Genomic DNA, 60,948 nt, shown 5'->3' on the forward strand with positions numbered 1-60,948 from the left:
ACATTTATATAGTTGTTAATGAATCTATATATATACATATGTCTAAATTCATTAATATCTAAATGAATATGGATAAGGCTAGAATGCCTTATATTATGAAACGGAGGGAGTACTATAGATGATGACTTGCAAGTCTCTTAAGTTTCGAAAGAAATAATCACGCAATTCTGTGTTTGACTGTTTGCTACTCCCTCCATTTCACAATGTAAGTCATTCTAGCATTTTCCACATTTATATTGATGTTAATGAATCTAGACATATATATCTATCTAAATTTATTAACATTAATATAAATATGGGAAATGCTACAATGACTTATATTGTGAAACGGAGGAAGTACTATAGATGACGACTAGCAAGTCTCTTAAGTTTCGAAAGAAATAATAGCGCAATTCCGCGTTTCAAAAAATAGGACACATGCATTTGTACAGTTTTTTTCCTTAATTCCTAAGGCTATGTCTTTGTACAGTTTTTCCTCTTACTTAATGCAAGTACACCTTGCCGGATTTAAAAAAAACTCCGCGTTTCAACAACTTGATATATTGACTCATGCAAGCACACGTCTTTGATCATATTGTACGACTGCAGTTTATAATTAAAAATTCACCATGAAACTGACAACTTTACCCCTTTTCTAGCTTTTTCCTGGAATAAAACAGAGAACCACTTTAAAATCATTAGGTACTTATATCCTATCCATAATCTATCACTGGTGGAGAAACCCTTTGTAGTCCCGGTTCGTAACCCCCTTTAGTCCCGGTTTCCAAACCGGGAGTACCAATCCGGGACTAAAGATCGCTATCTTTAGTCCCGGGTGAAATAACCGGGAGTAAAGATCGATCTTTAGTCCCGGTTGGTAGATGGCTCAGCCACGTGGCCGGCTGAGCCATCTTTAGTCCCGGTTGGTGTTACCAACCGGGACTAAAGATAGAGCTGACCTTTTTTTTTTGCATGCCCCTCTTGCTGCATGGTTTATATATATATATATATATAAACCATGCATATATATGTTTCAATACATATATATGCATACATATATATATGTATTTATACATATATATGTTATGCAAATGCATATGTATATAGATATATATATGAACAAAATATATTTACATTATAGAAAATGTGTACACATGCATATAGAAACATATGTAGTCATGTATTAATTACAATCCATTATATGTCCTAGCTAGCTACGATTTCGACGTAGTAGTACTCGCTGCTAGCTCAGAAGCTAAGGACCGGTGAATTGTGTTTCCGTCGTAGTAGAATTCACCCTTGGGATCAAGGATTTCTTCGTTGATGAATCCCATGAGTTGTTCTTGAACCGCCGCGATAAATTCCTTGTGTGTGGTCAGGTTATCCCTCATGCGAATAAACTATATGAATGTATGAAATTGATTAGTAATTAAACAAGAAATCGCTACGTAATGAAATTTTGAATTTATTTGTACGTACATCGAGCTCTCTTGTGGTGATGATTTGGTCTGCAAGGCAGTGGCAATACTCGCACATGTAATAGCCGCACAAGTTAGTTCCCTGCTTTTGCTTTGCGCACTACAAATAAATGACAAACAACGAGAGATCTAATTAATATACACTTGTATGTATTTGAATCGGAGAAATATAAATGTAGAGCATGTGTACTCACAGGAAATTTGAACTTCCGCCTAAGTCTTTCTCTCCATTTGCCGCGGACCAAATGACGGAACCGATACCAAGCCCTACATGGAGTTTAAAGCTATGATTCGTAGTAGCAATTAACATAACAAGATTTTCTTAATTAACAAAGGAACTTATGACGGTACCTGTCTATAAGTTCGAAAACCTTGTCAAACGTAGACTCTTTTTTATCCATTGAGTCATATACGTTGACGGTGCAGGCCTCCAGGTCGATGAGTAAAAACACCCAGTGGAATCTGCAATGTGCGTGGGATGCATTACATATGAAACACTTAGCAAGTTCGTACGGGAATGAAATTTGGTATGTAGGAAGACAGTAAAATTAAACTAACTCTGTGTTGTATGGCAACAGTATGAACGTCTTGTAATGCTGCGCCTTCAGGAGATGGATGAGATTGTCCTCTGTTTCTTGTGGATATTGGTCGAGCATTGCGACGTTTACTTTCCGAGGGTCGATGAATCCAGTATCGAAAACCCTCCGCCGTCGGGCCCTTTGAATCTCCATTCTACAACGATAAAAGGGAGTATATTATTTTCTATGGTCTACTTATATACAAGGACCTAATTAATTAAAGGAGACGTATAGTAAGAAATCTAACTGAACGATATACTTACAAAATCCAGCAACTCATAATAGAGACGTCGAGGGCGTCCAGCTGGTATAGTTCGTAGATTCCCCTGAAATTGATCCAGAGAATGTCATCTCCTTGCAAGAAGTCCGTGTCCCTGATCCTCGCTCCGATCATCTCTCTACCGGTGGCGCTCATCTCCATGTACAGCTGATGGAACTTGTACATTTGTGTGGGTAGGGACTGCAGCAGCTCAGGCTTGACAAGCGGTTTACCGAGTTCGTACATGTATTTCACTTCCGCCTTTTCGATTGGTGCGACTCCTAGCAATTGATCCGTAGTTAGACCGGTGTCAGTAATAAATTGTTCTATCGTCATTTCTTTACCGGTCACCAACGGCTCGATCTCCTGGTTTGGTTGCTCTCCAAGCTGAGGGACTGGTTTGGACTTTCCAGAAGATGCTTTCTTCAGCGTTCGCTCATAGTCCGATAGCTTGATGGCCTCCTTGACAGATGCAGACATACCCCTGAAGAAGTTCCTGACACTGGGGTCTATAGGAATCTTCTTTTCTGGACTTCGAGGCTTGAATTGTCTCTTGACTTCTGATGCAACGTAAGCGTCAAGCTCCTCTTGCGTGCAATCGTACCCCGGGTCCTTGTTCTTGGCGGCGTCAACTTTCGCCTTCTTTGTTGCCCTTATGTGGGCAAGCGGTGGAGCTGGGGGGGCCCTTGACTTTGAAGGTGCCGGAAGAGGAGCTTGCGGGGGAGTAGGTGTAGGAGCACGAGGAGGAGTCGGTGCAGGATCCTGAGGAGTAGATGCTGGAGCCTGAGGTGGAGACGGTGCTGGCGGAGCATGAGGAGGAGACGGTGCAGGATCCTGAGGAGGAGATGGCGGAGCCGGAGGAGATGGTGCACGAGACGCCGCTTGTCGCCCAGGGAGGATGATGTACCGCCTGCGCCATAGAATAATGGCATGGCATGTGTCTCGTAGATGCATCTCACCGTCTCCTCCAGGGTAATCCAGCTCGAGGTCCTCGTACGCGCCCTCGACCAACTCAACTTCGACCTTGGAGTATCCTGCTGGAATCGGCCTGCAGTGGTAAGTACCTGAAGGGTCCGTTGGGATGGCCATGCCCGACGCCACCTTCATGTTGTGAGAGATTATTTATTAGTAATCAACATATATAAGCAGCAACTAGCGGAATGGCTAAATCTTACCTTTATTGATAAGTTCTTCAAAGGAATATGCAGCTCACATGGTGTCCGCTGAGTGATGTCATCAACGGGACAGGTCGATTCGTCCTGTGTTTGCATGGCGTCCATGCTCTGTGATCCTACCTGCCCCGTTGAGGCGCAGCTGCTACGGTTTCCTGACGGGCTCACCATTGCAGGAGGAATGGTCGGCTGGGGATCATGGGACCGATGTGCGGCCATGCGTTCATCAACCTTCCTTGCCACCTCCTCTTGCATGTTGAGTTCGTAGCTCGATACCCGGAACTCTAGGTCTGCAATCTTCGCCTCGGTATCTCTCTTGCTCCTCATCCGACTCCTGTACGTGTGGATGTCCTCCTTGAAACCAATCTTCCAAGGAATCACCCCTTTCCCTCGAGTTCGTCCTGGATGCTCTGGAGTCTGCAGGGCGAGTGTCAGCTCGTCCCTATCTCTGTCTGGTCGGAACGTGCCCTGAGAGGAGGCTTCCACTGCATCTGTTAGTCGTCGCGCAGCCTCTTGTATCTGATAGCCGAAGACCAGTGAGCCATCAGCTGGGTTGAGCGTTCCACCGTGAGCATAGTACCAGAACTTCGATCGTTCCGGCCAATTGGCTGTTGCCGGTTCGATACCCCTCTCAATCAAGCTAGCCTCCATCTGCTCCCACTTCGGCATCGCGACGCTATAGCCTCCTGACCCCAAGTGGTGATGGTACTTCTTCTTGGCGGCATTTTCTTTGTTTCTTTCCATCATCGCCTTCCCTTGTTCACCTGTCTTATATGCAACGAACTCGTCCCAGTGATCCCTTAGCTTTGGGAATGTGTCGAAGTTCGGTGTCTGCCCCTTCAGTATATACTTCTGGTACAGATCTCCCTTGAAGCTCTGAAACTGTTCTGCCATTTTCTTCAGAGTCCACCTTTTCACTTTGTCCTCTGTACCCGCAGGAAGGGTGAATGTCTCGAGCATTGTGGTCCACAGCATCTCTTTCTCCGAATCTGGGACAAAGCTCTCATGATCTCCGCGTGCCCTTATTCTTCGCCAGTACACCGTACTGACAGGCACATTATCCCGCACAACCCAACCGCTGTGACGTACATAGTTCTTGGCGGCTTCGGCCGGGGCACTAGGACGTCCATCTTCTTCCACTTCCGTTATGATGTGCCGACCCTCAAGCTTCTTCGCTGCACCTCGTTGCCCGCGTGCCCTCTTCTGTCCAACGGAGGGTTGACTACCACTAGCCTCCTCCTCCTGGTTCCCCTCCACATCCCTTTCCACGTGCCCCTGCTGGTTCCCCTCCGCATCCCTCTACACGTTCCCTTCCTCGTTCAAGTACTGGTTTGGATCCTCGTTCCCCTCTTCTTCATTCCAGTACTGGTTGCTTCCCTCCGCGATTGTATCGTACAATATCTGTTCCTCATCGCGGTCAGCCATCTGTTGATACAAGAAACATCTGCTAAGTCACGAGACATTTATGTTTTAACAATCTAAGTCATGTATGCTAAGTGTAAATGTCGTACATTAGAACCCTACACAACCTTACGTGCTAAGTCTAATTACAAATCGTGATATAAGCTAAGTCTAGGTGATGTATATTATACAACCCTAGCTAGTAAATAATTATATACTAAGTCTAATTACAAATAAAATAATCTTATATTAAAACTCAAATAATATTACATGCTAATACTAAAATAGTCATGTATATGCTAAGTGTTTCGTGCGTATATGCTAAGTCTAATTAAGACTACAATAGTCAATTGCTACTTGTCGCACCAATTCCGTAGTCAATAATTACATACCAAGTCTAATTACAAATAAAGTAATATTATATTAAAACTCAAATAATATTACATGCTAAGACTAAAATAGTAATGTATGCTAAGTGTTTCGTGCGTATATGCTAAGTCTAATTAAGACTACAATAGTCAATTCCTAGGAGTCGCACCAATTCCGTAGTCAATAATGTCATACTAAGTCTAATTTGCAATAAAATAATCTTATATTAAAACTCAAATAATATTAGAACACTACACAATCTTATATGATAAGTCTAATTACAGATCTAATAATCTTAATTAATTGCATTACAAATATAACAATCATTTATATTATTACGTCACTTGCCTGCTCCAATTCCTTCTAGGGCTAGCTCTTCCACTCAGGCTTGACGGACGACTCCGACAACACGTCTTTTCTGCAAGATAAAAAAAATGTATTACGATAAATGCGAAGTAACATATATATATATATATACATGTATATATATATATATATATAGTATATATATATATATATGTATATATATATATATATATATATATTGCATTTCACGTTAACGTTCGTCCTCGTTCGTTCGCTCGTTCACGTTCCCTAGCTCGTTCACGTTTGTTCGATCGTTCTCGTTCTCGTTCACGTTGTCGCGGCAACGTACGTTGACGTGTTCGTTCTCGCTCTCGTTCGTTCGATCGTTCTCGTTCTCGTTCGTTAACGGCGGTGTGGCGGCATCGGGGCGGCGGTTGCCGCGGCGGCGTGGCGACGGCGGCGGCGGCGTGGCGTTGTGGGGCCGTGGCGGCGGCGGCGTGGCGTGGCGGCGGTGGCGTGGCGTGGCGTGGCGGCGGCGGCGTGGCGTGGCGGCGGCGGCATTGCGCGCGCGGCGGCGAAGGCGGCGGCGGCGTGGCGACGGCGGCGGCGGCGTGGCGTTGGCATGCGGCGGCGGCGTTGCGCGGCGTCGAAGGCGGCGGCGTCGAAGGCGACGGAGAGAGATCGAGATCGGAGAGATCGAGATGCATGAAGGGAGATGCGGCGGCTCTCACCCCAGAGATGCGACGGCAGCGGAGGAGGCGGAGGCGGCGGCGAGGATGACGAGCTCGAGAGGACGGCGAGATACGGCGGCGTCGGCGCGGGGATTTGCCCTAGGCAGTGGCGGCGAAGGAGAGAGGCCGAGAGAGATCGATCGGCCGAAAACGTTTAAGTGTTGGTGAAGAAGACGAGGGCGCATCGGGAATATATATACCCCTGGATCTTTACTCCCGGTTGTTCTCAACAACCGGGACTAAAGATATCTTTAGTCCCGGTTGTTGAGAACAACCGGGAGTAAAGAAAAAATCTTTACTCCCGGTTGTTGAGAACAACCGGGACTAAAGATATCTGATATCTTTAGTCCCGGTTGTTCTCAACAACCGGGAGTAAATATCTTTTCCCGCTATTTCGAAATTCTTTTTAAACCCGGTTAGGGTTAAGAACCGGGACTAAAGATTATAGCACTGCATATGATTTTCGCTTACATATGTGTTTATAAAATAGAAGTTAATGCATTAACATTATTTAAAGTACAAAGATTGATGACAATTACTTCGAAAAATTATTTTTGTCTGTAATAAATTAAGTGGATAAATCGTAATAAGCAAATATATGACTTATAATTAATAAAAATTCCAATATATATATATATTCTTAGCATATATATGAATGATATTATTATATTGGTAAAAACTCTAATTAAGATATTAATGTACATACTGCATGATTTAAAATTAATAAAAATTGTAATCATCATATGTACTTAGCGTAGGAATTATATTAAATTAAATGCTAAAAACTCTAATTAACATATGTAAATGCCACATGCATGATTTAAACCTTTTAAAAATTCGAATAGTCATATATAAGTAGCATATGAAAGATAGTAAATTAAATTGTGAAAAACTCTAATATATGAATGATAGTTTTAAAAATATATTAAATTTAATACTTTTAAAAATTCTCCAGTCAATTATAATTAGCATATGAATGATAGTAAATTAAATGTTAAAAACTCTAATTAACATATGAAATTGCCACTTGCGTGATTTAAAACTTTTAAAAATCCTCTAGTCAATTATAATTAGCATATGAATGCTAGTAAATTAAATGTTAAAAACTCTAATTAACATACATATGAAATTGCCACCTGTGTGATTTAAAACTTTTAAAAATTGTAAGTATCACATATAACTAACATATACATGATTTAAACTTGTTGAAACCTCTAATAATCGTGCGTAATTAACATATGCCATACATCAATTGATTTATATGGATAATCAATACATCCAAAATAGTTTACATCGTGTACACAATAATTACGGCATTACATCGGCGGTGACGGTTGACCGCACGTACTTTCTCCTCACTATTGTTCCCTCCTTGTGATCGCTGCGTGAGTAAGGGGTGTCTTCATTTGATAGGAGGATGCTAGGGTCAATCGTCACCGTGAAAGGGGGTTGCCCATCCAACTGATCGTAATCCTCGTCAGTCTTGTCCTCAACTCCGACGATTTTTCTTTTGCCTGGGAGAACCACTTGACGCTTAGGCTCATCAGGCCCTCTGCCCTTCTTTCCTTTGCTAGACATGTCCTTCACGAAAAAGACTTGCGTTACATCATTGGCAAGGACAAAAGGTTCGTCCGAGTATCCAACCTTGTTAAGGTCAACAGTTGTCATCCCACTGTCATCAATCATTACGCCTCCACCAGTCAACCTAACCCATTGGCACCGGAACAGAGGAACCTTGAGAGGACCATAGTCAAGTTCCCATATGTCCTCGATGGCACCGTAATACGTGGCAGTTGTTCCATCGTGTCCCATGGCATCGACACGAACAGCGCTGTTTTGGTTCGTGCTCTTCATGTCTTGGACTCTCGTGTAGAATGTGTACCCATTGATCTCATATCCCTGGAATGTCGCGATCGACCTAGACGGTCCCCTCGCTAGGAAGGCAAGTTGTTGGTTGATCGACTCGTTACCCATGAGATGTTGTCGTAGCCACGCGGGAAAAGTATCAATGTGATGCCGTGTAATCCATGCATCGGACTTACCGATGTTCCTGGCGCGAACTAGAGCCAAGTGCTCCTCGATGTAAGGAGCTACCAATGAAGAGTGTTGCAGAACAGTGAAATGGGCTTTACAGAATAAATTGTTGTCTACCGTCATTATTGCTTTCCTTCTGAGAGTTCCCTTTCCCCGTAGTCTCCCTTCATGGCGTGATTCAGGTACCCCGATTGGGCGAAGGTCTTCGATAAATTCTACGCAAAATTCGATGACCTCCTCTGTTCCATAACCCTTGGCGATGCTTGCCTCTGGACGAGCACGGTTACGAACATACTTCTTCAGAACGCCCATGTACCTCTCGAAAGGAAACATGTTGTGTAGGTACATAGGCCCGAGAATACGGATCTCTTTCACAAGGTGACAAAGCAGATGCGTCATTATATTGAAAAATGAAGGTGGAAATATCAACTCAAAACTGACGAGACATTGCACCACTTCATTCTGAAGGGCTTCTAATCTATCCGGATCGATGACCTTCTGCGAAATTGCGTTCATGAATGCACATAGCTTTGTTATTGTTGCCCGGACATTGTCTGGAAGGATACCCCTTATTACAACTGGTAGCAGTTGTGTCATCAACACGTGACAGTCATGAGACTTTAGGTTTGTGAACTTCTTCTCCTTCGTGCTTATTATTCGCTTGATATTCGTGGAGTATCCAGACGGTACCTTTATGCTCTCCAAGCATTCAAACATACTTTCCTTCTCTGCCTTGCTATGAGTGTAGCTGGCTGGACTCAAGTAATGGCTTCCTTTCTCCTTTGGTTCCGGGTGAAGGTCGCCGCGTTGTTCCATATGCTTCAGATCATTACGTGCTTCCAGTGTATCTTTCGACTTTCCGTATACACCTAGGAAGTCAAGAAGGTTTACGCAAAGGTTCTTAGTGAGGTGCATCACGTCGATTGCGTGGCGTACGTCCAAGAATTCCCAATATGGTAACTCCCAAAATATAGAGTTCTTTTTCCACATCGCCGCGTGACCATCTTCGCTCTCTATATGCTGGCTTCCAGGCCCCTTTCCGAACACTACTTTAAGATCTTTAACCATAGCAAACACTGTTTTCCCGCTGCGATGTTTAGGCTTCGTACGGTGGTCGACCTTATGTTCGAAGTGCTTGCCTTTCTTCCGTACCGGGTGGTTTGCTGCAAGGAATCGACGATGACCCATGTATACAACCTTCCTACAGTGCTTAAGATACGTACTTTCTGTTTCATCCATACAGTGAGTGCAAGCCTTGTACCCCTTGTTGGACTGTCCGGATAGGTTGCTAAGTGCAGGCCAATCGTTGATGGTTACGAACAGCAGCGCTCGTAGGTTAAACTCCTCCTGTTTGTCCTCGTCCCACACGGGGACACCTTTCTTCTTCCACAATTGTTTAAGATCTTCGACCAGTGGTCTTAGGTACACGTCGATGTCGTTACCAGGTTGCTTGGGGCCTTGAATAATAATCGGCATCATTATGTACATCCTCTTCATGCATAGCCAGGGGGGGAGGTTGTAGATACACATCGTAACGGGCCAAGTGCTATGGCCGCTGCTCATCTCTCCAAAAGGATTCATGCCATCCGTACTCAAACCAAACCGTATGTTTCGTGCGTCCTTTCCAAATTCTTTAAATTTTCTGTCGATGTTTCGCCACTGCGAACCATCGGCGGGGTGTCTCAGCATCCCGTCCTGTTGACGCTCTTCAGCGTGCCATCGCAACATTCTAGCATTCCCCTTGTTCCTGAACAAACGCCTTAGCCGTGGTATTATAGGGAAATACCACATCACCTTAGCAGGAATTCTCTTCTTTGTTAGCTGCCCGTCAACTTCTCCAGGATCGTCCCGTCTAATCTTGTATCGTAGTGCTTTGCAAACAGGGCATGCTTCTAGGTTCTCATACTCCTCACCGCGATATAGGATACAATCGTTCGGACATGCGTGAATCTTATGAACTTCCAGTCCTAACGGGCAGACTATCTTCTTAGCCTCGTACGTTGTCTCGGGCAATTTGTTTCCCCCCGGAAGAATGTTCTTGACGAGTTTCAATAAATCGCCAAATGCCTTGTCACTAACCCCATTTTTTGCCTTCCATTGCAACAACTCCAGAGTGGTATCCAACTTTTTGTGCCCCTGCTCGCAACCTGGGTACAACGAAGTTCTGTGGTCCTCCAACATCTTGTCCAATTTATGGGCCTCCTTTTCACTTTCGCAGTCTTCCCTGGCGTCCTGCAACATCTGACCAAGATCATCCGCAACGTCGTTACCATCAGCAGCTATTTCCTCCTCGTCCGTTTGATTTCCTTCAAATCCAACATACTGAGCAAAGTCCGGAATATTGTCGTCTTCCACTTCATCTTCTTCCATTTCAACACCTTGCTCTCCGTGGGATGTCCAACAATTATAGCTTGGCATGAACCCCGACTCAAACAAGTGGAAATGAATAGTCCTGGATGCAGAATACTCCTTCTGATTCTTACACTTATTGCATGGACAACAAATAAAACCTCTTTGCCTGTTAGCTTCGGCCACTCTCAAAAAATAGTGCACGCCGTCAATAAACTCTTTGGACCGCCGGTCAGCGTACATCCATTGCCGATCCATCTACATGAGTCAAAAAAACCGCACACAAATAATTATTCTTACAATAATGACAGTCATACAATAATTATAAGATATCTTTATTCATACAAAAATCATAAAATATTACACCAAATAATTCTTAAAAACTATTTGTAAAGTTTTAAACTAATTTTAATGTGTTTTACTTCTTTTAATTTTTATTTTAGTTTGTTTTCTATTATTTAATATTAACTTTCACTAGAGTTTTCCTTCTCAACTATTTTATAAAACCTTGTTTAGCAAATGAACTAAATTTCTATATATTCTTTCTTCCCCACACACATTTTCTCTCTCATCAACTTACAACTAAATTTTGGAGACAAAAAAAGTGTGCAAAACATAGGTGCAAATGTAGTATGACAAAAAAAACATTGGAGGATGAAGTTGCAAACCTTTTAGGCACCTCCAATTTGTATGTAATCACCAAAATAAATTCAATAGAAATTTTGGCATGACCTCCCCTCTTTTTTGAAGAAATTTTGAAGCTTGCTCGGGCAGCTGGAGGAGGAAGAAGACATATATATAGGGGTGGGACTTTAGTCCCGGTTGGTAGCACCAACCGGGGCTAAAGATCACCGGGATCATTAGTCCCGGTTGGTGCTACCAACCGGGACTAAAGATCCCGGGGGGGCCTGACAGGTCCTGACAGCATTCGAACCGGGACTAAAGATGATCTTTAGTCCCGGTTGGTAACACAAACCGGGACTAAAGATCAAATATGCCCGTTACCCTTTTGAACCGGGACTAAAGATCATCTTTAGCCCCGGTTTTTATTGCATCCGGGACTATTGTGGAAATCGGCCGACCGACGAAAGATGGTTTCTCCACCAGTGTATCTATCTATCTATCTATCTTCTATCTATTTTATATACTAAAAGTCCATAAAACTTCCTAGAAACGCTCTCAAATCGCCACGTGGCATTCTACAAACGCTCTTACGCCGCCACGTGGCACTATAATAAATTAGAAAAAATCATAGAAATTCTAAAAAAACAAAACATCTAACCCTTGATTTTCACTTAAAGCGGTGGACCCGTTATTTTAGACCGTTAGATTATTAGATCTGTAAATAAAATAGTCTCTCACTCCTAATATCGCGTTCACGTATGAGAGAAAATCTTTACGTACGGTTCATCCAAACAAAAAAGCCAAAGATATGCATACATATACAATCTAAATAAAGAACAAAAAACACAAAAAATTACATATATATGATTGGAAAAAAACACACAGCCAAGATTAATTATAAAACCACAAACCTGAACGACCAGCCAAGATTAATTCCTCTCTCTTTTCTCTGTAAGTTGTCGAGATCTAAAACATAATAAAATCTAAACAACATTTGATTTGTATCTTCAGTTGAATATGTATGGTTATACGTCAGAGTGTCGTCCTCATGGAGGGCTACATGCATGCGTGGATCCGCATGTGTTAATTTTTGAAAAATATATGTTGATTTTATGATCAATTTAATTCTTTATATTCTTGACAATTAAATAAATAATTTAAATCCATATTGATTGTTTTATCTATCTATCTATCTTCTATTATAAACTGAAAGTCCATAAAACTTCCTACCAATGCTACTAAGCCGCTATGTGGGAGTTCTACAAACCCTCCTAATTCCTAAACCACCACATGACACTTTAATAAACAACTGAACCCACTATTTTTAACTACTATTAGAATTTTTATTCCACTTCCCTCTCCTATCCCCCATCGGCCTATATCCAGGCACGTACATACGTTCGTAACAAAAAATACGTACCCACTGTTTGCCAAAGAAAAACAAAAAAAATCACCTACGAAGCGATCAATCCTTACCGCCTTATTTTCTTCAGTTATTCACTATTTAAAACTTTATAAAACATAGGATGTATCTTATCTATAAAAAATATAACATCGATATTACCTATATTTTAACTAAAAAAATTGCCACATGGAACCATAGTCTTGATAATTACTTCATTTGTGTTTCCATAACCGACAACTAAAATAAGCTCCTAAGTCGCTAAGTAATACTCCAATAAATTAGAGAAAATCATAGAAATTACGAAGAAAAAACAAAAAACCATTGATTTTTACTTAAATATGGACTAATTATTTTATGCCGTTAGATTTATTTTTGCAATATAAAAATGGAAAAGGCCCACTTTCCACCCCTTCACATCATGTATGTATGAACGTGAGGTACATACGTACGTATCTCTCCTCTCCTCTCACCCCTCTCTTATTTTTTAACTACCGACATCATATAAATATAAAATCAATAGTTAGATAGCTTGATGATCATAATTGATAGTTCGTTAAACTTCCTATGAACACTCCTAAGAAAATAGAGAAATTCGACTATCGATTTTTATTTAAATCAGTGAGATCTTTAGATCTATAAAAAAAAATCTCCCCCCATCGACGCCTTTATGAGGCGTTCTCACGCATGTGCCTAACCTACTCTCTCTCCGTTCCTTTCTGTTTTTTTTTTATTTCTATGATAACTAAAATTATTATTTTTCTTATGGGCCTACAAAATCCAATGATAGACATCAATCTCTACTAGATCTATCAAGCTCTTCCTCTATTCTCTCTTTATAATATGTTAAACATCACACAAACATTTTTAAATAACTACAAAACACTCTTAAGTTAGAGAAAATCCAAAAAAAAAAAATTAAAACATCTGAACCTATATCTGTGCCCCTATGTGACATCATGACAAAGAATGATTAGTTGTACCAACGTATGATAAATTATTTTGTTAATTACAAGAAAAAAATTAAATGTGATAACTTTATATCTACAGTGCAAATATGTTCTACGAACACATATGTACATTGTTCATTATTATTGTAAATTTCACAAAGGGGGAGGTGATATAGTCGCACAAATGCGCGACTTTATATAAAAGTCGATTAAACTTCCTACAAACGTTTTAACCATTACGTGGTATCCTACATACGCTCCTGAACCATCACATGACGCTCTAATAAATTAAAAAATCATATAAATTATGATAAAAAGCAAAACATCTTATCCTTGATTTTCACTTAAATTGATGACCCGTTATTTTAGGCTATTGGATTTATCTCATCGAAAGAGAACAACCAGGGCCTCCACCGTTATTAGATTGATCTAATTAACCAGAGCCTCAAGCGGTCAAGCCCACGTCACCTCCCCATGCATGCGATGCATGGTGGAAAGAAATTCTACAGTACCTCAGACAGTTGCAGGAGATCGTTGTCACCGTGTCAAGTTTCTCTGATGAGCTACACTTTATATTGTATACAAGACAACTTCAACTTTATGAAGATGGATCTAATTTGCACGGTTTTAAGTAATTTTAGTTTAGAATTTATACGCCAGCGATGGTTACTAGCATGCAGAGAAACACCACACGAATTCATCATAAACATTCCTAATCAAATTTCTAACACAATTAAATAAGATGCCCACACATATGCGCAGGCTACCTTCCTAGGTCGTTTCTTTAAAATACCGTATGGTCTCACATATTTTATAGAAGCGCTATATAAGATATGTATATTTGATCAATTAAAAAGAGGGCTAGCAGGATGGCAAAAGAATAAATTTACGAGCAATAAAAGTTTCTCAAGACTTCTTAAGAAAAAAAAGTAAACAATGAAAATTCAATTAAAAAATAAAATACCTTACTTTAATTTCAAATTATTTTGTTAGAACTATTTCCAAAACAAAATAATATGCATGTCCGTGCATTTGCGCGGGCTACCTTTCTATTTGTTTTAGAAAATGAATTGATCTCGCATGTGTTCATCCAGTAAGAACAAAAGGGGTACGGTATATCTTTGCGCTAGATTTCCATTGGAGAAGCACATTTCCATTGATTGAGAGAAGAGATCTTGACGCTGACTTCAGTTCAATGAATCATTCACGCTTGCTACAGGATTATTGTAGTCAGTCAATACATGCCCAAAGAATATATAGGCTAGCTAATGCACCTTTATCACTTGTGCAAGACCATGAAATCCTGGCTTAGATGAAGAGGCCTTTTACCCATAGTTGGCTGCTTTAGAAGAAATACTACCTCCCTTTATTGTCCATAATGTAAGGGACTTTATCCCTTTTCAAGAAATTAATTAAGCTTAAAAAGAAAAAACTAGAACACCCTTATCAAATAAGATATGGTTGTGACCTTGTGGGTGGCAGGATAGTTAGAGATAAGATGGAATGAAATTTGAATTATATATAATTAATTGATGTGTCAACCAATACACCGAAATCCTTGTATTTGGGGACAAAGTAGAAGAGATAAAAGCCCTATTATGGGACATGTATCAAGTACGACGTACCGATTAACAGTGAGGTGCTTGTGGTGACTTCGTCAATCTCAAAATTTATCGGTCCAGTCTCTCAGACATACTTATAAAGGTAGGGTGTGCGTTCATAGGGTTAAGTGTGCGTGTGATGTGAGCGTCTGCGTTTGTACTTTGTTAAACAAAAATCCAACATTATTTGTTGTTTCTCTTTTAGTTTAATAGATAAAAAATAGGGAGGTGATGAACAGTGTTGTGTGCATGTGATGGCAACAAGGAGGTGGAGGAGATTTTATTTTTTCTAATATTTCTAAATGATTTAAGTGAAAGCCGATGTTGGGGTGTTTCATTTTTCTAAGAAACGTTCTTTCTGTTTTTTTGTCACGTGGCAATTTAAGAATTTTTTTTTCGACACAAAAGAGGCATACTGTAAGGAAAGTAGCAACGCCACCACCAACAGCTCCGAGGCAAAGTATTTCATCTTGTGCAGGTGAAGTTCCAAACCAAACTCATGTACCGATGTACGCATATGTGGATGGGTTTCTTGTGTTGTTGTTTGGCCTGTGACAAGTCTTGTTTTGTTTCTACCCCTCTCTCTCTCCCTCTCTCTCTCTCTGTGATTTGGCTGAACTCTTTGTTTACTCCTTCACTATGAATTGTTCAGAGATACTCCATCTGTTTCTAAATATTTGATGCCATTAATATTTTTAAATATGTTTTATTATTCGTCTTATTAAAAAATTAAAGTAATTATTAATTCATTTTCTATCATTTGATTTATTGTTAAACATATTTATATGTATACATATAGTTTTATATATTTTACAAAAGTTTCTGAATAAGACAAATGTTCAAACATTTGTTTAAAAAATCAACGGTGTCAAATATTTAGAGACGGAGGGAATATGTAGTACATGATCAATCTTCAGAGAAAACGAGAGAGGAGACCTTGACTCTTGACTCATCAGGTCAATGACACTAGCATGACACCTACTGTCCATCAAGATTGTCGTGCTTCCAAATGGTCATTACAGGATTACTGGAGTCAGTCAATGGCCCCAGACTTCCGCGTGCAAGAGACCTTCAATTCCTAGTTTCTTATACAACGGAGTGTTGTTTCTAGCTTTTTTCATGTGATTCGATCAGTGAAAAGAAAATGAAGAACTTTTTGGCTTCTTCCTTGGGTACTTAATTATTTTAGCAAGATGATAAAAGCAAAGGCAATGCTGATTAATGTGATTGAACTAGGTGAAAGAATTTACCAGGATACTTAACGAACCACGACGCAGTGCAGAAATTAGGATAGAGTTAAGAGAAACACCAATCCTGCAAATTGTATACGAAAGCCAGATTCGCGTCTCCGCCGTCAGGGCTTCGATCGTTGGAGTAGCAAGCAAATAAAGGGAATTGATAGGGAATCTGTACCTCTTCTTAAGAAAATGATTGGAGCCTGGGAATGATTGATTCCTCGAGGTAACCAAATCATTCCTGGCCTTCAAGAATCCCGACTGGTGGGAGAAGATTCCCATTCTTGACAGGTTAGGGTTCGAAGCTGCGGCGGCCGCCACCATGACCAGACGCGCGCCCCCGCGACCGCGAGGGGAGGGAGGAGGTGGCGGCAACACAGGTGTTAGGAGGTGGCGGCGTGGCCGCGACGACGGAGATATAGAGGGACTGAGGGAGGTCGCCAGGGTGTGCTACTTTAGTCAGCAACGTAACCAAATAATTTTTCCTTTGGCAAAACTGATATAGTATTTAATTATGACATTTATTAAACGAGAATTGATTCTGCGCTCTCGACTCTCGAGGGGCTTCTGACATATATACAGATGGCCATATGCTCCGAGGCCCGATGGCCCGCCCAAGGCCCGGTGATTTTGGCCCGGCCCAGGCACGGCATGGCTCGACTCGGGTCGTGCCCGTGCCGGCCCGGCTCAACAGCCGTGCCGTGCTTGGGCTGCTACCTCAGTACGCTGGGCCAGCACGGCCCTACCCAAAGTTCAGGGATGCGAAACAGACTTATTCTCAACCAAATGTAAGGCACGTCACAAAGAATAGGGAGGAAAAATAGACTTATTATATGGCACGGCCCAAAGAGTAGGGATGTAAAAAAGACTTATTTTAGCTATATATATATGTCACAGCCCAAAGAGGAGGGATGGGAAATAGACTTATTTTAAAGAAGGCACGATGGACCGCCCGTGCCTTCGGGTCGCCACGGCATGGCCTGACTACTAGTGTGTCGTGCCTTGGCCTGAGGTGCAGCCCGTGGGCTAGCACGGCACGGCCTGGAGTGTTGGTCGGGCCGTGCCACCCCGATAGATTCTGGCCCGAGCACGGCCGTGCCTGGGCTGTGCCGCTCAGATGGCCATCTATATACTTAAGAAAAAGAGTAAATTTATTATTTCTCCTTATAAGATATACTAATACGTGATACTCCTACCAGGGTTTCCCAAACCGCCAGGCCCGGGGTTACCGCGTCCCAGCGGTAAGCACGATTACCACATTGAACGTGAAGAGATGTAGTCTAGAGGGGAGAGGTGAATAGGCTTTCCTGAAATTTTCTCAACAAACGCAGCGGTTAAATTGACAGGGCCCGGAACCTCCTGGTGATGAACACTGAAACTTCCGGGCAGTGATGAGTAGCCCGGAAATTCCGGAGTTCTTGAGCCAGGAACTTTCGGGCAACAGAGATAAACGAAATATGAGAAGAATAACAGGTCCTAGCTAGGGAAAATCACGCACAGGGTTGCACAAGATGAAGATCACAGGATATCAGCAGATTCAAACACAGATCATGCACAAGAGAGATAAAGGTGTTTTTTCCCGAAGTTCGGATCACACGGATCCTACTCTCCGTTGAGGTGCTCCAAAGAGCCGGGTCTCGATTTACCCCTTGCCTCACTTATGCAAAGATCCCAGAAGAGGTCCACAGCCTTCAACTCAACACTTCTAGGTCGTTTTCTAGAATTGAGTGACCACCAAGATCCAACTCACAATTCCTTCTAGAAAAGACCACAAGTACAAGTTGCTCTACCTAGGACAACCTCTGAAAACTCAGCACAAGAATCTTTACTCACTTACCTCGTTTCCTTGCGGAGGTGAGGAAAACCTTCACAAACTTTCCCGGGACATCCACAAGATCTTTGGAAGCTCACAGGCGACACCTAACCGTCTAGGAGAAGATCTCCAAGAGTAATAAGCCCAAGTGACAGCCCACAAGGTATCCAAAGTGCTCAATCAAAACTAATCTTCAAGCCATCTCCAAAACACTCCTACACTCTCATCTAATCTCTCAATCTCACAAGATAGGCTCTAGATTTGAGTAGAGGAAGCAAAGGAAGCTTGGGAGTGGCTAGAAAACCCTAGAACATAAAAGAGCTGAAGTGGAATGGCCAAAGGGTGACCTGGAGACGAAATCCATATATATAATGGCTAGGTGACGTCATCTAGCCATTACTCACAAGTTTGAACTGGAAACCTGCCAGGAGGTTCCGGGCAAAAGTGTCAGGAACTTCCGGGCAGCACTTAGGAAAATTTTTGCTTTGAAACGGCGCCCGGAAGTTTCGGCCAGAACCTCCGGGTAGCCCTCTCTGTCCCGGGGAGAAAATCATTTTTCAAAAATGATTCAAAAAATCTTTTGACTCATGGATATGACTAAGAGCACTTTGTATACCCTAGAACCACACTTGAAACCCCTCTTAATAGTACGGTTTTTCCTAAACTCAATTTCGAAAGTGAAAAACCTAGTCTAATCACCTTCGGTGTTTTTCGCACTTAGGAACATTCAAATTGGGGGGGTTTCCTTGCATTCTTAGCCATCACAACTTGCTTTGGGACTAAACTCCTATGAATAAACTTGATAAACACGTTAGTCCCCTTTAACCATCTTGTCATTAATCACCAAAACCCACTAGGGGGTTTAAGTGCACCTTCAACCGCGTGGTAACCGTGAAAAACCGTACGAAACCGTGCAAAATTTATCAAAAATTCAAATTAATTTTAAATTTATTTGAATTTAAGGAGGTTACAATGGTTTTTCTATTACCGTACCCCGCGGTAAGGCCACTAACCGTACGGTTACCGATAGTAATGTAAACCCTGACTCTGACAGCACAGGCTCACATCAGAAACATATAAGTTTAAATTCGACTGCTAGACCTACAAGTTATAGATGTGAAATCAAAGTATATGTTGATTTTTTTTGGATGAAAAAAATTGAGTTATGAGATAATTGGTTTTGATATTTGGAGATAATTGTCGAAGTGGTTTTGTTCTCTAAGCAGAGCCGGTCAGAGGGGGTTTTGTGTATTGGTCAGACCAAACAAATATTGTGAATAGTGATCGCATGGTGAACAAGATTTTAGGCTGAGTAAATAGTGATCGATTGTGGAGTTGAATTTGGAAGAAGTCTAAATTTAAGAATATTGGAGTTTGAATTGTAATGCGATAAGTTGGATACTTGTATAGAAAGGTTTTCTAGTGGATTAGGACTACTCGTATAAGTTGGATTCAATCCGTGGCTTTTGAGTAGCCATCTCAGGTATAAAAAATAAGAGGGGTTAAAGCCTCTTGGTATCGATTTTTATAGAGACTAGTTGAGAGAAAAAAATAGGGTTTAGCCAAGATTTTGAGTTTAGTTGAAAGTTGAGAAAGAATTGTTGTTGTCGCACTTTGTAAACACAATTAAGAGCAATAAAGTTGATCTACTTTCCTAGAGTCTTCGGTTTGAGTTTGTCTTCGATCTCGGTGGTCAGACTGACGAGAAGGCATCAGTTAGACCGACAAGGCATCACCAGCGGTGTGGGCTCGGTTAGACCGGCTGCGACTTCAGACAACGGTGGCTCATAGCCTCATAAGGCAGTTGGACCGGTGGCTTTCTTCTGGTTAGACCTACAAAATTGGTGCGGTTTGACCGGTGATCTGACAGTCTTGGACTCAGCCATGGACTTTGTGAAATTTAAGGGCAACTTTTAATTGGTGTTCCTATCATTCATGCCTCTATGTGGACTTGGTTTTCGGGTATTCGTTCTTACAAACAAAAGAACATATTAAATTATAGCTAGCATACATTCATATTCGTTTTCTATTGGTTAAAGTTAAATTTAAAAATCCATGCTTGTGCAACGACATATCAAATATTTTTGTAAGTATTCGGTGACGTTAGAAAAACATGATCATGACAGTTCTTTTTGTTGTTCATATCATACAATCTCAAAGTCTAAAACCACACGTGTTCGGCACTACCGGTTCCCAACTTTGGTTGTGTTCGTCTTAGATCGAAGTATACATTAACATAAAGATTATAAACGCTTATAGCATTGTCGATTGATTAGATTTAGTCTTATTTTGCTTATTTATAACTGCCGATCGATTCACATATGACACCGGCTTGAAGATAAATGATATGTCATCGGCGACTGGCCAATTGGCTATCGTTTATAGATTTTACCGCGGTTTCTTTTCTCTTTCTTTCTTGTTGATTGCAGGATCAAAGGTTCCCTAGCAAAACAGTACACACGGAAAACGGAGCGGTCCATTAGCACATGATTAATTAAGTATTTTCTAATTCTTTTTTAAAAAATAGATCAATATGATTTTTTTAAGCAACTTTCGTATAGAAACTTTTTTGCAAAAAACGCACCGTTTAACAGTTTGAAAAGCGTGCGCGTGGAAACGAAGCAAGGGAGTTAGGAACTTGGAGCTTCGAACACAGGCTTTCTCCTCTCGTTTTTCGTGCGCACGCTTTTCAAATTGCTAAACGGTACGTTTTTTGCAAAAAAGTTTCTATACGAAAGTTGCTTAAAAAATCATATTGGTTCATTTTTAAAAAATAAAATTAGCTAGCTAGTACTTAATTAATCACATGCTAATAGACCACTCCGTTTTCCGCGCGCACTGTTCCCGGTTGGTAACCCTCTCCAGTATGAGAAGGCAACCCTTCTCCGCCACTGGATGGTCTGCTGATTGGCACAGTGCAGTGACCCGATCATCAGATATTTCCATGGTCACCATCGATAATTTGCCTTATCCCTTATGCCTCCATGGATGAGCTGTCGATCGAAAACCATTCTCCAATCTCCATGGATGAGCTCTCCTTCGGAAGCTTGTGCATGGTCGCTATGGCCACTCTCGCCCTCGCGTTGGCGCTCATGGTCATGGGAGCTCATCGCCGCGGCGGCGAGAAGGGAGCAACCACCGGAGCCAAGAACCTTCCTCCGGGGCCATGGAACCTCCCCGTCATCGGCAGCCTCCACCACCTCCTCGGCGCGTCGCCGCCACACCGCGCGCTGCTCCGCCTGTCGCGGCGGCACGGCCCGCTGATGCTGGTGAGGCTCGGCGAGGTGCCCACCGTGATCGTCTCTGGGTCGGACGCCGCCATGGAGGTGCTCAAGGCGCGCGACCCGGCGTTCGCCGACCGCGCCCGGAGCACGACGGTCGACGCCGTCAGCTTCGGCGGGAAGGGCGTCATCTTCGCGCCCTACGGCGAGCACTGGCGCCATGCGCGCAGGGTCTGCCTCGCGGAGCTCCTCAGCGCGCGCCAGGTGCGCCGCCTCGAGTCCATCCGTCAGGAGGAGGTGTCGCGCCTCGTCGACTCCATCATCGCCGGCAGCAGCAACGCCGCCGCCGTCGACATGACCCGGGCGCTGGCGGCGCTGACGAACGACGTGATCGCGAGGGCGGTGTTCGGCGGCAAGTGCGCGCGGCAGGAGGAGTACCGCCGGGAGCTCGGCGTGCTGACGACGCTGGTGGCCGGGTACAGCATGGTGGACCTGTTCCCGTCGTCGCGCGTGGTGCGGTGGCTGAGCCGCCGCACCGAGCGCCGCCTGAGGAGGAGCCACGCGGAGATGGCGAGGATCGTCGGCTCGATCATCGAGGAGCGCAAGGAGAAGAAGGGGAGTGACGCCGGCGTCGGCGCGAAAGACGAAGACGATGATCTGCTCGGCGTGCTGCTGAGACTGCAGGAGGAAGACGGCCTCACCTCCCCTCTCACGGCGGAGGTCATCGCCGCCCTTGTTACCGTGAGTAACTGCCTATATACCCTTTACATGTTTCTTCGTCTCTAAGAGCATCCCAGCAGATCCTTCATCCGGTAGTCCATCCGAAATATAGCGCACGGGAGAAGAAAACGGCGCTCCAGCAAATACGGCATCGAGGCCTACTCCAAAAATAGACGATACCAAATCAGAGAGAGTTCGGCCAAAGTGATTTTCTCCTCATGCCATGTCTCAACGTCTGCGCTTCCGCCCTCATCTGGAGTTACGGATCAACCTCCCCTTCGTCATTGTCGTCGCCCGCTGGCTGCCGCAGCCACTTCTGCGCCCGCTCGCTGTAGCCGTTGCCGCCGCTTCCAATCCGGTCGCCTACTCGCCTCAGCATTCGCCGCCGTCGCCTGCGCGTTACCACGCCCGCCGGTAGTCTGTGCCACCCGCCCGCCTCAGCATCCGCCGTCATCGCCTGCGCGGCTCTGTGCCCGCTAGCCACCTCGGCTACTTCCGTGCCGTACGCCGCCTATGCCGCCCACCCACCTCAGCATCCCCTACCGTCTCCTACGCGGCTCCACGGCCGCTTTCGCGCCCGCCAGCCGCCTGCGCACCTCCGCTCCTACTGGCCGCCCCGACTGCTCTGCGGAGTCATATTAGAGAAAAGAGCAAAGAAGGATAGAGAAGAATAGAGAAAAAGATATAAAGATGAAATATAGTCCTTCAAATATAATATATAAGTGTATGGTAGTTGGAAAATATTACTAAAATATAGAAGGATGTGATATGGAGAATGTAATATGTATGATCGGTTAGAGTGGGAGGGGAAATGAAGGAGAAATCTTTTTTGGATGACCATCCATTTAGGCATATGGAGGATCAAATTTGGATGAGCTGTTGGGATGCTCTAAGAGCAAATGCAATAACCGGTGACAGCAGTTACACGTAGGATTTTTGGATGACATGGAGGAGAGAGGGGAAGATAGAGGGAACCGACGAGTGACTAATTTGTCACCAAGCTGCTCACGCTGCCGAGATTGTGGGCCCATTGTCTGTAGATGGAGAGCATCATACGCCTCTGGTTTCCACCATGGCTGCTTTGCGTTTGCCGGGCAGGCGCCTTCATCCATTGCGGTCGTCGCCCTTAGCCAACCTAGTCGCCATCATCTCCTATGTGTGTCGGACGACCGCCCTCGTCTAGCCCAGCGGTCGGCGCCGAATCGCTACCCCATGTCCACTACGGTCGGTGGCATCTCTTGCGTCCACCGAATCGCCACCCCCTGTCCCCCGCGGCGTCTCTTGCGTCCGTCCTGACCCCCGCCGACACCCTCGTCCATCCTAGCTTCCAACAGCGGCTGCCTAGTCATCACCTCAACCACCCAGACCTATGCTAGACTGCATCCCCCATCACTGCCACCATCGCGCGCTGCATCTCCCTCATCCTCGCCAGTGGCATCCACCGTAGCTGCCGCTCTTCCCCATCGTTCGCGCCACTGCACTCACCCGCGTCCCCGTGGCTGCCGCTCTTGCCCGTCGCCCGCAAGGCCATGACCCTCTCCCCCTGGATCTGCAACGGCTGCCGCCGTCATCTGCACCGCGCCATCGCCCGTGTCTTGCCCGTCGCTTGCATCCTTCTAGCCGCCGCCGCCGCCCGCATCTGCCGCTGTTGACGCAACCCCGCTCTAGCGCGCTCCTAGCCATCGTCTTCACTGGTTACTCGAGTTGCATCATTTGCATAAGAGGAAGAGAAGCTAAAGTAAAGGAGGAAGAAAGTGAAGAGGATGGTGGGCCCTATGAAGTTAATAGAATGTTCGTATTACAATAAGATATTTCTATTATATACATTGGCTATATTTTTTTTGCTATAGGTGATGTGGCCATCAGTGGGCTCTCTTATTGACATTGCTCTAACTAGTTACTATTCAATAAACTTAGTATATGAAGTTGCATGTTCGTTTCCATTACTTTCCTCTAAAGTAGTTCTAATATTATACTCACTCTAAAATATAAGAAATATAAGGTATAACCACACTTAACCCAATTATTATCACCTCTTAGTTTGGATCATCCTACTAAATATAATGATGCACCCAATAAGTTTAGAAATCTTAAGGATAGAGGATTTTAAAAAAATAAATTAATGGAGAGAATGTGCTAGTTAATTGTATACATGTCTTATCTCTACTATTATAAAAATTGAAGATGTTTTAGCCGGTATTTTGGTACGTCATCTATTTTTGAGTCGGTTTTTAAGATCGTTCGCTTTTGGAAATACATATCCGTGTTTGAGTTGGATTTTAAACTCGTTTGCTTTTGGATATACAAAAGGAGTCATATAAGAATTCTGTTTTAAAAAAACTCTGCATGCTAACTTGAGAAGAAAGTCGGACTCCTAATTGTAGCTCATGATTTTCATAAAGAAATTACAAGCGAATTCCCACACTGAATTTTACCCTAGCTAGCTAAACCATATAAGAACAATAAGATTAAAATAACATTCACCTGTTGCAACGCACGGGTATTTTTTTAGTATTATGAAACATATAAAAGGATATAGTTGTGTTTTATATTATGGAATGAAGAAGTAAATAGTGCAATATGAAATGCCCCACCCATCTTTTACCGATGGTGAGTGCAACAGGTTGGGTTAGTATTTATTAATCTTTTTTTATCTGTATTTATTCATCATTTATGGGTCATTGTCTTCGTGTCCATCGTTTCCTCTTCCTCTTCCATTTTATGAGTCATGCATACTGGTGTCACTATTCTGTTGCTTATATGTGGCTTGTTCCCGTTGGATTTTGTATTTTTACCTTTCACTGATATAGATATGCATTAATTGTTCTAGTATTTTCGTCATCCATACACTATAATATTTCACCTTTTTTTTAATTTGACTATAATTTAGACAAGTTTTTTTGGCAAATCATATGGATAGACCCCTAAATATTTTGAAAAATTGCCTTAATAATCAAAACGCATATGTTATAATATATTTAGGTTATATGCTAATAATTAATTTTCAGGATATTTTTGGAGCTGCTACTGATACCACAGCTTCCACACTTGAATGGATTATGGTGGAGCTTATGAGGAATCCAAGAGCAATGGATAAGGCACAACAGGAAGTTCGAAACACGCTTGGCCATGAAAAAGGCAAATTGATTGGCATCGACATTAGTGAGCTACACTACTTATGTATGGTCATCAAGGAGACCTTACGGCTGCATCCCGCTTCTGCACTAATTCTACGACAGAGCAGGGAGAACTGTCGTGTTATGGGCTATGACATACCACAAGCGACACCTGTTCTAATAAACACATTCGCCGTAGCAAGGGACCCAAAGTACTGGGACAATGCGGAGGAGTTCAAGCCAGAGAGATTCGAGAATAGCGGCGCAGATATCAGGACATCTATCGCACACTTAGGGTTCATCCCATTCGGAGCTGGATGCAGGCAATGCCCTGGAGCGTTGCTCGCGACCACCACACTTGAGCTCACATTAGCGAACCTCCTTTACCACTTTGACTGGGCACTTCCTGATGGGGTGAGCCCCAAATCACTCGACATGAGTGAGGTGATGGGGATCACTTTGCATAGGAGGTCTAGTCTCCATTTGCATACAACTTTGACCAGGTCTGGTTTCTTTAGCCACTCTGGTCGATAGAGGCTCCATGCATACTGGTGATCCTTTTTTTTTTGAAACATTAAACGGCAGGAGCTCTGCCGGATATATTAGAAGGAATAAAGGTTGCCAATCATTACAATCAGCGAGCAAAGACAAAAGCAAACTAGGGGAAAGGGACAATCAGATCGTCGATTACAGAGATAGATGATAACGACTAGGAAAGCTCCGCAAAGCGTTAGCCATTAGTCTTTTTTGGGAGCTCTATGAGATCTATGTTTTCTTTTATTAGGTGTGCTACTTGCAGCTCGGTCTGAGATTGCTGATTGAAAATTCGATGGTTGCGCTCCAGCCAAACATGCCACCAAGTGGTGAGTAGTGCCCCTACCATCCTTTTCTTCGCTCTTTTTTCTTGCACTGAATGGAGCATAGAATCCCACCATACCGAGATATCTTCATTTTGCGGAGAGAAAAGAGATTGGTTAAAACCTAACCAATTGCATAGCCGATTCCACACATTCCTTGTGAAAATGCACCCCTTTGCCAAATGATTCGCATCCTCGAAAGCTTCAGAACAAAGGCTGCAGATCCAGTCGCAAGGCAAATGTCTTCTTAACAAATTCTCTGATGTGAGAGTTTTTTGATGTAAAATGAGCCAGCCAAAGAAACGTTGTTTTGGTTCAGCCTGTGCCTTCCAAAGAGGGGAGAAATTTAGGTTTGTGGTTGTTCCGGAGAATTGGGCTTCATAGGCACTTTTTGTTGTACACTCTCCATTCGCAGTCCACTTCCAAAAGATGTCATCTGGCACATTTGTGTTGAGCGTGACCTCCTGCAGGTAGCTTCCAAGCCGCACCAGGGCATCTATCTCCTCTATAGATGTGATGGGATTAAGGATTGCAAGCCAGTGATTATTTTCTAAGCTGAGCTTTACGTTGTTGATCTTTATCTTGGAAAGCCTGAAAATCTCTAGGGCAATATTTGTTGGGATATGCGTAGGCTACGATAGCATAAATCAAAATTTTCTATCGCGTAAACCAGGAACCATGCAAGTATTAGATCATAGATTGTTACCACTCGACGCGCTGCGCAGCGGAAGAAGACGCTGAGAAGTCGAAGGAACTCTCGCGAAGTAGCGCGCGTCGATGTAGAGGAAGTAGTCGATCGCACCGGCTCGACCTTCTCCTCCTCGTGCGTTCTCCTCGCCGTACTCCCACGCCGATCAGCACCGCAAACTAGCGGCGCCTCTACCGGTATCCACATGTACAGGGACGGAACGCCACGCGCAGATGTGCTAGCACTCGCGCGCGGCTAGGGTTTTGCTCGGGGAGGGAAGTGACGGCTAGGGTTTCTCACGTGATTCAATGCCTCTGCCGGTCACACCCCTCACGAATATATAGGATTCATCACTCGGGCCTCCAAGGCCCGTAGAACTCCTATTCGGATCCCTATCCGAATTAAGCTTATAATGGATCTCTATCCAATCCCCTTATTCCGGCCCATTAAGCGTGCGACCCTGTAGGTTCATATATACTCGGTTGTAACCCGAAAACTCCTTTTCGGTCCACGCTTCAACAGCGGCCCCTAGCAGAACGTATTGACCCACCGGGCATACATAAAGATCATATCGGCTGAACCTCTAGTGTACTTGTATGAACCCCTTTGCCTCACGATATCGATTAAGCTCAAGGCTAGATATGTGCCATCCTCTAATAGCTCAATCATTCACTCAAACCTGTTGATAGATTATATAACTTGTGATTGACTCCTCAATCACCTTTGGCATGGCCATGCACTTCCATAATCTACAACATCGAGGGGCCCAGAGATATCTTTCCATAGGAGGGGCAAATCTCATCTTGATTATTCGTATCCCACTACATATTTCATAGCATACCCGAAAACTACTTTTATAACTACCCAATTACGGAGTAGCGTTTAGCAGTCCCTAAGTAATCTACTACACATGTTGAGAACCATGATAATCTCAGGTCTAAGGATTCAACACCAACACTCAATGAGATCACTGATGACATAACACATATGGCTCTTGCAGTGTCTCATGTTGGGTCTATCCAACAACATGTTCACCAACATGTGTCCACATTATTAATTTGGTATCTCTATACCATGATCCATGAGACATGATCATTAATTAATACTTGTGCTGATCATATAAACATATTTGTTCCACATATGATATTTGATCAGGGATCCTTTAGAAATAGCAACACATAACATAAAGAGTCTCATGAAAGAATCACATATTCATTAACCAATAATGAGTTATCTATTTCAAGGAACAATGTCGGATAAATATGTAAACATAGTATGTGATACAATCATCTCTATAATTGCCTTTAGGGCATATCACTAACAATATCCTTGGGCGATTGTCCTAGTAGCCAGTTATCAGACCAAAAGGAGCATTTTCTTCCATCCCCCAGAGTAATCACTGTTCCAGCTCTGAACAGCACTCTATCCAGATCATTACAAGGAAGTCCCATTCCTTGCCAAGGCCTGTGTTCATCTTTCCAGCCAAACCAGAGCCAACGCAGACGCAATGCACGCGAGAACTTTTCCAAGTTAAGAATACTAAGCCCTCCTAAGGATTTTGGTTTGCAAACATTCTGCCAGTTAACAAGGCTGCTGCCTGCTCACTTTTTCAGGGTCGTCTCCCTTCCAAAGAAAAGCCCGCCTGAGACAATCGATCTTCTTGTAAAGCCATTTGTTTTGATGTAGGACTGTGAGGTGATAAACAGGTATCGAAGAGAGAGTTGTTTTAACGAGGGTCTCTGCCTGATGAACTGGTGATCCTTTGGTATCGCCTAAAAATGGTATAACTTGTGAAGTTGCGTTTATTCATATAGTCATAGAAAACTTCGGAATGAAAGCTTATTAGATGCATGTATGAAACCTCTAGCCAGAATCAGTACAAGTCAGTACTGTACTAGGCGTGCTACATTTGAAATGTTATTTTGGGTTTGATTCTATGCTTAAATCGTTTGTTAATAGATATCACTAGTCACCAATCCGTGTTTCATGGCTGTTTTCATGTATATTTTAAAACAGAGTAATGTGTACGGGCGGTCCTTAAACTTGTAGTGATGTGTCATACAGATTTCTAAACTCTCAAAATGCGTCCAAGTCCCAGAACTTGTCATAGTGTGTCATCTAGGTCCCAAATCGCCACAACCCCTTCAGGATCCTACATGGCGTTGATGTGGCATGCCACACGGAATGACGTGGCATCATTTTGACTGACAAATGGGTCCCATTTAAAATTTTTTCTTCTCTTTTTTTCCCTTTCTTCTCCTTTCTGTGTGACCCGAGCAGAAGAAAGGAAAAAAAAGAAGAATGAGAAGAAAAACGAAGAAAAAGTAAAAGAAAAGAAGAAAAAAAATAAAATGACACGGCACGTCCATGTGGCATGCCACATCAGCGCCACGTAGGATCCTAGAGGGGATGTATCGATTTGGGACCTAGATGATACACTTTGACAAGTTCTGGGATCTGGATATGTATTTTAAGACTTTAGAAACCTATATGACACAATCTTACAAGTTTAAGAACCGCCAATGCACTTTACTCTTTAAAATATATTGAAAAAGATATGGGACCTATTCGGTGCAGCTTATGATGTGTCTGTATACTGTGATACAGCTGCAGCAGTAAGCTGCACTGAACAGGTCCATCGACTTGTACTAGATCTGAAGCTGAGCGCATTATGATCGTGTGCATTTGTACTCTGCTTCTCAAAAATAAAAAAAGAAAAGAAAAAGATTTTTTTTGTCTGAATTAACTTTGCAAAGCGAAAGAGAAGAAATCAACATGTATATCGAAAAAGAGATGTAAGGTACGTGATGAATGATGCTCCCTCATTTAGAAATGCATGTGTTTTAGAACACAATTTAGTCAAACTATATTAACTTTGGTCATAATATTTCAAATGGTATTTGAATTTTATATATGTATAAGCGAAAGAGAAAACTATACTAGTACTTTGCAACGGTTACATTAAGTATTGAAAAACATGTTCAAGACCAGGCGTTATTCAACTCTAACTACCAAAACTGTTAATTTTCAATCTTAATTAGATTAGATTTCGAATGGATTTAAATGACATAGAAATATAGTTTAATACCAAAACAAAAAGAATTCTTCAAAATATTAAACGTATTTAGAAAATTCGAAAAAGGTAAACCGTTGGAAATTTGGAGTATATAGTTATTAAAAGTTCAAAAAACCACACAAGGCAGAGGCAAGTGGAATGGAGGCAAAAACGTCGACAGCAGGATTCGAACCTGCGCGGGCAGAGCCCAGTAGATTTCGAGTCTACCTCCTTAACCACTCGGACATATCGACAATTGTGTACATAATTTTTCTGTCCTGATTTTAAGTAAATTGTTTTGCACATGTTTCATATAACATCGCTGTTCACTGTTATGTGCTTGGCCGTTGGCAAAGGTACGGTTGAAGCAGTTGGAGCCCTCTTCATCCCATATATTTGTTGTTTTCGTTAATATTCCAGCAAACAAGAAATTAATACCTCGTGTGAGACAGTGAGATCGATGATAATTCAGAGACAATTAACAAAACTAGAGATCACACAGGACGATGAATACTACTACTAATTGGAAACAATGACCACGGCAAATCTGCTACTAACAAAATCGTCTAAATCTGCTTCTAATTCGTTTTCATGCATGCTACGAGCTAGTTCTGGTCGCCGGCGACGCGCCGGAACGAGAGCACCTTCCACGTCCACCCCGTCGACCCGGGCACGCCCCACACCACCGCCTCGTACGTCCCCACGCCGCCCGCCGCGCGCAGCAGGAGCCGGTAGTTGTTGCCGGCGCCGGCGGCCTGCACGCTCCCGGCGACCACCTCCACCAGCGTCAGCTCCCCCTCCGCTGCCCCGAACGCCAGCATCCGCACCACCAGCGCGAACCTCGCCACCTGCCGGTACAACCCGTCGCCCCTGATCACGTCGCCGCCGATCGGGACCCACTCGCCGGTCGCCGCCGGCGCCGGCGGCAAAGACCCTGCATCTCCTCCCTGCGCGCCGGCGCCGGCGCCGGCGACGACGAGGAGGAGGAACAGCGCGATCGCCACCATTGCTGGAGAGCTGCTCATCGTGGCCGAGCTATACATGTTGTTCACTTCTTCTCAGCTCCAAGCTTAGCTCCAATGGCGATAGCTAGCTAGCTGCAGCTTTGCTTATTTATAGTGGTAGCTTAGCTAGGGTTTCGCTCGCCGTCGACATGGAAGCTTAAGCTTCTTGAAGAGAGTGATCAAGGTCAGCTGGCCCGACGAACTAATGAATCAATTAGATCACCAGCTGGCATTCCAATCGACGAGGAAAATCAATCTTGGCAGTATTCGTATCAGCTAGCTGTTGAGGTGTAAAATCTTCTTGACCAGAAACCGATACCTATTTTCATGGGTGTGTTAGGTTAATTAACGAGTTAATTCACCCTCCAAGGTTGGCGTTGACATTTGGAAGTGTGCCTTGCATGGACACACTATCCTCATGTATCCATATTCATATATCAAAGTCAAAGATGGAACCTAGTTCAATTATCCGTCCGAGGTCGCAGAAAAATCGGTGTTGGGATGCAGTTTGTCGCACGATTTCGAGGCTGATTTGTGGCCCAAATCGGCCCATGAATCGGATGAGATCAGAGGAGAAGAACAGAGAGCAGAGCAGAGTAGTGAATTGCTCTGTTTTTATACCAGTCCTGCTGTTCATCTTACAATGTGTGTGACATTGTGAATTTGTGACCTGATCCTTGACCGTTGGATCACCATCCAACTGCTAGTGGCTTCATGGTTAATTACTTGGTCATGCACTTGACCAAGTTTTTTTTTTAACCATACTTGACTAAGAATTTTGTTCATGGAGCTTTATACGAAAATAATTGTTTGAAAAAAAAGGGGAATATAATCTTGTTTGGTGAAACAGTTTTCTAGACATTTTGGTTTGGAAAATTCTTTATTTTAATATAATGCTGAAAAAACAGTGTTATGAAGTTTTGAAAAAAAAATGAAAGAGACATAACAGTTGGAGAGCATATATTATCTAATCGTAATTTGATGAGTAAAGCAAGCTATAACAATTGAAGGCAGGTCCTCTGCAGTGCTGCAGAGGATGTCTATTAGTTATTACTACCTCTTTCCCTAGTTCCTAAATTGATTATCATATAATGGAATTCAAAATTTCTCAAATTGATCATCATATAACTGCATGGACACGGATTTCATCATAATATAACTAATACAATATGGGAGAATATGTGCATGCTAAGGTGTAATTAGCATGGTGTTTTAATCGATGCATGTATTGTGGGAGAATGTGTGCATGGTGTCTTGATTGATGTGATTTAAATTATTCTTGGTCTTGGTACATATGATAATCAATTTAGAAATGAGGGAGTATATGCTTTATTTTCATAGCGACTACTATTATAAGTTTTATATAAATGCTCAGTTTACTACAGCAACGACATAATGAACATTTATGTATCTCTACCTTCTCTACTCTCACTCTCACTCTCGGTATCTCCCTCTGGTTCACGTTTAAGACAATGACATGGTTTTCAAAATATATCTTTGAGTATATTTTTCTATTATGATATATACAATAAATAAATATTTTTTTATTTTATTATATTATTTTGTAAGACAAATTCATATATGTTGTTCTTCTGCCTATAAACTAAACGTCAATGATAGTCAAATTTATAGAATTTTGTCCTTAATCTTTTCAAAACTTCAAGAATTATAGACCAGCGGGAGTAGCTCTTATAGACTTATGTGATTACATATGAAGCAAATTTATCGGTAAAACATGGCAGCCAATGAAAAAACAAAGGAGCTGAGGACTCATAGAAGCCACCAGTCACAACGAAAGAACAAGACCCTTGACTGGGCTGGATGCAATGCCATTACTCATTCCTCCGTCGGTTTCATATTGCAAGTTACTTTGGGTTTGTCCTAAGTCAAAGCTTTTAAGTTTGATAAAAAATATTAAAAAAATATAGCAATATTTCTAACACTATAAATATACTATAAAAATACATTCAATAATAGATTTAATGAAACTAATTTGGTGTTATAGATGTTACTATATTTTTCTATAAACTTGGTCGACCTCGAAGAAATTTGACATAGAACAAACCCAAAATAAATAATTTATAGAAAATGTGTCCCACATGTAGAACCATACAGAGATACATCATTCACTTGATGTAAAAATTGTTAGCTTTCAACAATAATACTATTGTTTATATGCTTGTTCTCTCTCATTCTTTACATATTTTTTCTGCACAGAAATATTTACATGCGATTCAATCTGACAAATGCTCTATTTGCCTAAACTTTATTTCAAATAACTTGCTCAAAAATCACTTCAGAAATGTGTTGGTCAAGCATATGTGGTGAGCAATTGGCAGCATAGTAACAGCTTTTCACAATGCTCAAGAAGGTCTGCTTGGTTTTGTTGTTAATTCTTCTATCATCAACTCTTGGAAGAAGATATTGAGCAAGTTCTTGCATACCCAACTCAATTTCCTTGTCAATTTGATTTATTGTTGTCTCATTTTTCTTGGTATCCTACAAAATTGTATCAACAGTTGAGTAGCTGAATACATTGACATTGAAGCAAATATAGTAAATAGAACCATAGCTCTGATGTAACTGCTAAAAAAAAAAACTTCAGTCCTTGGAGATGCCTTGAGAGTTAGAATTATCTTTTGTACTGTTACTTATTTTTTACCTCTTGACACCTATTCGTAGTGGTACCTAGGAGGTACATCTACATTGCAATAACCCCCAAGGATTGTAAGAATTTCATATATTTATACTGAAAGTGCATTGTTCAGGACCAAAGTACCGACTTGTTATCATGTTACAACATCTATACTGGAGAATATATAAAACTATTTATTACAAATGCTGATTTCATTTTTATAATTAGTTTTTCATCATCCAAGTGATTATAACGTGCCCAATTCAGTGAATACAGCTTGTCAAGTCGGTGAGAAGTTTTTATCGATGAAACTATACTAACATATAAAGTTTTACAATAAACTTTCTAACCACTATACACATAATTTGATCAAACAAAAAACAACCTACACCATTCTTTAATTTATATAACTACTGCAAAATTACACTAGTATCAGAATAAAACTCTAGTCAACAGACTATGTAATGTATAAGAGTTACCTGTGAAAGTAACATCTTGGCATGAAGAGAATCGCAAATAGAGGAAGCAAGTTGAATAAACCAAGAACCTTCGGTGTTATTTATCATAGATGCTGCCTCCTCAATTCGTCCAGCACAAATTTCAACAATTTGAGCAATAAGTAAACATGTTTCTTTATTATGAACAGTGCATGACCCTGGATGCATAACTCTGCCTTTGTCATATCTGCCATCCTTCATATTGATTTGTTGCATCATCCATTCAATCCACTAGAAATGCAAACAAAGATCTTAGCATTTTTCTGGCTACAACACTGTAATAAGAAGTTTATAGTTATGTTTTACTTACAGCACATCTTATGAGATTATGAATACACTTTTGACCTTCTCGAACTGGCGGTGTCTCTTGAGACAACAAATCTATAAGTTGACAAAGTGTCCTCGCAAGGATTCCATCTTTTGCATATCCTTCTAGCCTGAACGAACAATTTTAAGTTAAATACTGAGAAAAATCTTAGTAGATTTTTTTACATTTTATGGCATTATGATAAGAATTTTCTAGATACATCGCTACATTGTAATATGTGGTGTACTCCAAGGCAAGCATTCTTCTCTTTTATTATATAAAAAAAATATAAGCATTATATTAGGCTGGATAGAACAAATACCAAGTTTGGAATATTCTTCTGTCATTTTGTAATAATCCTATGATCACAAATTGTTCTTCCAAATAATTCTCAAGAAATGAGTTCATGATCTAATTTATATTTACCAAATGTTTTTTTTAAACCTATATATTTACCAAATGTTGTAAAAACTAGTCCCTCTTAAATGGTTGTAACTTTCAACATTCCATTTTAATGCTTTTACGTACTTACCTTCCTTTACTGTTTTCCAGGTGAAAAACATTAGTTTTCCTCTTATTTTAAGAGCTGAAGGACAATTTGTGCTCCCTTCAAATAAAAAAACCTAATATATTCATTCTTTTGATTGTCAAAATAGAAACCATTTACCATTCAATTCAGCTTCCCATTTTTCTCATAGAGAGGACAAGCATCAGAAGCAATTAGTAGTAACTATCCATAAAAAAACCCATCATCATGCTGCACGGTGCAAAATCATAATTTCAAGGAATTTCAGTTTCGCAGTACTCACCCCAAAACATTGCCATTTTCTTCATAGAGGCTGCTCCACATGAAACGCTCCATCCTTTTCATGCTTGACATATCGCTGTAAAAATGCCTAGAAATAGTGTTGGCCAGCACTGACACTCTAGCCCATGCAAGTCGCTCAGAGGCACGGTTTGGTTCGAAAATGCACGCGGCAGCCAAAAAATAAGCTCTCAAAACATCTTCAGGTGTCATCCCAAAAGCTTCCAGGCCATTCTCAATGAACCACCTAAATATATATTTGTGGTGCCAAAACAAATTTTATCTTTGTTTAAGATAAGTTCACAGAGGAAAATGTGTGGTGAAACAGAAATGAAGTTTATGGAGTTGATTTACTTTTGTAGACCCTGCAACTCATGCTGATGTAGAGCTTGACAACGGTTGAAATCCTGTTTCGCCAACTCGAGATATGTAGCGTTATTCACAATTGGCATCCTGACAAAAGGCACCCAACAATTATCAGCAAATCTTAACTTCAATTATTTTGAAGATAATCATATTGAACAATGTTTGAAGTTGGAACAAAGTTGTGAAAACTTTAACCTGTAGAGTGTCTTTCCAATCCAGACGTCATCATTTCCACCATATTGACCTATGTATGTTCTTGCCTCGACGCGTGGCAAGCTCGCATACCAAGGAAAATCTAGTGTGTATTGTACCTATTGATTCAGTGCAATGTTATATCAGTACTCAGGAACTGGTAAATATTTGCAAAGAGAACAAATTTAAAATAATGTACTATGAAGTTTATAAAGAAATTATGCTACAATCAAAAGTAACTAGATTATACCTCTCCTGGTAGGTCCTTGGAGATGATCCATTTATCATGAAGTGTCCCCTGGGCTTCTCTTTCTCTAAGGAACTCATATGAGAAATTCCTTGCACGCTGCAAAATGTCTTCTCCTGGAAAACTTATCTGAGATGCTCTGTTCAGGTTATACATCCCAGTGACTGCTTGAGTTGATTGCCCCACAAAACAGAAGAACTCCCCATCCTTCTCAAAATTCTTGAACACACCTGAATTTACAATAGCAATTTGTGATTCAGAAAAGGTAATATGATCTTGAAGCGTAACACGATACAGTTTTTCCCAGGATATGTGATTTCATCTGAATTTGAAAGAAGAAAAACAGCTCCATACTTGGTGATACATTGTATCCATGGAGGCGTAGTAGACGGAAAGCCATAGCGGTGTCATCCACTTCTTTTACATTGGAGTTCCTAGCCCAGCAAATCCCATCTTCAGTCCAGTGCCTACACAGTGAGAAACACAGGTTAAAAAACTCTGCTCATAAGGTTCCTAAAGTAACTACAGAAGACACCACACATATCAGTTTGAGAAAATAATTGCGCTAATAAAACAAAACATTATGAAAAACCTGTTGACATAGTCCATGTTCTGTTCAATCTCTCGTTGGAAGTACCGCGATATCCCAAGACGCTCCAACCGATCGACAACCCATATGTGCTCAAAAAGATCGACCGGGTAAACGTTCGGAACTGAAAAAATTTTCAACATCACATGATCTGAGATCAGCTGCCACAAAATGGCACCTAGTGCACTGTAGCAAACCAGATTTCCGAAACATTGGTCAGTGAAATGCCACGAATCTTTTACCGCCTCCGTCGAATTTCTTAATGATCCTGTCGATGTACGCGAAGCATTTCTTGTCACCGGTCTGCATGAGAGCATAAGCAGTAGCTGAAGGGGAGAACAAGAAGGATCCATCACTGCATTGGAGCTTCAGAAGCCTCTGCCAATCCAGCCCAGGCATCCCTTCAAGGCTATGCAGAATTGAAGTTGGGACTATATGCATCATGTCCTTTGGAATCCTACATTGTGAGTTTTTGTCAACAAAAGACAAGCGTCATCAAGTTTTAACTAGTTAAGCTCTCCAATGTTTGCCACTATATACATATCTTTTGTAAGATAATGAAAGTAACTTCCGATCTCTGCACCAACTACAGATGCACGACAGCGGTCACGATATTATACATACGACGCGTATGGATTTATACCTCTTAAGCTTGAGTTCTCTGTTTGCATAAATGCCCTTGAGAGCAGGGTGATCATATGGGAAATCAATACCCAAACCCCTAGCTGCCTCCACAAGAGAAGGGAATGCAATCTCAAACCCAATCGGCATCGTATCCGGCTCCTCCTCTGCTAACCTCCACAAGTTCAGATTCAGAAACTGAAGCCCTGAACAAGAGCAAAAAATTCAGAAAACATCAACATCATCTCACACATTGCCTCACTTGCAATCTGGAACTAACTAATCATCACCTTCAAATTAATTACTCCCTCCGTCTTAAATTATAGCAACTTAGCACTACCGGATTAAACACAATCTAGTACTACGAATCTAGATGTATTAGACCGAGGGAGTAACCAACAATCTATCTGAAACTGTAAAAGGATTGTTATTAAATAACAGTCTATCTCACAGACTGCATTAACAATCTATCTGAAAAGGTTGGCTGTGTACTTTCTTTGGGATGTAAAAGCCGGGTTTTATATAAATCCTTTATCTAGAAAACAATCTATCTGAAAAAATAACTGTAACAAACCTATCTCAAACTGTCTATCTCACAGACTGCATTAACAATCTATCTGAAAAGTTAACTGTAACAAACCTATCTGAAACTGTAACACAAAGACTGTAATTAACTGAACTTCACTAATCTGTGATAAATGAATTATTACTGATGATACCTTGCTTGCACTGGTCATGGTGGAGGGACCATCTGGTGAGGGCGACGACGCAGGCGAGGGTGTTGATGACGCGGTCGTAGGCGGAGAAGAGCGCCTCGTCGCCCCACGACCCGTCGGCGAGCTGGCTGCCGACGATCCACCGCACGGCGGCCGGGAACTGCGTGCCGCCCTCGCCGTCCAGCCGCGGCACCAGCGCCACCCACGCCGTGTCGTACGCCGACGCGGTGATCGCGCCGTCCTCCATGGACGACAGCATCGACCTCACCTGCTCGACCAGTGGCTGCAGCTCATCATCTGCCTCCTCATCAGCCTGACGTAAACAAATTAATTAATTAATCAAAATGTGCTTAATGAGATTACGTACGAGAAGAATGTGACCATGAATGATTACTGTAAGAAGGTAGTGGATGATTCACCTCGTTGTTTTGTTGGTGATCGTCGAGGTCGCGTGATTCATTGGGCCATTTCGTGATCCGGGGGGTCTCATGTTCGATGATGTTGGCTTGCAGCCCTGCACATGGATTACAGCATTTCCATTTATAAATGCCAAAAGAAAAAAAAGAAAACAGCATGATTTCATGAGCAAAGTGTTGAGTATCGCTTGTATATGGCGTACGTATGTGCCGCATGTTTTTGGTATAGTTTTGTGAGTAGAAGTTTTTAGAATTACCAAATGTTGGTAAGGATTGATAAGGTCGTGTGATGGTAAAGTCTCATTTAGTTTGTTGTCTTACCAGAATTTGACATTGCAAATCAAACTGAACAAGCCCTAAAAATCTAAGAGATACTATTTTTCGGAAGCTTCTGGACCATTTTGGGATTATCTGTAACAAAAATACGAGACAACGACATTCTCAGTGGGCAGAAAAGAGAATCCAATGCAGTTGGCCTGTTGCTCTGGCAGGATCCAAATCACAGTTTGGATTTTGGAGTATACATAGAACTGAAGCTTATATGCAGTTTGAACCTCTCAATTGAGAGAACATATAATGGCCTCATCGGTTGGCCTAATAAACCAAGGCAAAAGTCAAAATTTAAAATTTAAAATTTAAAATTTAAGTTTAAAGTTGATTTTAAGATATTTTCAACGTAGATTATCGCTAAGAATAAATATATAAAAGTTTTACCTATAGATTAATTTTTGTTTCTAATAAACCGTTTTGATTTATTAGGGAATATGGGAACAGATGGGAGTAAGTTTCAATGTCAACTGTATACTCGAAGGATGTAGGAGTATCTTAATTAAGATATGTATCCTAATTAAGCTTCACTTCTCTGTAATTAAGCTTCTGTGAGCTGCCTCTATTGATCGTTGTAACTGCGCACGAGGCTCACAGCATTTAAAGTTTGAGAAAGTTTTGATGATGTTCCAAAAGTATTTCCCATTTTTAAGCAACTAGCCAAAAAAGCTCTACCGTTTACTACTATTAGATGAGGAAGAATACAACTTTTATTAAGATGTTACTAAAAGCACGTCAAAAAATAGATGTTACTATCACATTAAACTTTTGTCTCTCTTAAATGATGAGATGCCGTTTTTCTCACCTTTCAGCATTCCGGAGACTGAAAACTAGACAACCTATTTTTGTATTTTCACTTGATCAGCGTATCCCAATGTCAAATACACCTTGTCCACCATCTAAAAAATATAAGGCACAAAAAGTTCATGGCATATATACATTAACTAGCACATCTTCCTCTAATTTCGCTTTGTTTTAACTCCTCTACCATCAAACCCCCAATCACATTAGTTGTATGCATCGAGGTGATTCAACTGAGTACGTAATTAATTTTTTTCTTGGTTTTTTTTAGTGATGGTTGTGCCTTATATTTTAGGATGGGGGAGTACATTAATTTGCATTATAAAAAAATATTGTGGAGCCCAACTAAATTATACTTGTACTTCTTCACAAACTAATAAGTCATCCTATATAATACGTGAAACTATAGGGCAATTCAAAATATGAAACCTAAAGGCATTGGAGATTCACGAGAGCTAGCCCAAGTATCAAGGGCAACATATATAATTTTATTGACTAGGATCGATGGGAATAAATATTATATTCAACCATGCATTTCTTTTGCTATAATCTCTTAACATTTATTCTCAGTTGAAAAATCTTAGGATTCATGAAACTGACCCCTAAATCTAATCCTGTATCTGCAGTGCTAGTCTGATGTGGCAAATCTACGCGACACACAACGTCAAGTCCCAGTCCAAGCCCAATCGATCGAATCTTGGGCCAATTTTATTCGATAACCAAATTGATATGCTGGCCATTTGGCTAAAGCAAAGCATGCCTTACAAAGAGAACAAGGTCCCCCAGAACAAACCCGTACATCAATAAAAAAAATTGGATAGATACAAACAATCTTGCATTGAGATTTTTTTGTAAAATTCAACCGATCAACAGTTGTGATAGTAACAACGAATAATGATGCTGGATTCTGGTAGAAACAACGAATAATGAACAGTCTAACTCGCAGTGAACAGCTTTATTAATTTGACAGCTGCTGGAAAGATAAATGCGATATATGCCAATTGATTGCGACATCGTACGATATATTTGAATCCACACAACACTGAATGGACTGCAAGAGCGACGACAACACTAACTAGTTGCAGAATAGGCAATTGATTTGTTCTTTTTTATCTTGTTGGTTCTGTTTATATATCATATTAATTTGTCTTCAGCATTTATGCGTTTATGGACGTGATTGGAGATTAACTTCCAAAAACTGAATTTCGGAGACAAACTGCCGTTCAGTTTTCGTCCAATTTGATTTATCACTATTCCTAGAAAAAAGTCTGTGCATTGCAACGGGTGAAACCTATTTTAATCTTTTTATTGTTATATGGTTTAGTTAAGGTGAAATTTACTTTGAAAATTCGCTTGGATATATATTTTTCTAGAAAATCATGAGCTGCAATTAGAAGTCCCATCATCTCAAGTTAGCATGCAAGTTTTATATTTCTTATACAACTCCTTTTGTATGTCCAAAGACGAACAAACTTAAAACCCAACTCAACTACAGATCTATATTTCCAAAAACGAACAAACTTAAAAAATCAATTCATACACGAATGACGTACCAAAATACTGGTAAAAACATCATCAATTTTTATAATAGTAGAGATATAAGTAAAACCATGGTTCTTTTAAGTGAATATCACACAATGCAAGATTGTTGTGGTGTTATACAAATCAAACCATGGTTCAATTTTTATAATAGTAGAGATTTAAGTGAATTTCACACAAAAGATTATTGTGTTGTTATACAAATCAAACCAAGGTTTTTTTTTCTGCAAATTTTATTAAAAAAATTATTGCACCCCAACGATAATACTTTAAAAGATGGTAACTGTTTACAAATAATTATTTTCAAGATATGCTGACAGCGAGGCTTCTCTTCTGTCTCCATAAATTTCAAGATATATTATACTCCCTCCGGTTTCATTTTAATTGATGCTTTGAACAATAACACGCTCTATAAGATATACCTTTGACCTTATTTTTCTATTATAATATATACAATAAATAAATGCATGTTTACTTTTATTATAGTGTTTTGAAAGACAAATCTATATATGTTTTTCTAGTTTCTTTAAACTAAATATTTTTAAAGTTATTGATGGTCAAAGTTATAAAAGTTTAGCCTCAACCTTGTCCAAAACGTCAATTAATATAGAACCGGAGGGAGTATTAGTTCAGTGTTTGGAGGTGGTCATATGAGTAGGGTATGTGTGTATGTGCATTTATATGAGTGCCCGCGTGTACAATGTTTCACAAAAATAAAATAATTATTTCCAGTTTTTTTTTTACACAATAAGGTAACTGTTTACATAGGTAAGAGGCGGTGGTGAACTTGATTGTACTTCATGGCATGCCTAATAATTCAGAAGTGTCAATCAATCGCTACAGATAAAAACTCACGTCATTTTAAGCACCGACATAATCTCAAGCTGTGTGTCCCGAGCCACTAATTTACCTTACTATAAGAGGTAATACTTTTTCTATAGAAAAAGTAAATCCGCCAACGAAAAATCAACTAGCTTTATATCCTCAAAGTAACTTCTCAAAAAATTCTACCCACTTTATATATTCTCTCCCGAGAACCTCCATCCAAACTAAATCTATCTCTGTCCTCCTCTGTTCAGTGACTATGCATGAACCCAAAGTCCACAAACCAAAAAAACAAAACTACTTTTTACCCTCATCACATAACCCAGCGTCACAACGCAGTTGATCAGAATCCTTCGACTATCGTAAAGTCAGAGGAACGTAATCGCCGACATATATAGATCCTACTGTTCTTCGATCGGGTTCATATGTTCAGCGACCACATCAATGATCTTTGAAGGAGTCTCTTCCTCCCCCCACACAGTGTAGATCATCTATGTACCTAAAGTGATCTCTGAACGAAACTAAAGCGTTGGCACAACCAAAGGCAGCTGCTCACTAGGCTATGCAGGTGCAGGAGTGCAGTGAATAAAGCATGCAGTGCACTCACTGACTCACCCTCGTCGACGACCCGGAAAACGACAAGACCAAAAGCGGCGGAAGAAAGATCTCTCATGAGCCCGTATACTACCTTTGGCTGTACTGCTGGAGCTCGACACGCCGGCGGTGGTGGCCCGCGCCCTCCACGCCGCTCCTCCTCCGCCGCCGCCGCCGCCGTCGGCGTGATGATCCTCGCCGCCGCCGTCGTCGCCGCCGCGCCGCCAAACGCACGGACGAAGATGGCCACCTGCACAGAGAGACGACGTAAGTAATTAAAGAGATCGACCGATCGACTGAAGAAACGTATAGACCGGCCAAGATATATCGAAATGCACAACCACCTTTAGCCACCGGAGCGCGGGACGACGACGACCATGACCACCGCCGCCGCCGCCGCCAGTCCGCCGAGCCGGCGCCGCCGAATGCGGCGGGCGCCGTCGGCGGGGAGTGGAGGTGAATCATCGTCGGCGGCGGAGGAGGGAGTAGAGAGCTCGTCGGAGATGCGCGCGAGGGATGGAGGAATGGAAGACACGAGTAGAGAGGAGGATGGGGAGATGATGGAGATGCGATGCGGGAGGCGAGAGCGAGTTAAGCGCGGGGGGATGCAGTGCGTATATATAAGTGCAGATTTAGCAAAACTAGTTAGCCCCATACCTATCCAAACCTGCCTATTTATAGCCCACTTCCCTCGCCATTACCGCTCTCTTAAGGATAACTATTACGTATGCACACCACGTGTACCGTGCATGCATGCAAACGTACGTATACACACCAAATGTCTCGTACATATATATCTATCACCGACGTATATACAGCAAAATATATATGTAGTGTAAATTAACCTGTAAACTATCGTCAGAGATATATTCATGTCAGAGTAAGTAATCTTTTCACTTGGAGGACATAAGACTTTTTGACTTTAGCCAAAGTTAAATTGTTTCAAGTTTGACTAAATTTATAGATAAATATAATAATATTTATAATACTAAATTATTTTCATCAAATCAATAATTCAATATACTTTTACAATAAATTTGTCTTGGATTGAAAATATTACTACCTTTTTCTACAAATTTGGTCAAACTTAAATCCGCTTAATTTTGACCAAAGTCAACCTGAAACGGAGGAAGTACATGTTTTCTTCCGTACGTAGACGCATGTACCTATGCATATATACCTATGGACTATGTATATATATACGTGTATGTATTTATGTATGTGGTGTGTAGCGATAGCGAAGGGCGAGAGGGGCGCGCGAATGATTCTTGCGGAGAGAAAGGTGGGGTAGTGGACAAAACCGAAAGCTTAATTAAAACGTTTTTGTGATAATATTTTATTTTGGTAGTGTTAATGGGTGGTCAGAGAGGGACATTCCTCGGACCTTATACACCCAGATGCCGCTCCGTAATATGCCTCCAGATCGAGTTTGTTCGCATGCATCTCTTCAGTCAAAAATTACATGGAGATCCTCAAAATTAATTAAGACAGAGAAATTAATTCTTGTTTTTGTTTGGATGCATGTCACGCGCCAAACGTTAGACACGCTACGTTTTTAATTTGTATAAGGTGAGTGTTTAATTTGGGTTCACCTGCTTGCTACAACTGGGCGCATGGTATACTTGTGAGTTGTCCCTTGTCTAACATAGTACTAAATTATTTATTAAACCTTTGCATAAGTATATATGATTAACAAATTATTGGTCACACTTGCATTAAGATTTGACATAAAACTGTGCCAACGTGCGGATAATCCAAACATATATATATAGTACCGTTTGAATGTTCTCAAAAAAAAAAGAAAAACGTTTGAAATACAACTGTGCTATGTAGTATTGTACTATAAGATAAACAAATTAAAAACAAAACTAGAGTTTGTTATAATGGGATTTTCTTCAAATTCTGATCTGATGGTTAAGCCTTACTTTAGGATCCACTAAAGTATACTAGATGAATACCCCACCACATTACTGCGGAAAATTAAGTTGCATAATATGTATAAATAAGATGTAATTTGATTATCAAAACTAAAACAATTTTGAGCCTAAAAATAATTGAGATTGCATGTTTTTAAGAGAGAAGAAAAAAGAGACAATTTGGACCATAGATCTATCATCCAAAGGCTAGAAATAATTGGGGTGATATGGCTTAATAAGAAAAGAGAGAAATATCATTAACTACACTTAGTGAGGATGAACTATATAAGTATATAGGATTGCATCTCCATAATGTATATGGTAAGAAGGGGTACTAAAGTAGATACCACATTTTAATAAATTATTTATCATCCCAACCAACCTCTTCTCCCGCAGCATCCGATTTTTCCTCACACCATATCCCAATGAGAGCACCTCAATGGAACTCGAATGGATTAATTCAATGGCGGTGGTCGTGGACATGCACGGATTCGGGGACGACGGTTGCGGCGGTGCTCACGTATGCGAGTGGATCCGATAAAGGCAATGATATGGCGTAGGGAGCGGAAGGATCCAACGACGGCAGTATTGGTACTTGCGGATGGATCTCCGGCGGTGGTAACAATGCGCTTCTGGCAACGTAAATTTCATGCATGCAGGTGCCCTTTGCGGTGTTTGCTCCCAGGGAAACCGTTTTAAACACTCGGGTGGACGTCCATCCGTTTTTTTCATGTCATCTAAATAGTTATAAAAAATTTTCGAAAAAAATGACATGATAGGTTAACATGTAATATATCATTTCACAAACATGCAAGTTCAAATTCGACTTCTACAAGTTGTAACAAAAATAATAAATTTGACTGTGAATATACATATACTAGTTAGAGTTTAATTTGTTATTTTTGTTACAACTTGTACAAGTCGAATTTGAACTTGCATGTTTGCGGAGTGATATATTACATGTTAACCCATCTTGTAAATTTTTTTTCTAATTTTTTCATAATTATTTAGATGACATGTAGATTAGAATCCATCGCTCCCCGCCTTCTTCCCCTTTTCCATAGCTGGCTCCCCACCTTCTCCCCTCGCCCATGGCAGCAAGCAACTGTGAGACAGAGTAGCAGCATCATAAGGGAGGGAAGAGTGAATTTTCTATTGTTTGTGGTCGGCTTTATGTAAATGGTTACGTCAACCAATTAATAGATTCCTATAAAATTATTCACACAATATATAAATAGCTCTTAAAGGTTTAAGACACTTTCTATTTTTACATTATGGAATCCATAATATGGATGTACTCATCTTTATATCCTCTCAACTCCTAGTACAGTAGTACTAAGGCTCCAACCCAAGCTTCTTAACCAACCATATACTCCCTCTATTTCAAAATATTTGACACCGTCGACTTTTTAGTACGTGTTTGATCATTCATCTTATTCAAAAAATTTAAGTAATTATTTATTCTTTTCATATCATTTAATTTATTGTTAAATATACTTTCATGTACACATATAGTTTTACATATTTCACAAATTTTTTTCAATACGTGTGCAAACCACTACCACCTCTCCTGCCGTACAGCCTACCTACTACCATGGCCCTCTACATACGTGTGCTTAAGTTAGTCCAGTGGTATACACACGAGATGCGCATATGTAGGCGTTTATATATAAACTCCTACATGTTAATAGTGGCACCGGACAAGATTATAGCACCATTAGTTTTCTACTCATTCTGCTTTAAAATATATAACATCGTTAACTTTTGAAAATTTATTTGATCATTCATCTCACTAGTAACTCAATACAAATATTAAAAAAAATATAAGTCATGTTTAAAAATATCTTTGATAGTGAAACACATCACAACAAAATAAATAGCACGAAATTAGACCTGAAATCCGAAAGAATGAATATTTGGCTTGAACTGGTGTAAGCACGTAGTAATAAGACGAAATTAACATGTAGGAGTTTATATATACACCTACAGATGCGCATCTCGTGTGTATACCACTGGACTAACTTAAGCACACAGTCCACTTATATTCCTTCCCAACTGATCTGGAAATGAACATCAATCAGGAATTATTATATCTCCATATTAAGGAGGACCATTTAGCCATTTCTTTACTAATTTTTAATTAGAAATAAATTAATTAAAACCCCTATAAAATGCGTCGTATGTTTCAAAATAAATGAAGCAACATCTCTTTAATGACTTTTCTTAAGAGTAAATTTCACAAAACTACAGATATATGCTTTAACTAAACTATAAAAAAAAAACTTCAAATTTAAGGTCTTGTATCACAAAACTATAGATTTACCTTGAAATTTCTCACAAAATTATAGATTTAGGAACAAAGTGTCCCAGAATAAATATTAAGTAGGAAATTTATCACAAAACTACAAGTTTAGTATCAATTTATCCCGAAATTACAATGTTTATAGCTCCAACAAGAGAAAATCCCTTGTAAACCCCTAAAATTTTATCTAATCTCTTCTATACCCCTGAATCTTGCTTACTTCCTTATATACCCCTAAAATTTGATTTTGATCCCTTCCATGCCCCTTCTGTCAGTTGACCGTCTAATTTCTATAAAAATGACCATTTTACCCTTTGAATGAACATAGAAATTTATGAATTATATTATTGAAAATATAAAAGTTTGTTGCATGAGACTATTATAGTGATGAGTTTGTTGTGCGATATATTATTTATGAAAAAACATATTTTTAGATAATGAAATAAAAATATGTATTTATTTTATTTTTTAAAAATTCATAAAAATTGAGGAGCATTCATATAAAGATAGGACTACAAATGCTCACGATATTTTTTATGAATGCTCCCGATAAAAAAATATTGTCCTATTAAATTTCAAATAAAAAATTAATTTATTACATTTGTTTTATTTTAAAATTTATGTCAAAATTTTCCGCACTAATTATTTAGTATCGGTAGTTACATAAAATGCACATGTTGTGCATTCAAACAAAATTTCAATCTTTTTCAAGGTTATATTCAAACCTACGTCATCAAGGTTATTAAAGACATTTGCCACCAAACTTAATAGTGAGATGAAGGAAAATGTAACGGCAGGGTCATGAAAGAGATCAAGTTGAAATTTCAGGTGTATAGAAGGGATCGGGTAAATTTCAGGGGTACAAAAGGGATTGAGTGAGTTTTCGAGGGTATAAAGGGAATTTACTCCTCCAACATAGTGTTAGTACTAGGGATTTAAACACTAGATAGAATCTGTAGTTTTGTGATAACTTCAATATTACATTGGTAGTTTTGTGATAACTTCGATATGAAATTTGTAGTTTTGTGATACTTGACCTTAAATATATAGTTTTGTGATAAATTGACTGCCAAATTTGTAGTTTTAGGGGGTGTTTAGATCCATGGGTGTAAAGTTTTGATGTGTCACATTGAGTATTTTATAGGGTATCACATGGGGTGTTTGGACACTAATAAAAAAACTAATTACATAATCCGTCCGTAAACAGCTAGATGAGTTTATTAAGCCTAATTAATCCATCATTAGCAAATGTTTACTGTAGCACCACATTGTCAAATCATGTAGTAATTAGGCTTAAAAGATTCATCTCGTAAATTAGTCGTAATCTGTCTAATTAGTTATTTTTTTAGCCTATTTAATAGTTCATGTAGGTGTTCAAATGTTCGATGTGACATGGTGTAAAATTTTTGTGTGGGAACTAACCATGGCCTTATAACACAACGTTTTAAATCTATAGTTTTACGATAGTTTGATCAAAATATATGTAGGTTTTGAAATTTACTTTTTTTTAATTATAGGTCGCGTTTGTTAGGGTTGCTAATGGAGCTAATGCCCATCAAACAGTACAATATCCACCGATAGATATAGTGAAGCAGGTTGATTCCTAATCTCCTGTATGGAAGACACACAGGCCATCACAATCATTTACCCACGAGTACATATCCCCATTAATACACACCCAAACAAAGATCTAGGACAAATCCACAAATTTCACTAAAATTTTTTGTAACGACATATTTACATGTGTGTAATTGTAGTCTTGATAAATAGAGTAATGCACGCACAACTTTACCATTGCACCTCTTATATGCCCATAAGTACTTATACAAGGAAAATTTTATGTTCTTAATGCAGTCGTATATATATTCGACCTAATTTGACATGGTTATATATATATATATATATATATATATATATATATATATATATATATATATATATATATATATATATATATATATATATATATATATATATATATATATATATATATATATATATATATATATATATATATATATATGGAAAAAGTACGAATTACCCCCCGAACTATCGCGATCGTCCGAATTACCCCCTAACCATAAAACCAGACATTCTTCACCCCCAACTATACAAACCGGACGAATTACCCCCTCGACCCAATCCGCGGTGGTTTTGGTCTACGTGGCGTACGCGTGGCAGCCCAGTCAGCATTCTATATTTAAAAAAATGTGGGACCCACCTGTCATACTCTCTCTCTCACCTGTTAAAAAATGTGGTATTTCTTAACTACATTACTAGAAATATAATTCCCAGCAATGGCGCAGAAATACTTCTAGTATATTATGGTTACAGAGTTCATCCGCAAGCGCACGGATATGCTATTGTAGCATTTCACCCGAGAGTATTCCAAGGATATTGTATTTATTTTATCCCGTGGGAAGATTATGTAGAGAGAACTCAACTAATAATTTATATATTACTTGTAATAATCATATTCTAAGCAGGGGTTAAGATAATCCAAGGGTAGAGTGACACACAAGCATTAACAACTCATTCTCGTAATAAATGATCTAAGCTAAGTGGAAAGAAAAGAGAAAGAAAATCTTTTCCTATACTTTTAATATACATAGTATACATACATTCTAGTTAACTGATATACTAGCTAATACCATCTATCCGATGCCCTCCTGGTACTTCGAGAAGCCACCCCTGACTGCCGAGTTCCTTACGACAGCCCGTCATGACCATACAACCGGAGCTAAATACGGAGGAATACCCTCCCCAGGAAATTAACTTAGGATTATATACCGGCACAGAGGAATACCCGTACTGAGCTGTCACCATCAGCGGCCCACCTCTCATCCATAATATATAACCCCAAATAATGATATCCCGTAATCTAGACACCACGTCTAAACTACCAGATACTAATCTAGACACCACGTCATGACATAGAGTAATTGCATAAGCAAACATTATACCCGCACCAAAGCATCTCCCAGATAAGCTAGCCGTATATTCAGTATAACATGAACATAATATAAAGTAGGTACTCATATACTCGGAAAGTATTTCAATACCATAAATGTATATAGAAGAGTATTCTAATAAAAGTACAAAGCTTACAAAAGAGGAAAGGAAAGCTGCTAAAGCCATACCCGAACTCTTCCGAAGACTTCCGGACTCCAGATTTCTACTCTATTCCTATTCCACCAGCTAGATACTACTAAACTAAACTTGAGAGAAATGAGAGAGCTATTGCTTGAGGTGTGTGTTGAAGTGAAGAGAGTGAACTCCTTAAATAGGCAGGTAATGACGGTTATGGCGATTGGAAAGGTCGGTAATACCCTCCAACCGCCATAGGGGAGCAATCCACACCGCCCATCCAAACCCTGCATCCAGCGGCTTCACGGCAGGTTCGGCCGAACCCCCAGGTTCAGCCGAACCAGGGGCCGGCCCAACCAGCCCACATTTTGGCTGGTGGTCTCGTCCGCTGCTTCACTTCATAGACTTATGAATTTTGGCCCAATTCATCGTGTCAATTTTGAGTTCTTGGCCCATTCATACATAAGTCTGGTTATCGACATCGTCCGATTGATGTATCGTCTGAGTTGATGTCGATTCTCCAACACTTTATTGTCATTCTCTGCAAAAAGGTTATTCTAATACTAGTAGAATATTATTATTCTAACAGATATATGCATTGCAAGCATCACTAGTTCTCCTCTATTTTGGTAATATTGACGGTCGAAACTGATCGATAACGACCGTCAACAAAACCCCCCAAGCTTGAACCTTTGCTCGTCCCGAGTGAAGGACGAAAGGAAACAAAGACTTGGTTGTTGATCAGGAGTTGCTACTATGCTGCATATCTCAAAGATACAGGTGCAAGGTATATGTACTCTCTATCAGATTAAATAATCTTTGGCACGGTGGCTTACCTTTACCCCTGATTCTCATGAGACACTGCTTCTCATTGCCTTGGGTGGTTGAAAGACAGAACAGCAATTAGAGCACCAATCACCCAATTTTTATTCAACTCTTATTCCGGAAGTTTTCAAATGATTTTGCAAAAGAAAGCCAAGTTCCTCAATTGATTCACTCAGCCTCTCTAAGTGTATCAACATGAATTCCTCACCAAATGTTGCCTTGTTGATTCCTACTCTAAGGTTTATATGTGGAGCTTGGTAGGGGTCAAACATGGCATACTTACATTCACATTTATTACTAAGTCAAAAACTTAGACTAGAGCAGATAACTAAACATACTCAAGATGAAGATTGTGCATAATGTGTGTGTGGTATATAGTGGAAATGGTATATGAGGAAAAATAAAAGAAAAATGCTTCACCTTTGTGCTTACTTTCTTCTCCCAAAAATCCTTCTTTTATTGATTAGGAGAGGGCATGGCTACATATTTTTTTTTCAATCATGCTCATGCTTGATGGAGCATAACTTTATTTTTTTTTCATAACCATGCATTTCCCTCCTTTTCTTTCTTTTTTTTTCAAAAGGATTTTACTTTTTAGGGGAAGACAACACATGAAAGCATGGAGAATTTATTTTGGTGGTAATATCGGAATGGAATGGAATATTGCTTAGCTCCCAGTGTATGAGTTTTAGCATGTGCATATATGTGGGTGTATGATCTTGATCATAGAGCATGAGAAGTATCTACACAAGTCACAAGAGTTTGACAAAGTTCAATGGAATTTCAAGCAACCAAAATGTATATGGTTTAATCATGATAGCATATTTTTGGCTCTGGTAGGAACTTATATCAAATGAGAAACTTTCAATTTATCATTTTGAAAAACAAAGCATCCGGAATTTAAGTCAAACTAGTATCAGGATCATAGTAACTCTCATTCACTATCTCATATCTCGCAACAACCTAGACTTAGATCAGCAGGTGCAGCCCATTTACCTCAGGTTCGCGGATAATTGTTGGCTAGTTATATTTAACCTTTTGAGAGAGTATTTACTAAGAACCCATATATCAGAGATATAAAATAGAGCAACTATTCATCATTTCAACAAAAAGAACTAGCTTGTCTTACCTAGCATGACTCAAACCTATCCTATCTTTTTGGTATTTTCTATTTTGCAAATTTTTATGTTGTTTTTAAGTTTTATAAGATGCAATTGGAAAGCAAATATGCAATTGGAAAGGGAAAAATGCAATGGGATACAAGTTACCTCAGTGGGGAGGAGAGATATCCCCCCCAAGCTTGGTTTCGCTCAGGGTCCTTGATAAGGATTGAACCCCTGAAAACGGAAGTACGCTTGAAGGTCATCGCGCTGTTGCTGCATCATGTTGTTGATGTTGGTGAACTGAGCATCAGCAGATTGTTGCCATTCTTGCGTTTGAGCTATGTGTTCCATTAGGTTGTACTGGATCTCCCCCGTCTGCATATCAAGGGTGTCCATTCTTCTAGTGATTTCACCCAAGTCCCAACAAGAGGAACTTGAGCGCCATTCACTTAGATATGGAGGCACACCACTTGGTCTGGGAGGTTGATTGTCCCCCCATTGGATGTCATGAGGCGCATGCCACCGGTCCTCACTGGCGCTTGTCCAGGTTGAGACTCCTATGCTATGGCGTGGAGCTTGGGTCCATCTAGGTGCATCCCCAGTTGGTGCCCAACCTGCCTCATACATCTGTACAGGTTTTGAGGATGATGAACTTTCTCGTTTGTTTCTTGTCATGTTGCGCGTCTCCCTGTATGTTCCAGCCGCACGAGATTCTTCTATGGTCTGCAGGGGAATGGTTAGTTCATGGCAGTTGTACAAATTATACCCCGCATTTGGCAACGGGATTTCATTTGTACAACCGGGGAAAAAGTATATCAAAGATCCATCTGCTCCATATTTCAAAATATGCCCTTGCACTAGATAAGCCTCATCAATACGCGGACGAGTGGTTGAGATAAAAGCAATTTGGTTGCTAACGACCCCTAGCCCTTTTGCTATCCGAGTAATCAGAGAAGTGCACTCAACAGGAGCAAAGAACTTTATACTTTCTAACTATTGCCTTATAATACATTTCACATGAGCAATTTTAATTTTTCTAACCATGGCAAACATGATAATTAATTCATCCCCCCTAATGGGTCTCAGATCACCTCTAGGAAACAAAGTCATAGCAATCCATTTGTGCATGAGCCTAAGTGTAGGATTATGGATATAATTCGTTCTAGGTTTCTTGCAAATTGGAGCACCAGAAATGTCTTGCCAAAACCTATTTTTCTCGAACCCAGAAATTCCTTTCTGGAGATCGATTTTACAGGAATTGTGAAAAACCAAGAAGTGTACTTAAGCCTTTCCATGTGAGTGTGAACTCCTTACGGAAAAAGCGAAAAGAGATACCATCTTCTATTTCTTTCAAAGTGCACAAAAATTGCAAAGTAAGCAAACCAGATCCAGGCTCGTCTACCACAACAAATCTCTGCCAACCAACAGCTTTCCAAATAAAACGAAATTCAACATCCATACCTATCTTTTTCAGCAGCTCCGGTGAGTATTCTCGTGTGTGAGCATACTCCTGGTCGCTCAGCATGTAGTAGGCTTGCCTCTCCCGATCACTGACAAGGTCGAGGTCAGTGTCGTTTAGGAGTCGTCGCGGAGCTTCGGCGTCTTTCATCGAGACATCGGCTAATGAACGAGTACTAGACTCGTCATGATGACTTGACGAAGAGCCGGACCCTTTGAACAGACGAGACAATCGCCTCCTCATTCTGCACAATGAAGCAAGAACGGACTAACTCGGCAGGGGTTAGAAATGACAAGAGTTTCACCCGCCGGTTAGTTTCACCAAAGCAACTTGTATATATGCAACTAAAGATTTGAATTTGAGGGAAACTATCAAAGCTTGAATGAACTTGAGAGCAAACTTTGGAGAGGGAATGAAAATGTGTTGAAATGGGGTGACGTCCCCTCTCCCGGCCGGTTGGCTTAAATAGTGCACCCACAACGGTCAAAACCGACCTGTGGGGCCTACTAGCCATTGCCTCAAAGAAAGAGGCAGCCGACCGTTGGCCTGGCCGGTTAGGCCGAACCAGGGTGTTCGGCCGAACCCCTGGTGGGCCCAACCGGCCCCACTTTCGGCCGTTGGATTCCAACGGTCAGTGCGGTCATGGCACAGTGAATTTTCGTTGAAAATTTTATTTTGGTTTGCTCTGAAAAATTCATTTGAAGAATTTCCTCAAAATTCAAAATCCTAAATGCAAATTTTGAATTTCAAACATGCGATGATGCAAAAATTCAAATTGTTGAAAGAAAATATGCGGATACATACCAATTTACCTGTTGGCGAAGGTCACGTCGTTTAAAGTCTGACGTGCAAGACCGTACCTCCTTTCGGTTCAGTTTGCGTATTTTCCACCCGTCTCCAAAGGTGATGGAGCGGGCGCCTTTGGCTTTTCCTTCCACACCTTCTTTGGTTTTGGTGCGGAAGACAGCTTCTTCTGAGCCGGCTGGTCTAACTTCTTGGCCGGTACGGGTGATTTTACCAGCGTTTTTCAATAACGGTTCCTGGGCATCGTTGTTTCCTTCTCCAGGAAGTTCTGCATAAATTTCACCAGGCTGTCTATTTTGGGTGGCTCCACTTCGACCACTTGAATATTCTGAGGGTTCGGCCCGTACTTTATTCTGACCATGGAGCATTGTTCCGTCCTTGGTTGGAACTCAAACTTTTCCTCCTTCCGATTGATATCGAAATGGATATTCCCCGTTCCCACATCAATGTTGGCTCCTGCGGTGCTAAGGAACGGACGTCCCAGAATGAGCGGCGTCTCCTTCCCCGTGTCCATGTCTAGCACCACAAAATCAACCGAGATGAAGAAATCCTGTATCTTGACTGGCACATCCTCCTCTATCCCTGCCGGGTAACGGACTGATGAGTCAGCTAGTTGAAGGCACATCGGTGTTGGTGACAACACCGTGAAGTTGAGCTTGTCGAAGACGTCTTTTGGCATGACGCTGACGCTGGCTCCAGGGTCGCATAAGGCCTAGTCGAATTGTTGTGCCCCGATCGAGCAGGTGATCATAGGACACCCCGAATCTTTCTTCTTTTCCGGGAGTTTGTGGAGTATCAGGTTGCTGCAGTGTTCCGTCAGCTTGACCACCTCCGTTGTTGGGAGCGGTCTCTTGTTGTTGAGTATGTCCTTGAGATAACGGGCGTATGTCGACACTTACATAGCATCCAACAATGACATGTTGATGTGGATCTTTTGGATCACTTCAACAAAACGAGCGAACTGCTCGTCCGCTGACGGTTTCCTCATCCGTTGGAGGAATGGCAGTAACCGTGTGTCGCAGTATTCCTGCGGCACGGTCTTGTCTGGCTGAATCTCCTTGTCAGCCAAGTCATTAGATGGCGCTTCTTTTGACATCCCATTAGTTCCTGCAGGGTTAGGATATGGCGGATCACGAGTGGACTTACCTCCCCTCATTGTGATCGCCTTGACATTTTCAATGGAGGAGTCGGGTTGCCCCAGAATTCTCCCAGTTTCATTTGCAGGGACTAAAGATGCTAACTGAGCTAACTGGGTTTCTATCATTTTGTTAAAGCTCAGCTGATTTTGAAAAGCAGAAGCGAAGCCGTCTAATTTGACATTAATGTTCTCTAGGATCTTATCATTGGCAGCAAGCTTTTTGCTTAGCGCATCAGTGGTTTTGGCTTGCACAAAAATGAGATCCTTTAAGGAGGGCTGGTTAGAGAAGTTACCGTTATTGTTACCTCCTTGATAATATGGGTGTGGTTGGTTCCACCCCTGACCTCCTTGTGGATGGTACCCGTTGTTGTTTCCCATGTACATCGCCTCCTCACGGGTTTCCGGGCAGTCATTCCCAGAATGACCCGTGCCGCCGCAGACCTCACACGTGACATGTGAGTCCAAGGCCTTGACGGTGCCTTGTGGCCTTTTCTCGTGGTTGTCCAAGCATTTCATGAGGAGGTCCAGCTTGGCAGCAAGTAACTCCGTCTCCTTGACGGTGTGCATGCCTCGCTGACAGGTCTGGAGTCGTTCCTCACTCCAACCCATATTGGAGACCATCTTCTCTATGAGTTCAACGGCCCCTTGAACCGTTTTAGAGAAGAAGGCTCCTCCAGCTGCCGTGTCCAGGTGATCGCGGGACATTGGGGTGAGTCCATTATAAAAGTTCTGCAGGATTAGCCAGTCGTCCATCCCATAATGAGGACAGGCGGCCACATACTCCTGCAGACACTCCCATGCCTCAGGAATAGACCCATCCCTTGTCTGCTGGAAACTTAAAATCCTTCCACGAAGAGCATTGGTTTTGCCCATCGGGAAGAATTTCGAGAGGAATGCCGTATAGCATTTGTCCCAGGTGTTGACAGCAGCATGGTTGGCATAGAACCACTGCTTCGCTCTCCCGAGAAGGGAGAATAGAAACAGCCGCAGCCTGATGGTGTCGGGACTGACGCCCTTGATGGTGTACGTGCTACAGATCTCCAGGAACTGTTGCAGATGAGCATTGGCATCCTCATTTGGCTTGCCACAGAACGGGCTAGCCTGCGCCATCGTGATAAGGCTGGACTTCAAGTCGAAATCCACGTCTCCTATGTTGACTTGCGGCCCAATGGCCACATTGTCAGCAGAGGGAGCAGCAAACTCGCGAAGAGTCTTGCTGGCCATAGTCTTGAAGGTCGGTGGCACTGGTATGGCTGGTTTCTCTGTCGGAAGAGTTTTCTGCGGAGCAACGACTCGCGGCCTAACGCTCCGAAAGAAAGCTTCTGGATTTTCATTGAAGTTTTTCGGCAAGTTGAAACCAGTCATGCACCACCCTGTTTTCACAACAAAAAGTGAAAACAACCAAGGTTAGCTTGCAAAGGAAATGATTATACAGAGGTAAATATAAAATAATTAGTTCAAGTAATCTCTACTATGAATCTTCCCCAGCAACGGCGCCAGAAATGCTTGTTGTTATTTCTTAACGACATTACTAGAAATATAATTCCCAGCAATGGCGTAGAAATACTTCTGGTATATTATGGTTACAGAGTTCATCCGCAAGCGCACGGATATACCATTGTAGCATTTCACCCGACAGTATTCCAAGTGTATCGTATTTATTTTATCCCGTGGGAAGATCATGTAGAGAGAACTCAACTAATAATTTATATATTACTTGTAATAATCATATTTGTCGACGGGTCATACCCGTAGACCGGATATAGAGGGTATTGGGGTACGTTGGTACAAGGATTTACGTAATACGACATCAAACAGAGAGAAAACAAAGATTATACTGGTTCAGGCCCCTTGATAGGTAATAGCCCTAATCCAGTTGATATGGGATTATATGATGGAAATCACAGGTTACAAAGGGAACGATGGAACTCGATGAAACCGGCGAGATCGTAATCGAGTTGGTTCGACTAGATCTCCCGGCGACTTGGCTCTTGTAGGCTCTGACTTCGTAGGCTGTGATGGTTGTGTTGGCTCTGAGATTCGATGCCTTAGGTCCTCCCGGGGGGTCCCTTTTATATCGCAGGTCAGGCGGTTCCCAAGTAGGACCCGGAAACACCGGACCCTGCACGATACATTGACGACCCAGTCCTGTCCGAGTAGGACTCCTTCCATCTGCAAACTCTGTGAAGGATTTCCTTAATGTATACAGAGAACGTCCATATACGCGCAGGCATGCTATATCGATATATGACGTATATCGAAGGGTAAAGGGTATGCCTTACACGTAACCCTAACAGTAGCCCCTGACTTTTGCTTAAATGAACTCGTGTAACCGATCGCGACTTCTGGTGTCGAGGCTGTTATCGTTCTCGGTGCGAGGACCGTAAGACGTAATCGACAGCACCATGTGAAGCCCAACGGTCATGAGTGAATTTAAACTGAAGTCCGAGAAACCGCCGCGCGTAACGGACCCAGAAATTTCCGGCGGGCATCTCTCTCTCCGTTCTTTGGAATTCGCACCGTCGGAAATGTGTCTATTTAAGAGGATTTTGGGGATCCATTTTGAAGTCCGCCTGTTTGTGAAGAAAAACTCTCCAGCCTCCAAGCACTCCTCGTCTTCTCCGCTCGTGCACAAACTCTAGCTTGTTCATCCCGGTCCTTTCTTCGGCGATCTCTGACGGCGATGGACCTCGACAAGTCCACTTCAACCAGTGCGTCCTTGAAGAAGTTGGCAAGAGGAGGGCGCCCTCCCCAGTCGCGGGACCATGGAGAGGGAACCAGGAGGTACTGAACCTGAACCTGTCCTAGGCCGCATGGTTGCGGTAGAGGATTATATTCTTTTTGGCTTTCTCCCTCCGCCTTCTGAGTTTCTCATCCTCGTTTTGAACTTCTATGGTCTTTCTCTTCTCCATCTGAATCCCAATTCCATCGCCTTCCTCAGTATCTTTTCACATCTCTGTGAGGCCTACATTGGGGTAGAGCCGTTTCTCGATCTCCTTCGTTTTTACTACGAGTTGCGCTGGATGGAATCCACCAGGGTATCTGGATGTGTTGGTTTCCGACTTCGGGATGGCCTGAAGTCGCGCTATATCCCCTTCCAGTGCCCTTCTTCTCGTAGCAAGTGGCGAGCAAGATGGTTCTATCTTCAGATAGAGGATTCGGATCCGATCTTTGTTGTTCCTGAGGAGCAGCCAGATATGGTCTTGGACCGCCAAACCCACCTTGACCCCCTCTCTTCAGCCCTTCATTGATGCCATCGATGACCTCCGAGTACGGGGCTTGTCGGGGTATGAAGTCACTGCTGACTTCATTGGTAGGCGGATCCAGCCGCTCCAGGCTCGAGCCCACCCAGCCTTTGACTACTCTGGGCCGGAGGACGCGACCCGGGTTTCTCCTCGGGGTATTTTTCTTGTGTTTAATTTGGTTTCCTTATGTGCATGTTCCTCCTGTCTTACCGAATTTTGGTTCTCGGTCTACAGGTTTGAACCGCGAGACTGTGGAACGTCGCGTCGGCCAGTTGATGATCAGTGGCCCGACAACAGCGAGCGACGTCCCTATCCCCCTTTGCGAGAAGGGGAAGCTGAGCGTGAAGCCGCAATCAACGTGAGTGTGTTTGTCGACCCCTTTGTTTTTGGTCCTAGATCGCATAACGATTTCACGTGATGCAGGCTCTCCCTCTGACCGACGTCATTGGACCACTTGTGGACCACCAGGCGGCGGCTTCGTTGAAGGAGGGTGTCGCCTAGGAGGCGTCCGACGCGGCCATCGCTGCTGTTGCTGCCACGACTAGTGGCAGCCGTGTCCCGAGGAAGGGGAGAAAATTCACCTCCGTGCTCGGCAACCGCCGAAAAGCGTCCTCCCCATCAGTATGTCACTCGAGTTGTTAACTATGTAGTCGGAAGACGTCCCCCTCACGTCGTACTGGTCTTACTTAGGCCTTGGACGCGTCTCCGCCACCTCCACGATGGCAGAAGCTGGTGACGCTGGGCGAGAAGTGAGTAGACGGAAATTGAGGTCCTTCATTTGGTTGAATTCTGGCGACTAGTCTTGATGTCCGGATACGATGATCTTTTGTAGGTCGGCACGGGCGAAGGCGGCGCACGACGGGTCCGGAGGGAATTCAAGCGCGTCTCCTGTGGTGGCCTCGACCGATGTCATGGTCGTGCCCAGGAGCCGTGAGGCGACGCCTACCGGCCCTGCCAGTGATCTCGGGCCTGCTCGCGGCCTGCCTGCTGACGTCCTCACCTGGGGGAGCTCCAAGTCGAGATGGGGCGCATCCTCGAGGCTGGCGCTCACGGCATAAGCCGCGAGATTGCGGAAGCGAGGACGTCGGCGGCGTCATCGGCAAACGAGCGTGCCGACAAGCTGGCGCGTGACCTGGCGGAGGTTTGTGAGGACCTCCAGAAGATGAGGGAACTGGTGGCCGGCAACGAGCGACAACGGCGGGGACTCGAGGACCGCATGTCGGAACTTGAGAACAACCCGTCGAGGATCCGCGGCTCGTTGCGGGTCACCTACACCGGCCTACACCAGCTCGCCAGGGAATGTGGTGTTACGACCACCATCCCGGTGAACCCCGACGAGTTCTCGCTGACGACTTCACTCGCGAAATTGGCCAAGGCGATGGAGGCGATACCCTCCAAGCATGCAGCCAGGATCGGGGAGGAGGCGTCCAACGGGATCTATACCGAGGCGTGTCACGTCCTTGCGTGTGTGAGGTTAGCACACCCTGAACTCGATTTTTAGCGGATCTTGGATCAGGAGGCGACTAACGACGCGCGTAAAGGCATGATGGAGGAAGTCGGCGATCTGGGAGAGTCCGTTCTCCCACTTTTTGAAGAGTAGGATCTCAGTTCCCTTGTACTCTTTAACCAGTCATGCCTTGTAAAACTGTGTTGGCCTGTGTGCGGTCGTCACCTTAGTTTTCTTCAGCATTTTGATTCCAAGTACTTTGTTGTCATTTGTAGAGATGTTGATGTCGAGGATGTCCAGCAGCGTGGGCAGCCTGAGTCGCCAGTGATCGTCCTGGCACTTGCGTTTGAGCCACATGTGTCGCCGGACGATGTAGGTCAGATTTTACCCGTGGAAACGGGGATGGCGACGACATCCTTAGGTTGGTGGTCTTTTCATCTCCTTTGCTCCTCCGACTTAATTTGATGTGTTCTCGAAAGAAAAGAGTAGCTTGACTTAGTCGTTTCTGTGCTGAGCAGATCTCGAGAGTGCGCTTGCTGACCAAGATCGTCGTATCCAATATTGGAAGACGAAATTTGATGTAGCGGAACTCGAGAGAACTATGCTGGAAGTAAAGAAGGAGCAGGCCGTGGAAACACTCCGAGGTCGTGAGGTGTGGTTCAACTCGTACTTAAAGAGTTGCTGCACGTCCATGGCCAGAGTTTGTAGAGAGCTCCGAGTACCCCGTGGAGATCCTAAGGAGTCGGCGGCTAGATACATCTCGTGGCTGAATGGGGCCTGTACTCAGCTCGAAGGCGTCGGCAAACGTATTGACGAAGCCCTGAAGCAGGAGTGCCATCGATCGAGCCGATATGCCAGAGGGCACGTGTTGGCTTGCATACGAGATCATCGTCCGCAACTGCACCTCGAGTTCCTCCATGAAGGGTTTTCTCGTTCTCGGAGAACTCTGGCGGAGATAGATTACCTGGCGAAGTCGATGGCGCCGCTGGCTGAGAAAGTCTTCTAGTCTATGGACTGGCGTTGGCCTTCCTGGTAGTCTTTGTACCCTGTAATAGATATCTTAGGGAAAAGTGTAATATAGTTCTGGATTTGTGCGAAATTTTAAGAAATACTTGTGAAATAGAAAAGAAATCTATCTTAACTAAGCTTTCTTACTCTGGATGTAGTGTGTAAGAGTTTCTTCTCACTTTACAACTTTGGTCA

At 41.9% G+C, this 60,948-nt stretch overlaps 4 protein-coding genes and 2 non-coding genes across 6 annotated transcripts; 2 read left to right on the top strand and 4 right to left on the bottom strand.

The window, feature by feature from the left end:
* Window positions 1-7,349: 7,349 nt before the first annotated feature.
* On the bottom strand, window positions 7,350-16,881 carry LOC136355397 (uncharacterized). Its single transcript, XM_066307926.1, has 3 exons — window positions 16,647-16,881; window positions 16,484-16,547; window positions 7,350-10,914 (listed from the first exon to the last, which is right to left on the bottom strand). The coding sequence occupies exons 1-3, from the start codon at window positions 16,790-16,792 to the stop codon at window positions 7,582-7,584; spliced, it is 3,543 nt and encodes a 1,180-aa protein (XP_066164023.1). The 5' UTR covers window positions 16,793-16,881; the 3' UTR covers window positions 7,350-7,581.
* A 4,284-nt stretch (window positions 16,882-21,165) lies between these two features.
* Window positions 21,166-25,975, top strand: LOC4329011 (zealexin A1 synthase). Its single transcript, XM_015767891.3, has 2 exons — window positions 21,166-22,243; window positions 25,231-25,975. The coding sequence occupies exons 1-2, from the start codon at window positions 21,266-21,268 to the stop codon at window positions 25,870-25,872; spliced, it is 1,620 nt and encodes a 539-aa protein (XP_015623377.1). The 5' UTR covers window positions 21,166-21,265; the 3' UTR covers window positions 25,873-25,975.
* Window positions 25,976-30,110: 4,135 nt separating this feature from the next.
* On the bottom strand, window positions 30,111-30,192 carry TRNAS-CGA (transfer RNA serine (anticodon CGA)). The gene has a single exon. It is a non-coding gene; the product is annotated as a tRNA-Ser (tRNA).
* Window positions 30,193-32,998: 2,806 nt separating this feature from the next.
* On the bottom strand, window positions 32,999-43,054 carry LOC4329013 (ent-copalyl diphosphate synthase 1, chloroplastic-like). Its single transcript, NM_001416512.1, has 15 exons — window positions 42,764-43,054; window positions 42,514-42,669; window positions 38,337-38,431; window positions 37,921-38,230; window positions 37,224-37,407; window positions 36,823-37,037; window positions 36,584-36,704; window positions 36,346-36,458; window positions 35,995-36,221; window positions 35,748-35,863; window positions 35,541-35,639; window positions 35,191-35,433; window positions 34,385-34,511; window positions 34,057-34,305; window positions 32,999-33,441 (listed from the first exon to the last, which is right to left on the bottom strand). The coding sequence occupies exons 1-15, from the start codon at window positions 42,882-42,884 to the stop codon at window positions 33,214-33,216; spliced, it is 2,604 nt and encodes an 867-aa protein (NP_001403441.1). The 5' UTR covers window positions 42,885-43,054; the 3' UTR covers window positions 32,999-33,213.
* An 11,084-nt stretch (window positions 43,055-54,138) lies between these two features.
* On the bottom strand, window positions 54,139-56,418 carry LOC136355111 (uncharacterized). Its single transcript, XM_066307295.1, has 2 exons — window positions 54,815-56,418; window positions 54,139-54,604 (listed from the first exon to the last, which is right to left on the bottom strand). Exons 1-2 carry the CDS (start codon window positions 56,416-56,418, stop codon window positions 54,139-54,141), a joined length of 2,070 nt encoding a protein of 689 aa, XP_066163392.1.
* On the top strand, window positions 55,805-55,911 carry LOC112938068 (small nucleolar RNA R71). Its single transcript, XR_003241118.1, has one exon. It is a non-coding gene; the product is annotated as a small nucleolar RNA R71 (small nucleolar RNA).
* Window positions 56,419-60,948: the final 4,530 nt, after the last annotated feature.

Source organism: Oryza sativa, chromosome 2, assembly GCF_034140825.1.
Source record: "Oryza sativa Japonica Group chromosome 2, ASM3414082v1".
NCBI classification, from domain to species: Eukaryota; Viridiplantae; Streptophyta; class Magnoliopsida; order Poales; family Poaceae; genus Oryza; species Oryza sativa.

Bases quoted from the DNA above. Each gene is read 5' to 3' on its own strand.
- LOC136355397 (XM_066307926.1), bottom strand. From the start codon at position 16,792: ATGGTGGCGGCCGCCGCAGCTTCGAACCCTAACCTGTCAAGAATGGGA. The intron at 16,548-16,646 runs GTACAGATTCCC...TACAATTTGCAG, and splicing joins AATCATTTTCTTAAGAAGAG to GATTGGTGTTTCTCTTAACT. The intron at 10,915-16,483 runs GTAAATTCTTTC...TGACTCATGTAG, and splicing joins GTGGTTCGTTAAGTATCCTG to ATGGATCGGCAATGGATGTA.
- LOC4329011 (XM_015767891.3), top strand. From the start codon at position 21,266: ATGGATGAGCTGTCGATCGAAAACCATTCTCCAATCTCCATGGATGAG. The intron at 22,244-25,230 runs GTGAGTAACTGC...ATTAATTTTCAG, and splicing joins TCATCGCCGCCCTTGTTACC to GATATTTTTGGAGCTGCTAC.
- LOC4329013 (NM_001416512.1), bottom strand. From the start codon at position 42,884: ATGATTCACCTCCACTCCCCGCCGACGGCGCCCGCCGCATTCGGCGGC. The intron at 38,432-42,513 runs GTAGTATACGGG...ATCCATGTGCAG, and splicing joins CTCCAGCAGTACAGCCAAAG to GGCTGCAAGCCAACATCATC. The intron at 35,434-35,540 runs GTAAATCAACTC...ATATATATTTAG, and splicing joins GAGTTGCAGGGTCTACAAAA to GTGGTTCATTGAGAATGGCC.
- LOC136355111 (XM_066307295.1), bottom strand. From the start codon at position 56,418: ATGACTGGTTTCAACTTGCCGAAAAACTTCAATGAAAATCCAGAAGCT. The intron at 54,605-54,814 runs GTAAGTGTCGAC...CCCTGGAGCCAG, and splicing joins ATGTCATTGTTGGATGCTAT to CGTCAGCGTCATGCCAAAAG.